A 72089-nucleotide genomic window follows, 5' to 3' on the forward strand; every position below is an offset into this window, starting at 1 on the left:
CCCCCCCCCCCGTTCCTACGGTCATGCGTATATCTTGATGGGATCTACAAGTAAAAGGTTACTTTTTTATGTTCAGGTTTACAAATGCCGTTTGCAAGTTCCCAGGGGCCACCCACGATGCTTACATTTTACAGAGCAGCTCGCTACCAAACCTTGTTTCCTGTCTTGAGGATGGAGGATGGCTTGTAGGGGATTCTGGCTACCCTCTGAAAGAGTGGCAAAATTATAAAATATATTTCATTGTTTAGTAATTGAATTCTTTGACAGTATTTTTAAGTTTTAGAAGGTAAAAATTATATATATATATATATATATATATATATATATATATATATATATATATATATATATATATATATATATATATATATATATATTGAACTTCGGTATCTTGAACACTGATATCTCGAATATTATGGATATGTCGAATTGACTTGGAAGTCCCAATCACTTATTCTTTAAGTATTTTACCTTGGATATCTCAAATACTAGGATATCACGAAGTTTTTAACCAGTCCCATCGAGTTCGAAATAATGAGGTTTGACTATATATACTTATATATATATATATATATATATATATATATATATATATATATATATATATATATATATATATATATATATATATATATATATATATAATTTCGTGCCTTAACAGGTGCTTGCACAAGACTGGAGGAGCATTGCCATATAGACCATCAAAGTGTACCAGAATTATTAAATGCGCAATGAGACTTCATAACCTTGCAATTGAAATTGAAACTGGTATTCCGTTACTGGAAGCAGTTGATCAAGAAGATGCAGATGGATTCTAGTTTGAAGATCATGATAATGCAAATAGTCATTTAACTTGGTGTTCCTTTAATACTTTTAAATTTATTTGTATATTTAATTATGTTTACTCTATGCTCCTGTAATCGGAGATTTGAAGGCATATATATTTTTTGTTCATTTATTTCTTTGTCGGCAAAATTTTAACTTGCCTATAACTTTTGAAAATTTGTTGATTTCATATTTCACATTGTGCATGTATTCCTTGTGATAAGACCTTTCTTTAGTACCAGTGTTGAATAAGCACATCTTGTTATTCCTTGATTATTACACACAGATTAAGTGATAATACAACAGTAAAGAAGTCACAAAACTTGATTGTCGCTGAAATTGGGAAAAATTTTCCAAAGCGATGGAATGTGATATGGCCTGAAATGCTACGTGACTTGAAAGCACGCAGTTTCCAAATTTAAAAAAATCATCATCATGGATAAAGACGCAACAACCTTAGCAAAGGCAAAAGTATCATTTGATCCAAACATTAAAAAAAATCGGATTTTAATCATACTAAAAAAACCCTTACAAGTAAATTATCAATCTCCCTTGCAGAGTTGTCGTTCGTTTCTCTCTCAGACACCTCTGCGATAGGCTCACGTCAAGATTTTTGACATAACATTCCAAGGATTATTCAAATTAAACAAATAGTTCTAGATATACCTAGTAAATATCTACCTTAAAAGAGAAACATTAGTGCAGACATTTAATTATAATGAATTTAAACAAACGCACTATTTCTCGTGCTTATCACTGTGATATACGCGAGTCAACGACAGAGGTGAATGTATGAGCCGATGGTAGAGAGTGGTAAATTATATGACATGAAGAAAGAGAAGAAGTATCCTTTTCTAGGTCCAAAAGCCATTCAACATTTAGAGAAAAGCTTTTCATAGGCAGTGAAATCTAACAAGGACACAATTACTTTGCAGAGAAATTTAGAATCCATTCCTTCTCATGTGTTTCATGACCATACGGCCTGTGAAAGTGAATGGTGCAAATACATGTATTTTCAGGATCCAGACAACTACACACCAGTACACTTCCCATATGGAAAGTATCTGTCTGGTTAGGAATTTGTACAAAGATTTAAATAAAGTATTTACAGATTTGGCTAAAAATGCGAGCAAACTTTCGAAACTTGGCAGCACACAAGCCAATGAAAACTTCAACAGAATTGTGGCGTGCAAGAACCCAAAGAACATATTTTATAGTGGCTCTGAAAGTACAGCATTTAGAGTAACAGCTGCTGTAGCTCATAAGAATATTGGACACATGACAATTGAAAAGGTATGACTTTTTAAAGATTGATATTTTATGACAGATTACATATCAGCGTATATAATTTGATTCCATATATATGTAGATATAGATTTCTAGGAAATACATGTACAAGTGTTTTCTGTACATTTAAATTCATTTGACTTTGTTTTTAGGTATATGATACTGCATGTTTTTAGGTATATGATACTTTGATGCTTTCACCGGGACTGCATACAAAAGTACGAGTGGTGAATAGCTTAAAGGAGGGATAAAAAGAAATCAAGAAAAAGCAGTGTTGAATACAACGTCGTCACGAACCAAATTAAATGAAATCAAGCCATGTAATTTTAATGTTTACCTATATACAGGGTTACATTTTCTATGTTTTAGCATGTACACATTAGTTTTCTATTTCGAAATATAAATTTAATGTTTTAAAGTGGCTCACATGAATTTATCAGAATTTGAAGTCCAGTTGTGTATATCATTTTTGTCAAGTTTTTTTTTTTTGTAAAATTTTATTGACAAAATAAAAGAAGGTCCCACATATGAATCTGGCGTTGGACTATCAAGTACTAATGATCTTCAAGAAGAAATACCAGACTGCATACCAGAACTAAGACCCCAAACATTACAAACAGACATAGAGTCCAGCTTTGTTTATTTTGACTTGGAAACAACTGGTTTGGTTTATGTAAATAAGAAAATTGAATAAATTTTCTGAATATTGAACTTAAAAAATTTTCAGAGAAATCTAATGGAACATGGGTTTTCAATTTCTTTTTTTTTTTTAAATGCATTAATTCTTGATCTTTGTCCTTGTACATGTATTTTTCTTGCATATTTAAAAAGTGTATTGTACTCTGAATTGATTATAACATCACAGGTGCATCAGCAGAGATAACACAACTAGCTTGTGTATTTGGAAAAGAAATAAGTATGTTCTTCATTCATCACCTATAAGTGCCAAAGCAAAAGCAGTGACTGGCCTTCATGTTGTCAGTGGACAATTATTTTATCAAAAAATAAAAGTAGACGCTGTAGATATTCAGACTTGTTTAGAAGAATTTAACATTTGGTTGAAAAAGATCACAAAACCACTTCTAGAGTGTCATAATGGAAGAGTATTTGATTCTGTTGTTTTAATGAGGTGTATTATGCAATATCCAGAAAGTGGGGTAAAGACAACAATAGCTGGATTCGGAGATAGTCTTTATCTTTTTAAAGAAGTGTTACCAGAAAGACATTCATACAAACTCCAGTCACTGGTACAAGATACCATGGGAATGATATAAATTTCCCATTCAGCACTGGAAGATGTCAAAGCCTTGCAGTCATTGGTTGTACACCATAGTGTATCCAAATCATGCTTAAGGTAGTTCTATACTCGGCACTAAATGGGCTCAATCTTGAAAAATCTGCTTTTATAAGATAGACATATACATGTATCCCAGCAATGGAAAAACATAAGAAAAATTATACGTCAAAATGTTTATTTTTCTGCTATTGCTTCTCAGACTATATACCCCGAAAGGCAAAATACTGAAAATGTACCTGTCCACGAATTTATCTATATATAAGAATTAAAATGTAAACAGTCAACTTTAATATACAAAATAGAATAGAAAAATGTTAAGGTTTTACCAAAGGTCAACATGCCCAAAAATTTATTTTTACAACAGCTCCAAAACTATGTGAGGTATAAAGTTTAAACTTTTACAGTTTATAAATATATCATTGATTAACAGATAGAAAGTATCACTTAAAAACAAATATTTAAAAACAAATATTTTTTGAGAAAAAACAATTTCAAAAAATTTGCATATTTTAAAAAAATGCACCTGCTTAATTCTGTACTTTTAGTGAAAACCATCATTGAAGAAATAATATATGTTTATCAATGAAGGGCAAGTTGGACGTGAATGGTCTCTGAAAGGCTGTTATTGAAAGCATGTATAAAGACAAGACCCCTATAAAATCCGCCATTTGCAATGTACTTTCGGTTTCAAATCTTAACATTTGGACAAAATAAACAGGGAAAACAACTTTCCAGAGGCTATCGAAGTCCAACTTGCCTTTCATTGATAAACATATATTGTTTCTGCAATGATGGCTTTCACTAAAAGTACGGAATTAATTAGGTGTATTTTTTAAAAATATATGAATTTTTTAAAAAGAATTTTTCTCGATAAATACTTTCTTTAAGTATTTGTTATCAAGTGATACTTTCTATCTGTTAATTAATGATATATTTATAAACTGTAAAAGTTTGAACTTTATAAACCACATGGTTTAGAAGCTATTGTAAATATAAATTTTTGGACACGTTGACCTTTGGCAAAACCTTAAGAAACCATATTTAATCATTGTTTTGTATGAATTATTTTAAATATGTGTACTTTGTTAGGCTAACGTATCAAAATTTAATATGAGAAAATATGTTTCACGGGTCAATCTCAGTCATGTATTAATACTTTTATGGACTCAATCTTCAAAATTTTGCTTTCTTTTTACTAAATAACATCTAAGAAAAAGAATACTGTAAACCAACTTTTATTCGCGTGCGAGAATTATTCGCGACCTACTTAATATCGCGAATATTAATAGCCGCGAACCATATATTTTGCTTTGTATTTAAATAGAATACTTCCTCAGTCGCGAAAATTAATCGTCGCGGATTCATTTCAAACTGACGAATCGCGAATAAAAGATGACGTGAATAATAGTTGGTTTACAGTAACCTAAAAAAATTATATGTTGAAGCATTCCTTTTCATGATATGGGCTCTCAACTAAAGGTACAATATTAAATTTCTCTTCCAAAAGTAAGATATTGCCACATTATACTATAATACAGTTAAAGTTTGAGAGTTAATTAGTATTTACAGAGTTGTACATATTTTAAACAATTATAATACACACTTAATACCTATTATCCTTAAAATAGGTCTTGTTTTACATTAAAAACAAGATGTGTTTGTGAAACACTGATGCCCCCGTATGGCAGCTTATGGCGAAGGTTAAAGTTTCTCAATAGGAAGTCAAACTCCAGGTCAAAAGATAAAAAATGTTGGTACCCAAAGAAAGGTCTTGTCTCAAGGAATATCTTGTGAAATACGAAAGCCCTAGCACCAACTGTTGAAAAATTATGGCGAAGGTTAATTCTTTTTTAATAATAAGTAAAACGTCAAAGTCAAGGTCAAGTGGTGACCAAGGGAAGGTCTTGTCACATCGATACACATGTTCATGAAATGTGAAAGCCCTAGAACCAAACGTTCAAATGTTATGGCCAAGGTTAAAGTTTTTTCAAAGTAGGTCTAACTCCAAGGTCAAGGTCAAAATTGTTGGTATCCAAAGGAAGAACTTGTCATAAGGAATGCACATGTGAAGTATGAAAGCCCTAGCACCAACTGTTTAAAAGTTATGGTCAAGGTTAAAGTTTTTCAGAAGTAAGTCAAGGTCAAAGATGTTGGTATACAAGGACGGTCTTGTCACAAGGAATACATATGTGAAGTATAAAAACCTAGCATTAACTGTTAGAAAGTTATGTCCAAGGTTCAAGTTTTTCAAAATTAATGTAGGTCAAACACTAAGGTCAAGGTCAAAGTTGTTGGTATCCAAGGGAAGGATTTTTCAAAAAGCACAAACATGTGATGTATGAAAGCACTAGCTCTAACTGTTCAAAATGTTATGGCCCAGGTTCAAATATTTTCAAAACTAGATCAAACTCCAAGGTCAAGGCTAAAGGGTCAAAGTTGTTGATATCCAAAGAAAGGTCTTATCACAAGAAATACACATGTGAAGTTTGAAAGCCCAAGCACCAATTGTTCAAAAGTTACGGCTAAGGTTAAAGTCTCATAAAATTTTGCAAAAGTGGGTCAAACTCCAAGGTCAAGGTCAAATATGATGTTGGTATTTAAGAATGGTCTTGTCACAAGGAATACACATGTGAAATATCAAAGCCATAGATCCAACCAATCAAAAGTTATGGCCAAGGTTAAATTTTTTCAAAATTAAAGTAGGTGATAATCCAAAGTCAAAAGGTCAGTTGTTGGTATCCAAAGAAAGGTCTTGTGACAAGGAATACACATGTGAAATATGAAAGCCATAACACCAACTGGTCAAAAGTTATGGCCAAGGTTAAATTTTTTCAAAAGTAGGTCAAACTCCAAGGTCAAGGTCAATGGGTCAAAGGTGTTGGTATCCAAAGATAGATCTTGTCAGAAGGATTACACAGGTGAACTTTGAAAGCCAAAGCACCAACTGTTCAAAAGTTATGGCCAAGGTTAATGTCTCATAAAATTTTGCAAAAGTGGGTCAAACTCCAAGGTCAAAAGGTGCGATCGTTGGAAGCCTATATACCATTATTATTTTGGTAATTCTTATACTAGGTCTGATAATAGCGTTCGTGCGGAAGAAACAACTATTAACTGTTACATTCAACAGACAATGTTTTATCTTGTGCGCCTCCCTAAAATTGTCAAAGCGTAAATCATAGTTTCGTCGAGAAAATGTAAAAATGGCTACTCGGTAGACCTCATTCTTACCCTACAAAATCTCTAGAATCCAGAAGCTTCCGTGGGCTTCGCTCTGTACCCATTGGGGGCCTCGGGGGGGGGGGGGGGGCCCAGACCCCCAGCCTACTTTTTGCGCCCACCCCCCAACTTAAATTCCTGGATCCGCGCATGTTGTCTCCAAAGATTTTTTTTCTCGATAGGAACATGTCATACCAACTTGATTCGGTACGAATCTTCAGGGCGTGGGTAGAATGCATCACAGTCCTTGTTGAAACCGACAGGTAAGTCGAATGTGGTTGATTAATATAAGATTGATTTATGTTGTTTTATGTTCCATTCCAGAATTTTTCACTCATTTAGAGACGTCACCATATACCGGTGAAGGGCTATACTCTGAACTCATTGAACAGTGAGGTTTTATTGTGCCAACGCCTGTCCTTTATCCTTTCTGATTGTTTGTTTGTTCTAAGGCCCCTTCGAGAATTTTTTTACTCATATTGAGACGCAATCACTTCCTGATGGGGGCTGCAAATTTAGACCTGAATTCGGCACTTACGGCCTTTGGGAAGTGAGGGATCTTTTGCATGCCAGAACCTACTGCGAAACTGGACCTAAATTTAAACGATCTCATTAGAAGGACCGGTCTCCATGTCCGGCAGTGGCATTCGAAGCCACGACATAAGGATCAACTCCTTACTCGGCGACTCTAGAACAAACGCTGTAACCACTGACGGACTATCCTTTCCTGAAGATACAAAACTGTTTGTCTGGTTTCATGATTTATAAACAGCCACTTAAACAAATCAATACAAATAATTGATTACATTAAAAAAAAACAATGATTGATTGTATGTTGTTTTACGTCCTATTTTTCACTATACAGTGGCGTTTAACTGAATATACGAGTGGTGTGTATGTTATCTAGTACCTGGCTGCAGCCAGTGTCTGATCAAGGGATACAGCCGTCTAGTGACACGGCTTAGGACATGTACCCCGGATAGAGCCCTGTCCGTTATCTTGATTATAATTGATTGTGTTTATTATAAAGGGATAGACTACCCTAGACATATATGTATATATTGACTCGTTTTTAGCTCACCTGACCCGAAGGCTTTTCTGATCGAAAGAATCAGGGGCAGTAAGACCCTAAATATGCCCCAAACCCATATTGGACAAATTGTTATAAATATTAAAAGAATTATGATTGAATCACACCTTTTAAGACATATTTTGATGAAAAAACCACTTTTACAACATTTTGGGGTCAAAAATACAAAAATAACACAATTTTCACTGATTTCTGGAAATTTTTAATAATTTTTTTTTCTGTAAATTTAATCAAAGAAATAAATGATGGATTTTTAATACAAATACAACAGAAATGATCTTAAACATGTGAATAGAAACTATTTTTTAGCTAAAAGTGGTAAAAAAAACTGAATTTTAATGTAAAACAGTTGTTTTTATGTTCAAAATCAGAGATTCCTGGGAACTTAAATGTCTTTAAATGGACTCCACTTACAATATGTACTTTATGGTAAAAATATTTTAAATAAAATCCTATTAACTCTATCAAAAACTATAAATGAGAAAAAACTCTTTATATATTTTTGAATTCACAGAAAAATGTTAATTTTTCAAAGACAAGTACTATTTTATGTATTTAACATAAAAAGACATTGAATGCACAAAGTGAACAAACAAGAAACGTATTCAACTAACATTTTTAATAACAATTCATTAAACTTGACAAAAATAGCAATAAGGGATTTCAGTTTGCATAAACAAATTCCAGAACTCCCATCACCCACCTATACTATTACCAAAAAGATCATAGAAGTTAAACATCACACTATTCATGCCTTATACACTACATTTACTCATAATATGATAATGTTTATCATCCTCACAATGTCATAACAAGAGGCCCATGGGCCACATCGCTCACCTGAGTAACTTTGGCCATGCTGTTCTTTACCAGATTTCCCCCCTTTTAATATACCTATTGTGGCCCCGCCCTACCCCCGGGGGTCATGATTTGAACAATTTAGAATCTACACTACCTCAGGATGCTTCATATAAGTTTCAGCTTTATTGGTCCAGTGTTTCTTGAAAAGAAGATTTTTAAAGATTTTTCTTATATATTTCAATGTAAAACTTGGATTCCCTATTGTGTCCCGCCCTACCCCCGGGGGTCATGATTTGAACAATATAGAATCTACACTACCCCAGGATGCTTCTATATAAGTTTCAGTATTTCTGGCCCATTGGTTCTTGAGAAGATTTTTTAAAGATTTTTCCTATATATTTCAATGTAAAAATTGGATTCCCTATTGTGGCCCCGCCCTACCCCCGGGGGTCATGATTTGAACAATTTAGATTCTACACTACCCCAGGATGCTCCCACATAAATTTCAGCTTTTCTGGCCCAGTGGTTCTTGAGAAGAAGATTTTTTTAATGACCCCACCCTATTTTTGTCTTTTCTTGATTATCTCCCCTTGTAAGGGAACTTGGCCCTTTATTTTAACAATTTACACTCCCATTCACCCAAGAATACTTTGTACCAAGTTTGGTTAAAATTGGCCTTGTTGTTCTTGAGAAGAAGTTGAAAATGTGAAAAGTTTACAGACGGACGGACAACGGGTGATCAGAAAAGCTCACTTGAGCTTTCAGCTCAGGTGAGCTAAAAATGAATTAAGCATCAAAGAATTAGTTATACTAGTACATGTTTGTCTGAAAAGGTTTTGTAATTACATTGTACTACAAAAAATAACAAGTACTTGTATATAGTCATGTTAAATTAACAAAGTTCAATATGCGAATCAACACATTGCATAATAAACTATAATAGTTACTATTATCTGAGAAACATTTTGTGATGCATTATGCATTTTACATCAGTATATTAATTTTGATAATAATAATTCATGAAGTATAATCATATGATAATAACAAATCATTTCATATGTCAAGGTATATAATTAATCTTTCAATATTTACAACTGAACTTATTAATAATTCATGCAATGAATCAAATATGTTATTTGGATGTACAATGTACTATTTTTTAATTTCTCAATTATATAACAGATGTTAAGAAATCACAATTTAAAAATAAAAAAAAATCACAGATACATAAAAACCTTTGCAGAATGACTTTATTGAGTAAAATAATGGAAAGTTAAAATGAATATAATAAAAATTAATTGACACAGTATTTCTTATAATTTAATAAAGATTTTAAATTAATAATTCCAATGTAGATATTAATAAATTCACAAAAAAGGAATGAAACAAATACTGGCATGTCCTTACCTTCATTTTAGCGGATAAAATCACATCATTTTCTGGGTTTCCAGCATTTAAGGGTTGTCTGTACTTTTTACAGAGAGCTGCAACCAAGCACACATAATCCCTGATGAAGGGTATCTGGGTATTTGGGACAACATTTTGCAAAAACTCCACTGTTTCAGTCGTCCATTCACCGACTCAACAATCCAACGGGTTTTGGTGACCAGTCTCGAAGTATTTGCCTGCAAAACATTAAAAAATATATATACATTGTAAACTGGGGTACAAAAAAATGTAATTACTCTTAATTAAGTGTTTACATTGTAAGCATGTCATATTACTGACTTTTATTATTAATATACACTATAACAGTGGATAAGATTGAAATATAATAAATTATCATAAGCTTCTTAAAAGAATATAAATGCTATATATTAAAGTTTCCATTTCTTTTTTCTTTTAATTTTGATTAAAAAAGAGTTTTAAATTGTAGTATTATGTGTGTGTGCATTTTTATACCTCATCTGTTGTGTGTTGTTTCTGGCCTTTTGGAAGAAAGGCAGGCATCTGGCATTTGATTCCCAAGCTGTCAAGGAAACTGATTGAGTCTCTGAAGCCACGGTCAACTACGAGGACATCCTCCTGATGCAGCCAATCTTTGATGTTCTCCATGTTGGACTGAATGTTGTGCTTCAGGATGCTCGCATCGTTGTTTTTCTGGTCTGCAAAATATAGTCCGAGGACCGATATTATGTAGCCGGTCGTAGACACTATAACCATTGGCTTGACTAGAGGTCGGTTTTTGTGCTGGCTGTATGACCTGCGCTGGAACCTGAAGTTGCTACTTTTCTGGATAAAAAATGTTGGTTCCATCCACGACTAAAATAGCTGGATTGTGTAGATCACTGCCAAACAGCTCCTTAGCAAGTGGTGTTGTGTGCTCCTGGATAATCTCTTCCCTTGAGATATGGTCAAATCCCACATATTTAGGAGTAAAAGTCTCAGAAAGTTCTCACCTGGCTGTTGTTATTGCCCGTCTGACACCACATTTTTCAATGTTGAAGAGTGTTGATAGCATTCGATGGGAAAGACTAGTCCTTAGTTTCACCAGTAGAAGAGCAATACAGGCTCTGATGCTGTTATTCTTCGTAGCTCTAATCGACTGCACATGCGACACTACATCGTCAAAATCTGCTCTGGAAATTCCTGTTAAATTCACATAATCTGCGTCAGAAAGGCCATTGCTGCTGTCAAAGTCTAATCTGTTTTTCTTATTTCTAATTGCTGCTGCTCTTATTGTCGAAATCAAAGAAAAAATGTCTGTTTTGTTGAAGTAGGTGGTGTCATGTACCGACCTGGAGCCAGAAGACGAGTTCTCCAGACATCTGATAGCATCATCTTTCAGAGAAAAGTCTGGTGCTAAGTGGGATCAGCAGCACCGTGCACCCGACAGCAGAAGGTGTCCTGATAAAATGAATATATGATGCCGTCTCTCTGCAGACAGGGTGAGGAGCCTTGATGTCCTCTTCTTACATATGACACAGGATGAGTGACTTTTTCCTGATGAAACTATGGGCAATGGAATAATGTTCGGACTTTTGGCATCTGATTTCAGAGACTTTGCCGGTGGTTCATAATCTTGCTCTGTTTCTTTTGAAGTTTTGTTTATGGACTTGTAGAATTTCGTATATCAGTTCAGGCATGTAACATATACATAGTTTTCACAATTAACAGAAAGTCCTAAATGTTGAAGATATAGTTTGTACGATTCAGAAGATCCAGGCTTTATGAAACGTCTTTGATCAGCTTTGGTTCTTTTCCCACAAGATATGCAAGGATATTGTTTTGGACCATCTCCAGGCATTCTAAAATTAAAATATAAATATCAAAGTTAAATTACTATATATATTATGTATGCACATTTTGTCTTTAATTATGGAAGGAGGGGGGTTTACTTGTACAGTGTATATACATTTGCATGAGATTTTCTTTATATATGAAAGAAGGAAATAATTTATTAATGTAAAAAGAAAGAAACAAGCATGTGATTTTGAAAAATATTTTTTGAGTAATATCAAAATTATCATTTTCAATGTAATTAAGATTTAAGTAAGAAAAAAAATACCAATATTACAAATAAAACTTAAGCGATAACTAATCTATTCACATATTAATGTATAATGCATGGATGCTTGTAACCAATATTTAACTAATAAATAAAGGTTAATGTTACCAGGTATAATATATAATTATTTCATTCATGAAATCAATTTAAATAGCAGTTTTATTGATTTACCTATTTGAGTTTAATGAATAAAAATCAGAGGCAAAGACATTATCGGGTACTTTAAATTAAAACAAAAAAGATGAAGCTTGTAATGACAAACATTTTTTTTTATTATTTAAATGGTGATTTAAATCAATTTATAATATTCCAAGGTAATCTAATTATTTTTTTATTACTTACAAAAGGTTAATTTTACATTAATAATATTTTAATTAATTGGTGAAAAAAACCACAAAAAATACATTGTCCCCACAAGAAAAATAGAAAGAATTTATATTATTTATTCTGCAAAGAACATTAATTAGATTTAGTGATGTTAGCTAATTTTAAAGAAACTAACTTTTTTTTATTTCGTTTTACAAAAAAAAAAAAACAACAACAACAAACAAACAAAAAACCTCGTACCAATTTTTTTTGATTTTTGACTGTTATAGCACACCATACATTTTGCACAGGTACCAGAGCAAGGTCCCTTGAATACACACACGCTAGACTCGGTTGTATTTGTACTCAGACAGAAAAATATGTTAGCATTTTATAAACACCAACATAGTAAGGTAGTATATTTATATTTTAATGCCAAATCGATTAAAAGTGTTATATAAAAACTTTCTTGCCCGATTACCTAACGTTTTGTATACAGTATCATCTCAGCTGACCATAACTCAGAGAATAAGATCCCGGCATACTACAGGCCCCTACAGCTTGTGTGTACATTTAACCAGAATAATTTTAATGACAAAATGGCACGTTACATGGATGCTATACATACTATATGCACTTATATATTTTTCGTATATGTAAAGATTTTCACAACTGATAAAACGCGGCTAATCATGCAGATCAACCGGCCGATCGAGGGTTCATGAATCATGAATATTAGGCCCTAAATCAAAGAGAATCAATGATTAAGTCAACTTCTTATAATCTATTTTTTTTCTTTGAAAGAAGATAGCATGTTGTGTTCCTGTTTAATATATTTTAGATACACATTTTCTATTTTCAACTGTTTGACATGATTACCGTCCCCCAGAGTTCATGGAGTTAGCGGAGTCTGTCATGTCAAATCTTTTATCAATATGTTTGGGAGGGGATTTAATTTTGAACAATGCATGTAAATAGTGGATGCAAAATGAAAATTGCTCTGATTTTCAATTCATCCCTACCTGCTAAATGGTTAGAACTTCGATAAATCTACCGTCACATTGTCTGTTTTTGACTCATCCAACTTTGTTTACGTCTGCTGCTGTGATTTGAATATAAAAACCGAAACCGGAAGCGATCAAAATCGCGCCTCGAAAAACATCGTTTTATATATTTTTCATGGTGGCTGCATGCAAACAATAGAATGATATTTTGGGATGTAATTTATTGCGTCATTTTAAACGATCTATTAAATTTTTACTGTGTTGTTTGCGTGCGGCCGTATCTAAATCTTGTTTGGAATGTGAGAATTTGATGGAAATTTCTCAATTCCGGAAAAATCACACAACTTCACATAGTGATAACTCAACTACAAATCAAATGTTGAAAATTTTATTGCTATTTACATCAAACTGGACATCTCGTTATATGAAAAGTAAACCATCTTAACGATAGCACTGGTATAATATTGGGCAGCTCAATATACTTACTGCTGATTCTTTGTCCGTTGCCTGTCGTCGTTGTCGTTAACTTTTCACATTTTAATCTTCTTCTCAATAACCACTGGGCCAATTTCAACCAAACTTGCCACAAAGTATCCTTGGGTAAAGGGGATTCAAGTTTGTTCAAATGAAGGGCCACACCTTCTTCCAAGGGGAGATAATTATGAATTTGTGAAAAATTACTGGCATCATTTAAAAATCTTGTTCTCAAGAACCACTGGGCTTGAAACTATGAAACTTATATGGAAGCATCCTCAGGTAGTGTAGATTCAAGTTTGTTCAAATCTTGACCCCCAGGGATAGGGTGGGGTCACAATGGGCGATCAAAGTTTTAAGTAGGAGTACTTAAGAAAAATCTTTAAAAATCTTCTTCATAAGAACAGCAAAGCCATGATTGGTCATATTTATATGGAAGCATCCTAATGTAGTGTAGATTCAAGTCTGTTCAAATCATGACCCCCAGGGGTAGGTTGGAGCCACAATGGGCGATCAAAATTTTTAATAGGAATACTTAGGAAAATTCTTTTAAAGTCTTCTTCTCAAGAACAGCAAAGCCATGATTGGTCATATTTATATGGAAGCATCCTCAGATAGTGTAGATTCAAGTTTGTTCAAATCATGACCCCCGGGGGTAGGGTGGGGTCACAATGGGCGATCAAAGTTTTACATAGGAATACATAGGAAAAAAATCTTTAAAAATGTTCTTCTCAGGAACAGCAAAGCCACAATGAGTCATATTTAAATGGAAGCATCATCAGGTAATGTAGAATCACATTTGTACAAATCATCACCCTCCAGGAGAATAGAGGGGCCATAACAGGGGATCATAGTTATACAAAGGAATGCAAAGGATATATCAATCAAAATTTTCTACTTAAGAACAGCAAAGCAATTATTTGTCATATTAATTCAAAAGCATCCTTATGAAGTATAGATTCAAGTTAGTTCAAATAAACAACCCCCCCCCTCCCCCCGAATTTTATATTTTAACTTTTCAAGACTGAACTGATTTCTGCTTTTTCCTAGCCAGAGTGCTCAGGGCCTCTTGTTTAAATTAGCCTTTGTAATTAATTTCTGTAAATCTGATCATTTCTATACATCCCCCAGACAGGTCCAAATCATCGGACCCAGAACACGTAACAATACTTCATATGTGTATTCCTTGTGATCTTTCCTTGGGTAAAAATATTTTTGACCTTTACTCTGGAGTTTGACCTACGTACTTTTGAAAAACTTTAACCTTGGCTATAACTTTTGAATGGTTGGAGCATGGGCTGTCATATTTCACATTTATATTCCTTGTGAAAAGACCTTCCATTGAATACCAACAATTTGACCATAGAATTTGACCAATTTTGAAAAACTTTAACCTTGTATATAATTTTTGATTGGTTGGTTTTGGGGCTTTCTTATTTCACACATGCTTTCTTTGTGACAAGAACTATCTTTGGGTACCAACAATTTTAATCTTTTGACCCTGACCTAGAATTGAATAAAATTGACCTTCGCTATAACTTTTGAATGTTTGGTACTAGGGCTTTCATATTTCACAGGCGTTTTCCTTGTGACAAGACTCATATGAAGTACCAATATTTATGACCTCTGTATCTTGATCTTGGCTTTTGACCTACTTTTACATAACTTTAACCATGACCTTGAAGTTTGATTTGCATTTGAGAAGCTTTGGTCTTGATAAGCTACTATCCAGGGACCCTCGGAAATTCAAGAGGTTGGGTCAGGTGTTTTGGAGGAGTAAATTGTCCTGTTGACCGCTCATACCCCCCGTGAGACTTGTGTATTGATCAGGTAGACAGAATATTCTTTTGTCAAATTTAGTTTAAAACCAAAAGGTCTAACAGTTGGTATGAAGTCTGAGAATGTAAAAGATGGTTATCTAAAATATAATATGAAAGTTTGCTCACCTATTGTGGCCACACGTACCCTACCCGCGGGGCATGATTTTAACAAACTTTAATCTACACTACTTGAGGACACTTCTATGTAAATGTGACATGGCTTTGCCGTTCTTCAGTGTAGTTTTTCTTATATAATCTTGTGTAAAACTTGATCACCTTTTGCGGTTCCGCCCTAGCTTAAGTGATGATTGTACAAATTTGCATCTACACTACGTTGTAAACCTTTCACGTATTAAATTCCTATTTTCTAGCCCACTGGTTCTTAATTAATTTTTAAAAGTTGCCATTATATATCCACTGATTCTTAATTACATGAATAATCGTCTGAAAGAGGGCGTTGCCCTTCATTTCAACAAACTTACATTCCCATCACCTAAGGATGCTTTGTAGCAGGTTTGGTTAAAATTGGTCCAGTGATTCTTGAGAAGTAGAAAATGTGAAAAGTTGGCAGACGGAAACCGGGCACCCTTGAAGATTAGAAAACCTTTTGGTTTAGCAGAGCTGAAACATAAAAATATATACTTTTTAAATAAAAATTATACATGTATTAAATGTAACGTTAGCAATATTGTATCTAAATTTATAGCCCAAGATAATATAATGTTTTGCTTACATTTATGTAGCTTTGATTGCAATTAAAACAATACTTAACGGACCCGCAGAACTGCAATCTTTAAAAAAAAAGATCTTTCCAGGATCAATGCTTCACATACTTATGATAGTTACATATATGCCAAGTGCATCTGCTTTACGGAATATAGGGGGGTTTTTTTGTTACCACGAGTTATCGCTCATGCAGTTATAGGCAGATGTGCTTCAGGTTGTTCAACGTTAAAGAAAAGAAAAAAGCAACAGCCCAACAAACTTGTTAAACACACAATAATGAGAACAAGCTAGATATACATGTACTAGTAGTTCCAAACAAAACGCATCAAAAGCTTGTTCTGTACGTTAAAATATGTTCAAAACAAATGTCAATCTTTTTGCTTGTATTCTCTATAAAGGATACGATCTAAATAATATCTTAAAACTTATGGAGTCGAAGCCCCAAGGCAAATTTTCCATAAACAAGATGTGTTTGTGAAACACCATGTCCCCGATGGTAACATAGTTCTGGAGTGGGACGTAGACTAAAGTGCAATAGTTATGGCCAATGTTAATGTTTTTCAAATGTAGGTCAAAGGTCACAGTTGAGGTCACATGATCAAAAATTTTTGTACCAATGGAAAGGTTTTGTCATAATGAACACTCATGTCAAATATTAAAGCCTTGCCCTTGACAGCGCAATAGTTATGGGCTAGGTTAAAGTTGACAACAGGCAGACAGACAAACAGACAGGACAAAAACAATATACCCCCGGGATCTTTCGATTCAGGGGCATAAAATCACTTTCCTTGAACCCCTTTTAATGGGCCCATTTGGTGTAAAATGAGAAGCTTGGGATTTTTGGCTATTTTCATGAGTATGAAGGCTCAGTAGGAACATAGATTATTTTTACTTGGCGTCTTTCATTTTTCATAGATCTTCCACATTCCTCCCATTTTCTATTAAATTTGTCATCAACTTCTTTATTTATTGAGATTATTATTATAATTCACTTGCCAAATTAAATTATTTTTAATAAAACTTCATTTATACCTGTGCAAATTTCAAGACTTTTCTCCTTGTTAAATTTTGATTAATATTTATCATTTACAAAGAAAAATTCGCAATTAATGAAATTTATAACATTTTCAACGGTGTTTTAATTTAACGTTGATTATATATACATGTATACACACACACACACACATATACGTGTACAACCGCAATTCTCACTACACGAGGTTTTACACCTGAAAGTCACTACACTATGTTCCAGCAATGCTAACAAGATAAACAGACCATAACTGTGATTCTATGGGTCTTTGTATATGCAAATGAGGTTCAGAAAGATGAAAATTCAAATAATGAAAAAATGATTTTTCACCTAAAAGTCACTACATTTGGTCACGTGATTTTGCTCAATCACACACCGGAAGTTGACAAGTCACTACATGGCTTTACCAGGACACACACAGGAAACTCAGTACATAAACACTCTTGTAAGATATTATACAAGAAAATCACTACATTCAGTAAATTTTGAATGCGTTTCCCGTAAAAACACCAATTTTTCCAAAAAATTATCGAAAATACATGACAATGTCTGCATGAAATCTGTATGCTATTGAAAAAAAAATTGTCAAAGGATATCCGATAAAGTTAAAAGATAAAAAATTGGCTTTCAACATCTGTATAAAGATTAAAATAAAGCAAATGAAATGAGAAGAATAAATTAACAGTCATGACAAAGATTTAAAAGTAATAACGGCCAGGCACGTAACATCGTTTTTGAAAGTCGGGGGGGGGGGGGGGGCACAAAATACAACTTAATACCCGAAAATCTTTGGCAAGCAAGAGAAATAGGTTAACTTCAAAAAGTCGAAAATCCTATTGGTGGGTTGAACTTTTGTGAACCCTCCAAAAAATTTCTTTACAATAAAATGACCGCATTTAAATACATAACAAAACAGTGTGTGTATGGGGGGGGGGGGTAATGAACACTTTCACAGTAAATTAAAAATAAAACTTTTAAGTTTGAAAAAAGGAGGGGCCAAGCTACCCCTCCCCTCTGCTTTTATGTCGCTGACGGCAATGAATTGCCGAGTGTGCGTTGATTCAAGACTTGCTTCGTCAAGAATATTCGTTTTGGGTTTTTTTTTTCTGTTGCATTGAGTAAGACAAGTAGAAATTGAAAATCGTTCCCCAATTTTAAATGCAATCATTATGTTTTTTATGATTTTAAAGAGTTTATTTTTTTTTTCTTAACAAGAATTTTATAGGATTACAAATTACTTAACTACTGTTCATGTAATAACATCTCGTTCTTTTTTATGTGGATGACACCACAACCAGCATTCAAAGGAAAATTTACAATAGTAATATAGTATATTCAGAAAAGGGGGGGGGGGGGTAGCCTCCGCGTTCTACGGACCTGAAATAAGGGGAAAAATAATGATCCCTCTTATTCATTCTTGCAATTTAATGACTTCAAAAAACTGAAATTACTTTGGTGGGGAAAGTCCACTTCATTGTTTTTTTATGCATAACATTTTATCATTTCATATTCATCATTTCATTTTCCAATTCAGCATTTAAAAATCCCATTGCTCAAATATGTTGGTCTCTAAAACCATGATTTTTTACGAAATGCAGTTCATACAGCACCCTTTAGTTTTCTTATCCCTTTGCTCAAATGTTTTACAACATTTTGAAAGATCAAACAAAAAAGACGGTTTGTTTGCATGAAACAATTTAATTGCATCAACTATACAAAAAAGTACATAAAAAGAATGCTGACATGAAATAAGATACACATGTATAAGCCAAGTGTTAATAGATAATTCTTGCTGTTAATTTTTAAGGTATCCAAAATAAGTTTATTTTCACAGAACAACCAAGGACAATCAGTCAGTATTTGTGCAAAATATAGTGACATTTTCTTAGTGCATTAAACAACATACAAGTTTCGAAATAAAAAAAAAACTCTTTAAGCTTAAAGCTGACAACCAAGCAAGAAATATAAATATCATGCAGTTAATAACTTCCTGTGTTTAAAATGCAACAAAAGGCCCTAGGCTTTGACTATTACCTGAGTATTATGAATTTCTCAGGCTGTGGTCATTTCAAAACCGCCTGGATCTATAAATCTAGACCCATGCAACAAAAATCGTAAATTTTCACAAGAATTCTATATTTATTATCATATTGATGCAGCTGAACTCCTAGAAGTTCAAAAGTAAAGAGGATAAGGTATACTGGCTAATACTGTATAAAACATTCTAATTTATGACTAACTCTGCCTTTTCATGGGCCTGAAACATGAAGAAGCTTTCAATTAGAGGGCTAAGCATTAATTAAGATTAATTTTAGAGGTCCATGTTTGCTCTGCTATGAATATGGATTATTCTAATGGACTTTTGAGTTTGATTACTATTCATAATCTTCATATTTAATTTTATGCCTGCTAGTTTGCCTGCTAGATGTTCACCAGTAAAGGATTTTTTAAAACTTCAATTTACAGCCCATAGCAAGGGTTTCAAAAGTAGGGGGGACTTCAAAAAATATCTGACAAGCAAAAAAAAAACATTATTTACTGAACCGACCTTATTGCAACAAAAAAGGGGGGGGAGGGGCAACCAGGATATAAAGGATACTTTAGTATAGCAAAATACTATACTCAGAAAAAGTGGGGGGGGGGGGGTTCTATGGGCCTGTTGCAGTGTCAATATAAATAGGTAAACCTTGCATGAACAGTGGGTCATGAGCGATAAATTTCACAAATTTGGGTTAAAAAATAATTACTTGCTTAAATTATGCAAACAGCTGTCTGCTACATGTCCATGAAAAAAAAATTTATAGGATATATTTTTTCAATATTCAGCTCCATCCTGAACCTATATGCAAAAATGAATCTCACAATTTTTTGTACTTAAAGAGCTATGGGCTTATATGATATGCATACCATCAACTGCCTGCTGGCAAAACTTCTCACAAAAGAGACATGAATGTTTTTTATTATCATAGTTCCCAGAAGATGTTTTTGGCCTCTAAAAACCTTGTCTTTCGCTTCTCTGACTGTGTTAAAACTTTGCCGACATCATCATGATCATCTTCACATTCACTGTCCTTTTCGCTGTCACTTGCAAGTGCAGCTTGTTTCTGCTGCATTTCAGATTTGAGAGGCTTACTGGGCATATCTGAAATTATTATATATGTACATGTATTGACAAAAGGGATTCATCTTTATTTTTATAGAAGAGGCCAATGGGCCACATGGCTCACCCAAGTCACAATGGCCCTGCACATCCCCCCCCCCCCCCTATATATCCCTATGTAAAGCTTTGATTGCCTATTATGGCCTCATCTTACCCATTTAAACCTAATGAAGAGGTATGAAAGTTGTTTTTCCATACTTCAATCTGTTAGGCATGATTGAAACACTCTATGTAAGCTCCTTATAGAGATATTTATAATTTATAATGCTGGCTAATGAACATCATGTTAATGTGATGCAAAGGAAAGTAATTTATTTAAAATGAATTTTGTCAATTTATCAGACTGCGATCATGTCTGGAGAAAAAAACAACTTATGGAATTAATCCTTAACTGTAATAAAGAAACAGTCATACTTAAAATTCAAGACAGAAATTCTGCCAGAATTTTAATTCACTTTAAACAATCTACATATTGTACAATGTAATACATAACACCTTATACAAGAGGCCCATGGTCCATGACACCTGAGCCCTTTTGCAAGAGAAAAGCAGAAATCAGTTCAGTATTGGAAAGTTTGAGTAATTATACAATTGGTGCCACCCTATGCCCTGTGGGTGATGATTTGAACAAACCTGAAACTACTTCTCCCATCCTACCCCTTGATGTTACGATTTGAATAAATTTGAATGTACACTACCTGAAAAATACTCCTGTATTAATATAACAAAATCATGGCTTTGCTGTTCTTGAGAAGAAGGCCTTTAAAGACATTTTCTATATAATTCCATGTAAAAGTCCCATTGTGTCCCCATCCTTCTGCCAGGGGTCATTAGTTGATAAAACTTCAAGCTACATTACCTGAGTATGCTTCTGTATTAATATGATTTGTCATGGCTTTGCTGTTCTGGAGAATAATTTTTCTGGCCCACTCAGACCTGTTTAACTTTTCTAACTGATGTCAGTATTCTAGAAGTTGTCAGTATTTTGAGCAGTTTGTCAGTAAAAATGCAACTCAGCTTATTAGACATTTTTATATGAAGAACCCCTTGTTATACAAATACTAAGCACTAACTACGCAAGTCACCGTATGCTGTCTACTGTTGCTTACATATTTTACATTTGCTGTAATTATATTGTTTTTAGATCATTTTTGATAAGACCACTTCAATCAACAAGCTTCTTTATCAAACTGATTGGCAAATTTCGGGAACGACTCTGATTTTTTCCGTCTTTAGGGAAAATCTGTATATTTTCAATGTGAATCTGTAGAGCACTTTTTTACTCGAAGATTCATGGAAAATACTAAAAACCTGTACAAGTAAACAACTCTGCCCATTGTTTCTGGAGAAGATTTTTTTAAAGATGCCATCAAATTTGCACTTATTTTTGATTATATCCCCTTAAAATAGGGTGATGCCTTTCATGTGAACAAACTTGAATCCCCCACCGAAGAATACTTTGTGGCAAGTTTGGTTGAAATTGACGCAGTGGTTCTTGAGAAGGAGCTGAAAATTTGAAACAACAGTGACGCTGGAGATGGACAATGGACAAACTTTGATCAGAAAAGCTTACTTGAGCTTAAGAAAGTTCTGTTTTCAGCTTTATTACCAAGATCATTAATGGTATCTTCATCACAGCTTTTTTCATCGCTTGAAGGATGGTATGATTCATCATCATTACCATCATCATACTCGTCTGCTTCATCACTTAAAAGTGGCCCTGTATCATGTCCTATTTAAAATTCTAAAAAAGAAATTATCATTTTAAGACTGTTCATTTTTATGGGGTTAACTTTTAATTTGTAACATCCAAACAACATCATAAATATAGATTACCATTCTCATTGACAACATCATGACTGCTGCTTTCATTTACAAATGATTGGTGTGATTCCTCATCCTGCTCAATTGCAAAAGACTCTGTCAAAACATTCAAATTAGATATTAAATTGGAAAATAACACTTTTCTTAAAAAGTAAGATTCAAATTTATGAATACAATAGGGGTTATCTATTTTTTTCTTTTTGCCTTTACTATGCATGCAAAGAAGAGCCCCATGGGCTACAACATTTCCCATGTAAAAGAAGCTTTTCTTAATGTTTATAAAGAGTTTTTCTCCTTAATTTTCTCATGCAAAATTGTGAACTCATATTATGACCCTATCCTAACTCTAAAGGGTCTCTGAATCCACTATCCCCCCCCCCCCTCTTCCTTCCTCCCTTTGGCCATGATTTGAACAAAAAGGAAGCTACAAGAAGGTTTAAAAATACTTTTTGTGGTCCAGTTGTTCTTAAGAGGATTTGTAAAGATTTTAACTAGTACATAAATGTATGTATATATTTCAAGGTAAATCTTTGATCCCCTATTGTGGCCCCATCTACCTCAAAGGCCATTTTTTGAACAATTTAAAATCTTTATTACATCAGGAAGCTTTCACCTAAATTTCAGCTCCTGACCAGTAAAGTGAGAGTATTATGGGCTTTGAGAAGAAAATACACATTATGGTTTAATTTGACCTCCAAATCTTTTTTCTAGTACCATAATAGTGTACGATACATTTATTAACTTGACAACATACCAATCTTCTCCTGGATTTTGTATGCTGGTGAGCACAGACTGGGCTCACAGTTTCAAGCAAAGTTATCAGCTGCAACTCTAAACTCCCACTCTGAGTCCTGAGGAAGATCGGTGACAGTAAAGAGGGGTCAGTGCAGGGGTACTCATTTCTCTGTTCCCTTAAACCTCTCTTCTACAAGGTAGTCTACAAAGATAATCAATATTATCAACTGCTACAGTGTTTATGTGGTTTTGAACAGAGATCAACATTTCCCTTTTTTTATTCTACTTTTAAATTAGTACCTGTAATTTTACAGCCACCATTATGTTTAGGTGGTTCCCATTTCAGATAAGTTATAGAATTGTTGACAGCCTCTGGTACACCAGGTGGCAAAACCTTGACTAAAATAAAAGTTTAAAAACGTGAAAGAAAAAATAATTGAAAATAAAGTACAATATGGTAATTGTTTTTTAAAATGTTATAATTTTTTTCAAATATACTTACTGTATTTGGGCTTGGGAGTTATGGGACCAATCACATCACTAGACTCACTGATTTAAAAACCTTCAAGATTCTTGGCTTGTATGTGGAAGTTGTATTCCTTGTCCTTTTTTAATCCCTTCACTGATGAAAAAACTCTCAAATTCAAGTTTTGTAAACAAAACAAATTTCAAGAATCACTTTTGTAAAACATCTTTTCACAGTTTTCAGCCATAATATACTAATTACATGCAACAAAAGGACATGTAAATCCACTTACTAGTTCATAAGAAAGATACATGTGTCAACAAGTAATCAGTTACTCACCCTCATAAACACACTCATCTACTGGGTAGTCATTAGCCTGCCTCCAGTGGTGGGGTCTTCGTATTCTATGACATATCCTATAATCTTCTTAAAACCATCATTTCTTGGTTTGGTCCAAGAGAGAGATTGACAAAATCTTCATCAATGTCGAAAACACTTGGATGTCCAGGAGGATCACAACAAGCTGAGGGAAACAATTTAACATTTTCAAAATTTTTCAACCCAGTTCATCATGCAAGCACAAAGACATTCTTTTAATTGTATACACCAATCAATGCTCGAATCTTAACATATCCCTTCATATTGAAACAAAGTCTTAAAGTTTGGAATTCATTTGATATCTTACAATTCATGTTCAACAGAATTATCACTTCACTTCAGCTTAGCTTCATGGGAGAGATCAAAATTCATACACATCTACAAAAACTAATCAATCACCTGAAAATGAATTTCTTTGGCTACCACTTAAATATTTAGATGACTTGCAAAATAAAGTGGACAGACAGGACAGTATATATAGCTTGAACGAATAGGGATATACTAACATACTTAACTAAATGTGCATTCTCAACCAAATTTGTGCACAGTGCACTATTTAAAGAATGTCCATACAAAGTAGTCAAAATACCAATCCCAAAGATCTTGAACTTAGCATTTTACAATTTTTTCCTCATAAAAATAGACGAATTCAAAATTTGATGAAAAATATTAATGCTCTCAAACTAGGAATAATTAACATTTTTGGTGGAATGGCTCTGTTCAATGGTACCAGTTATGGAAGAAAAAAAATGCTGCTGTTTGTTCTTTATCACAAAATACATTGTATTTAAAAAAAAATTCCATTTCTTTTTTTATTTTAAACATTTTTTCCTTTATATTCCCACAAAATACTTTAATCCACTATTGTTGTGCCACTCTACGGGTACCTCTAGGAACCATGATTGGGAAAAAAATTGTACAGCACTTTCTGAGGATAACAGCTAGGACATTAATATCACTAATCAATGTCCTCTTGTGACATACATTCCAATGAAAAACTTCAATCCTTCATTGTAGCCCTATCCTACCCCACTCTAGATGCACTTCATTTATTTATTTTTAATTACAAAAAGACAATTGAACAAACTACCATGTTATGACCACATCTTATTATGACATTTTTTTTATATGTTGATGTAAAAAAAATATTGATTCCATACTGGTTCCACCTACCCCATTAAGTCAGATTTGAACATGCAAACTTGAATCTATACCATGTCAGGACACTTCCACATAAGTTTCAATGGTTTATAAAAAGGAGATTTTTATATGAATCAAATTTTCACTGTTTCATAGCTACTTTTCCTTGAAAAGTTGGTCACCATTCATTTAAACAAATTAAAATTGCTAAGTGGTTCTCCAGAAGAAGTAAAATGCTCCAGAGCTTTTGAGTAGATTTTTGTCTTAACCTATATTTCCACTTTTGCATAATGTTTTAGTTCTTACAATAAATTTGGATTCTACAATACCAATTAAAATATATTCAGTTAAAACTCCATGATTAAATTCCATACCAAAAGCATTAAGTGAGGAACTACTGTATGTGTACTTAAAAAAGCAGGCTTCATATTTTAGGGGGCCCTTGGTGCAGACAACAATGCCCTAATTCATGAATACCACTAAGAAATCATTTATAAATACAATATATGGTACAGACATTTATAGCGCTAATTCATGATGTCGCCAACACCTCAAAACCCAGTGATTTCGCTAAATTTTGAATACACTATTTTATGGACACATACAGTATATTTTGTGGCGGAAGGTTTTTTTTTAGAAGAAAATGATCATTTCTTTCTCTTTCAAAGTATTTAAAGTATGCTAAGTTTGGATTCCTATTTTTCCATGCAGCCTACACACAGAGTTATTCTGAGCCATGAATTGTTTTATGCTGGTCCTAAATTATATATCAAATAAAATATCATGAATTCTATCATTATATTTGATAAGTATAGCAAATATATTGTGAAAATCCAGAAAAAATAGCCCTAATTTAAATTAAGCTTAAAATTAGCACTATTTTGGTAATATCTAAAAATTAACATCAGAGACCCCCACTTTTAATTTTCTTTTCTGAATATATAAAATACTTTTAACCATTCTTCTTAAATTCAGTAAAATGTCATTACTTTCAAGATATTTTATTGCTTGATAAATTTTTTAATGCCAGAAAAATATTTTCTGAGTGCAATAATTGAACTTGCAAAGTAATTTGAAAATTTTTTGTTGTCACAAATTTTAATACACCTATATATTCAAGGTGAAATAAGACTGTGTTTGTTCCCATAATTTATTTGAAAAAAATATTGGAGGAAAAACTTTAAAAATTGATTTATGTGTAAGACGTATTTACAGTGCAAAAAAGTCAAACTAAATGCTCAATAGCACCAAGAGAAGCACATTAACCCCTATTTTTTGTTTTGATTTTTAATTAAGCTAGGTGTGTAGATTCTAAAAATATACTTGATAAAAGATTCTCATTACTTTTGAATTTAAAATTTCAAAATTATGCTTTGTAAAGTAGAAATCTGGTGTCTGATTATAATCGATAACATTGAAACACTAGAAGCTGATTCCAAACATTGATCGAAAATGAAAATAAACCAATGCAAGGAAACTCACAACATCTGTGTGATAAATGTATACAGACAGGGAAACTCACTACATGTGGGTAAATAATGCACTCTGGCAAGGAAACTCACTACATGTGTGTTAATAATGTACTCTGGCATGGAAACTCACTACATGTGTGTTAATAATGTACTCTGGCATGGAAACTCACTACATGTGTGTAAATAATGTACTCTGGCAAGGAAACTAACTACATGTGTGCAAATAATGTACTCTGGCAAGGAAACTCACTACATGTGTATGATAATTTTAAACAGACAAGGAAACTCACTACGTGTGTGTAAATAATATACTCTGGCAAGGAAACTCACTACATATGTGTAAATAATGTACTCTGGCAAGGAAACTCACTACATGAGTGTAAATAATTTACCCTGGCAAGAAAACTCACTACATGTGTGCAAATAATGTACTTTGGCAAGGAAACTCACTACATCTGTGTAAATAATGTACTCTGGCAAGGAAACTCACTACATGTGTGTGATAATTTTAAACAGACAAGGAAACTCACTACATCTGTGTAAATAATATACTCTGGCAAGGAAACTCACTACATATGTGTAAATAATGTACTCTGGCAAGGAAACTCACTACATGTGTGTGTAAATAATATACTCTGGGAAGGAAAATCACTACGTGTGCAATTATTGTCCTCTGACAGGGAAATTCACTACATCTGCATGATAAATTTTAAAGTTAAAGATAGAAACTCAAAACATCGACACAAATACTGAGGTATGTGACTAATGCAGAGATTATTAGATACTGTACGTAGCATGAAAAAAATTGCTGGCTTCACATCAATGTTGCTATGGAATGAAGGAAAAAAATATACTACATGTTTTGTCTTTGATGAAAAAATAAAAAAAAATAAAAAAGATAGAAATAATGTTATATTGTAATATATTTCAATACAAAATTTAATATTGCAATGTATCCAAGGTATTGTAATAGGATTTTTAATTTGCAATACCTAGCTCTTAACTATGAACACAATGAGTGATTTGGCAATGTTAAAACAAACTACATTTCCTTTGCAGTAAATTCATCATCAACTTGTTCCTACTATGGATAAATTATATATGGCTCAACTAGTATTATAAACAATGAAAGTATATCCCTGAATAGAAAATAGCAAAATTTTTATTTTTTTCCCTAAAAATGTATGTCTGTAATATGAATATATTTCATTCAGAATGAAAGTAATAATAAAGAAATAATCCTTGAAATATTATGTTTTTTACGTTATGTCAAAAATCTTGACGCGAGCCCATTGCAGAGGTGTGAGAGAGGAACGAATGACTACTCTGCATAGGAGATTGGTAAACAGCAACCCCCCCCCCCCCCGCCAAACAAACAAACAAACAAAACAAAAAACACGATATAATATCTAATCATAATATTTAACCTCCTGGGGTAGTGAACTCTATAAAACATGTTTAGTAGACTTATCTATAATGCATATCATAGAAGAAATATGGAATCAAAATAATCATCCCAAATTAAACATACATGTATTAACCCATATCGAAAATGAATACAAAAATAATACAAGAAAAAAATACTAAAATAATACAAAAAAAGTATATTTTTAATGACCAAATTTGGAACCCTCTAAATCTTGGTTCCAATTTAGGTCAAAAATAATAGACTTTTTAAAAGCCAAACACAGAAAAATATATTTTTAATATACTTTATTTTTTCGAAATAATACAGAAATGATACACATGACCTGTAAAAACGTATTGTTTTTGTACTTTTGTATTATTTCTCTATTTTCCTCTCCAAAGTATAAAAATAATACAGTCCATAGAAAAGTATAGAAAAAATACAGAATGTATTAATTTTGTATTAGCATATATTATTTTTGTATTTTTTCACCTTTAAGAATTAAAATACAAAAAAAATATAGAATATATTAATTTTGTATCACATATATTATTTTTGTATTTTTTCATCTGGAACAATTAAAAGTACAAAAAAGATATAAAATATGAAAATAATACAGTACACAAAAAAGTATGAAAAAAATATAGAATGTATTAATTTTGTATTAATATGTATTGTTTTTGTATTTTTATCAGCATGAAGGATTGTATTTCAAAAATATCAAAAAAGTACAAGAATGATAGACAAAAAATACATTTAAATGCTTAAAATAATACAAAACAGAGTTTTAAAAACTACAAAAATGATCATGGGCAAAAATTGTTATTTGAAGAAAAGGGGTTGGTGATTGAGGTTCTTAATAGCATCTATTGATTGTTATTCAAAAATCTTTTATTTATTTGAAATATTTGTTAAATAACAATTTTAGTAACTCAGTCAGATTACCTTAAATGTACAAATAGCTAATTAAAAAGTAATTAATGTGGCCAGGCTACTGATTCAGCTACCAATTCTAGTCTTGATCTTTCTTTTTACATATAATCTGCTCTTCAATAGTCTTGATATTTTTCACAAGTTTAACTAATCCTGTTTTCTTTGTACTTTTACCAACTGTTTCGATCTCTCTGCTTTGCTGTTTCTTTTGTATGGAAAAGGTAGAGGAGTGTTTACTTTGTTGCAGAAGTCCATCTTCAAATCACACAACCTGTCATCTCATCTGACTTCATCACTGTGAAATATAGAACAGAATGATATAATAATAAAATTTAATGAACCATTACCTCAACAAAACACACATTTTCACATCCAAAATAATTCTCTATAGATTTTGTTTAGCTCACACACCTGCAATACTTTCTTGAGAGGGATCTTCTTCCTCCATGACTAATCAGCTTTTCTTCAATGTTCTGCTGACTGAAATTAACAATAATTATAAATTGAAATTCCAAAAGATCCAGCGGAGTTCACCAAATTCCATACAATTGTACCATTGAAATTACTTTTCTTTAATCTGGGGTGTTTCTTAGGGGACAACCATTTGATTTGACAATCTGGAGAAGAAAAAGGGGGGGGGGACTGATTTATATAATATTTTTTAAAAAATATTTGTAATAAACAATCTGTCCTTGAAAACGTTGAAAGAGTAATCAAAATGTGTGCCACAATGTTATTTAAATAACCTGCCCCCCCCCCCCCCGAACCCAACCTAACCCCCCCCCCCCTCGAAAAAATTTGAGTTTATACAAATTACAGAATTGTTTTTGAAGGGAAAATAAATAATTCGTCTCTGGTAAACTTGAAAAAATTGGAATGAATTAGAAATAGGAAGCCAAAGGCTTGAAAATTACCCCCATCTTCCACCCCTCCCTCCCCAATCAGAATTTATCACAAAAACCCTTGTTCCCCACATGGCCAATAACCGTACTATTTTATCTTTCTACAATACTACAAAATGGGTAAAAAAGGCATTCTTTGTTCCTCTATCTTTGTACTAAGTTATTATTTAAAAAACTTAAACTTTAATGTGCTAAAATATACATAATCTTACCGCAACTGTCGTTGTTTACACCAGAAAAGTCCGGATATGATGCCTAAAAAACGTCAGTCTCCTTATGTATTTGCTTTCCTTGGTTCATATATATGATCCTGTGTACCATGATTATGCTGAACTTCTGTTTTTCGATCCATTTTACTCGCGAGCAAATGAGAGTTTATTCAAAATCACCTCCAGCTTTCTCAACACGTCCCGGGAAGAATTTTCAAAATGGCGTGGGTGAAATATTGTTGACCAATCAGAGAACAGTACGGAAGAGTTTTAAAATCTGACCAATCATTTTGTGTCATATATACGAAAATTACCGATGTTGAGATCGGAACAGTTAGAGAAAACATATTTACATGGTTTTAAATATCTTGAATCAATTGAACAAACCTAAAATTATGTTAGAAAAAAACGATGTTCAATTTAATCATCAGAATCATTTTTTTATTCCTTACGGAATTTACCGATTACGAAACATCGTTATTTCCGGTCATCATTTCCGCTGAGAGCAGCCATTTTTATATTCAAGTTGACCTGTGAAGTAGACCATAAAGTTCAAATATAATGATCAAAACGAGCGGGAGATACATAATATATAGCCTTTTTGACGGACAACTTAACTCATACATACGGTACCAGAGATTGAAATAATGTTTAACAACTATCCTTTACACCAATTTCACAACATTTTCTATATTATTTTATGTTCAATTTAATCATCAGAATCATTTTTTTATTCCTTACGGAATTTACCGATTACGAAACATCGTTATTTCCGGTCATCATTTCCGCTGAGAGCAGCCATTTTTATATTCAAGTTGACCTGTGAAGTAGACCATAAAGTTCAAATATAATGATCAAAACGAGCGGGAGATACATAATATATAGCCTTTTTGACGGACAACTTAACTCATACATACGGTACCAGAGATTGAAATAATGTTTAACAACTATCCTTTACACCAATTTCACAACATTTTCTATATTATTTTATGATATTCTTTCGTAATAATTTCTTACTTATTTTTTTTTTAAAAGCGGATAATTAAATAGTTCTATTCCATGTAATTGTAATACGTACTGAATTAAATGTAATGTATACTAAATTGAGTTGTATAGTCAAGACAACATCGTAGGTACTGTAATTAGTGGAACTCTCCATGTTGTTTGTTTTTGTTTTTTGGTTGGGATGTGTTTTCACGGGTAAATCATGAACTATTTCTTTGAGTAGTATAACATGTACTCGTCTATTGTAAGCCTGCAGGTGGCCACCTGTGCTGTTGGCGATAGTGTAAACACTCGGTTGTAAACACGCTGTAAAATTTTCAACACAAAAAGAAAGTCTGAAACTTCAAAATTTACCGCGTGTTTACAACTATCATGTACAGCATAGGTGTTCCCTTAGACGTATCTATCTCTTTCCAAATGACAATTTCACACCTAGTAAAGACGTTTTAAAAATGAAATTGTTTAGTTAACAAATTTAAACTACTGAAATTTTCTGTTCTAAATAGCAATTAAATGTAAATAGTATAAAAGCAACCTTTATAGCAGTGGTCTTAATTAATAAAATCTGAGAAAAAATATTAATTCCAACAGACTTATTGCAAGGACATTCTGTAAATTTTCCTAAGTTCAAAGAAATACAAATTTCAGTAAAAGAAAACACTAAGTCCAAAATAAATATAAAAAAAATACATACTGACTGTATAGTATTTTTTGAAAAATTATTAAGTCCAAATTTAATACAAAAATAATACAGACTAACTGTATGTAATTTTCTGTAAAATTACTAAGTTCAATTTTAATACAAAAATAATACAGATTAACTGTATGTAATTTTCTGTAAAATTACTAAGTTCAATTTTAATACAGAAAAAATACACTTGAAAAAAACTAAGTCCACAAAAATACAAAAATGATATACTGAAAATAATCTAAGTCCCAAAAAATACAAAAATAATACCCTGTTAAAAATCAAAGTCAGATTTTAATACAAAAATAATCTACCTATTTGTTGGTGATACAAAAATAATATATTTTTTCTGTATTAATTTTAAACAATACGAAAATGATTGTATTAAAAATATATTAAAAATATACTTTTATGTATTATTTTTTGATATGGGAACCATTAGAGAGAATCTAGGTATGTCACTCCAGTTTGTTTACTTTGTACCCCATTGGTTTTTCTGAGTTGAAATCATGTTTTTATTTCAAAATGAAATGCCATTTCACATTCTTTTGACATATAATTCAGTCTGTCTTTAATTTGATGAAGCTATTAAATTGGATTTGCATCTCATAAGAATCCTACAATTTATTCTCAAATACAAATCAATCAGTGTTTTGGAAAATCCTTCAGTAAAAGCAAGAGGCCACTCAATCTCATTCATAACAGTATGTCACTTCTTTTCATATCCATGCTCAATACATTTCACTCTGATTCTTATTCTTCATAATTTCAATACTTTGCCGATGCTTCATTGTGTTAGCAATGTATACCAGTTCTTCTTACTTTTATACTAATTCCAGTTCTTAACTACTGTAACATTATTTTTAAATTTGCAAATTAAATCTCTGTTACAAATATCAATTTAAATATTTTTGTTGTAGGCAACGAAGAATTCAAGTAATGTGAGAAAAACAAAATGCCAGTAATATGTCTTCAATTATGTCATAAAAATGACTCTGGCCATCCGAACCGAGCAGCATCCAATCTTATAATTATGTGTTGATACTTATAAGTGTTGTCAAATCGGACAATTTTTAGTAACCGGTTACTCGCTTACTTTTCCGATCAAGTAAACGGTTACACGGATGGATTTTTTTTTAGACCTTTAAACATCCTTGCTCATGGTATGTATTCAATAATAACTGTAATATATGTAACGTCATTACAATTTCCATGTTTAACATTTACATACTGGCCAATATCAAATGCAAATGCACTGTAGATGCATTTCATTTATTTATTTTTAATTACACAAAGACAAATTAAAGCTTCTAAATGAATTTGTTCTTGAATATCCTGTAATAGTTGGCAATTTTTGCGGATATCCTAAATATAAACTTACTTTAGTTTCGTTTCTGTGTATGTTAATTTCATTTTACATATTTTACACCTTTCGGATTTAAATTCTTTTAAAACATTTCGGAATCTATGCTTTTGATGGCTGTGGAGGCATCTTGTTTAAAATTAATCCTGTACTGCGGACTAGCACAGTATAAGTGAGGTAATTATAATTAACCCAGGTTTTCTACATTGTATACTGCTTGGCAATCAAAGCCATCGATTAGATAAACTGTGAAAACTAAGTGTTATCAAAACAAATCGGTCATGTTTGTGAAACGCTAGATCAAGTCTAACGTTAAATAACGGTAAATAAAATGGTAGAGGTGTACATTCATTTCTGAACAAAATAACATTTCTTTTCTACTTTTGTCTATATATCCGAGTAACTGAGTAGCAGTTTTACTATCTGATAATCGCATTGTTTGCCGATTAACCGGTTAACCAGGTACTCTTTGACAACACTAGTAGAAATGGTTAAAATGGCATCACACAAAATAAAGATAAATTAATTATTCAAACAACAGGGAGTAATACAATAAAACATGCTTACAATAGCAAAGAGCCGGGGACCAAAATATTTAATTCTTTATAAACATAAACTTTCCATTTACAACACTTTTAAATCTATGGGGAAGGAAATCACTTCAATGTAAGCATATAAATTCATTTTAAGAATGTTTGCTATAACAATGTTCTGGCTGATTGATTTGAAAATTTTATAAATGGTTCTTCAATGATGTGCACAATTTAGGAGACACTGCAACAAATGGAAGCTAGACCACTGCTCCTTGATGAAAATATATCCTTGTTCGTAACCTTATTATAAATCTAGCTTAATAGTCAGACTGGGTGAAGCCTATCTTTATGAAGTATTGATACTGATGGTGGCATTACATAAAATCAAGGGCCTGAAGGCCTGAGAGACGCATCGCACTGAAGGTAGAAAACTCAAATTTTTTTACTCAGAAAAATTCGACATACATCTTGAGGGAATGAAAAAAAATCAGGAATAAAAATAAAAATTAAAAATATCATTTCTTTGAGGTTAAAAAAAGATTTTGAGTTGTGGCATTTTTTAGTCGGTCGGAAGAGGGCAAACAAACATTTTTTTAAAGATAGTCTGATATATCAATTATAATTCATTGATATTTAAATTAATCTATAATTGATTTTAATTATACTTTTATTTTTTTTTTATTCTTTCATTATAAACATAGTAGAAAGATGAAATAATGAACGAGAATTTAGAAATGAATGATTATTGAATAATTCTATATAATTTCATATCTGAATTTTTTCCGTTTCTTTCATTATGAGCATTTTTTTTTTTAAATATCAATACTTTGTCTTAGACTAGTTTTATCAATCAAAATGACATAATACGTAAACCATAGTGGGATACATGAAATGTTCATATAATTCGGACTGAAAAAAAAAAACAATAGGGAGTGGTATACGGTATACTATGAAACACGTTTCCTCCGATATTTTCGATAAAATTAACTCAAAAAGTCTATGTTTATACGGTATTAGTAAACATATAAATTGAAATCCACTGTCATTGCAATTTTTTATCAGATATTTTATCATACTCAACTGACATTTTACCAAAAACCGATCATTTCACCGTTTTGTGTCACCCTTCCTCGTGGAATTTTTTTCCCAAAACAGTCTAGACGAACTCCAAAAACAGCTTTGCTTTTCCGGAAGTAAGAAATTGAGACTGAAAAAGACTCCGAAAATAGAGTCCGCGCATGCGCACACGCACAAAAAATAGCGATTTTTTGGCAAAAATGATGGGTCTACAAAAACTGTCTGTGCAAAGTTTTGGAAAGTATGGCAATTATGCCAGTACTCAGAAATGCTAAATAAAAGACTTCGGAAGAGATCGTATTTGTCAGATTTTTGATTTTATTTGCAAAAAAGGAGATATTTACTTTCAAAGTTGACATTTGAAGTCAGGTCAATTACAGAGAAAATGATACGTTTGAGAAGTAAATATGCATAATAAAAGGGATATATATGCAAAATGGGACAATACATATTGTAACTGTTAAAAACTTGACTGAATTTTACACATATATTAGCATTCCGGTATTTTTATTTGTGTACAACATCTGAATTGAACGCATAAGTTCTTACCATGGTTATTTACCGATTTTTTTTTATCACATACGAACAGATATTATTATGAAAACATTTTTAAAACTATTAGCTATCAAAATGAAATCTTTAAAAACCACTCTTCTAGAAATTAAGGTCACAACATGTCTTCTAAATATAAACCTGTGAATATCTCTGCTCCGTAGTGAAAAATGCGCATTTTCTAATTAAAATACATACAAGCTGGGTGTCTTCAAAAACAAGTAAAAGCACCTAGATATCGTAGGAACAACATAAAATTTAAATCAAGGAGACAATAAATCAAATAAGAAAATAATTCTTACCGGCAGTATTGAATTCGATGTCGTATAATCCAATTTACTACTATGCAAGAGTTTGAAGCAATAAATAAGTCAATATCCACAAAATAATTTCATAAATATAATTATCCATTCAACAAAATTAAAGTAAAGTCACAATGCACTAAATACAGCCATAATGCAGCCGTATATTTGAAGAAAGCGAACGACAATCCATCGTTTGTTTACATCGGACGCCATTTTGCCGCAATGCATGATGGAGCCAAAGACTTCGTTTTCGGAGTTCACGCCGTTTTTAGAGTTCGTCTTGACTGTGAAAGGTGGACCTTGTTGCAAAAATTTATTCAGTTGAACATCTTACTATTCGTTTCATCAAGTGAAAAAATAATGATATCCCTTCTATTTCTATAAAAACAACCATCTTGTTCCTACTGTTAGTGATGTTTTATAAAATAAAATTATTGTATATTTTTCTCAGATATTCGTACAAGCAATGTCGTATTACAAGGCCTAATAATTTATGGCAAGAGCTGTTGCGATGTAAATAGATCTTACTCCGCGTAGCACATGTTTGTTTGTTATTGTTTTCTCTCTTTCTCTATTTTTGTTTTGTTTTGTAATTGTTTCTTTTTTGTTATCTTTGTTGCTTTCAAAGTATAAACAACATATATATGTGAGATTTTATGTTATTTGGTATTTAAAATAGACAATGAATATCACCAACTTGTCAATATACATTTGCTCTATTTTCAATGGCGTATTTAGAATCAATATTGTGGAGTCCTTTGTCGCCGCAGTAATTGAAAAGAAAGAAATGGGGGTCGACTGCAATGAGGCCACATCGCTGTTAGGGATGCGCCTCAAAAAATAGTTTGTGTCCAAAAACATGTGAATAAACATGATAAATATTAAATCCCTCTTTATGACATTATGATATCATGAAATTAGCTTAACAGCAGACTGGGTAGTGCAACTTGTATAATTATATTTATATATATTACCTGAATTAATATCATCATCATCACTGTGAAATGAATTTCCATTGAATTCCCAACTAAAAGGGTCCGATTCCACTTCCACATCTGAGCTAGCCATTTGGATGTCTAAAACATCAAAGCATTTAGATTCAACATCACCTTTAAAAAATTAAAACTGTCTTCAAACAAGAGGCCCATGGGCCACGATGTTCACTTTGGTCAAATAGGTTCAATAAAAGACTTACTTATTGACACAAAATATTACAAAAAAATTTATCAATTCAGATTCTGAGATCTTATTTTCCAGGTATAAGTCTTCTTCTAAATGTGTCTTTGTGTGACATCATATTGTAACTAGGGGATTGCTCTAAAATCAGCCCCAGTATTTCCAATTTGTTTAAGCATCATTTATGTTAAAAATTATACAAAAAATATTTTTTGGAAAAAATATACAAACTTAAATTTAAATACAGATCAATCTGGATTTTAACTTTTTTGCACAAAACTATAAATTAAGAGCATATAAAATTATAATCATGTAATGAAAAAATATGAAATTCAAGCAATATTATCATTCTTTCTACATCCATCCACTTTACAAAACAAAACCACAGATGTTGAGAGTAAATTAATAATATAAACTTACTTTTATAGTCTGATATAAATTTGATCTCAAAACCTTTTTGGTCAAAGCCATCCTGGCAGTAAAAATCTGCTTCTGACGAAGGTGACATTCGTCTTCTCTGAAAATAGATGTGATCAGGGAATACATAAGCTTTAATTCATAACATACTATATAAATGGTGCCTGTTTTGGAGGGTAACAAATGAAATTGACACCCTTTTGAAAACCATTGTTAACCTTTTGTTTTGTCATTGAAATGATCCCTCCTGAAATATTTTATCGACCAAATATTAGAAGATTTTTTTTAAATTTTAATCAATTCTTTGCCTGTAATCAAATGATCACCAAAACTTGTGCTGGATCTAAGGGAAAACAAATTTCTTGGTTGACTAGTGATACTTTTTACAAAAAAGTTAACTGTTTATTGAGTTTTTTTTAAAACATATAAACATAGATAATCAAAGATTACAAAGCTCAATGAATGGTACATGTGTATTTATAAGTAAGGTAAATCTTGTACCAATTTTGTGCGAGATCAATTATCAATGCAAGTTTGGTTAAAGTAGGACTTATAGTTGCATGGGAATAGACCTGCTCCAAAAACTTTAAACTTAAACTGTTTACTCATAAAGAAAATGTAGGTCAGTTCCAGCATCCATAGCATGTCTGGTAGTGTCCATCCCTAGTTTCGTCATCCATGCAAGTTTAGTCATAACATGTCATATAGTGATAGAGCTACTCCAAAGACATTACTCTGGTCACATATCTGAAAAATGTAGGTCAGATTCAGCATCAAAAGCAAGTCTTCTTGTGTCCATCTTTAGATACATCATTCCATGCTAGTTTGGTTCTGGTAAGGCTAATAATTACTCATCTGGAAAATAAAGGTTAGATTCAGCATCCAAAGCAAGTCTGGTAGTGTCCATCCCTAGGTGCATCCTCCATGCAACTTTGGTTCAGGTAGGGCTTAGTTACTTGGAAATGCATGGACTTGCTCCAAAAACTTTAACCTGGTCACTCATCTAGAAAAATTTAGGTCAGATCCAGTATCTGAAGCAAGTCTAGTATTGTCCATCCCTAGATGCATCATCCATGTAAGTTGGGTCCAGGTACGGCTTATAGTTACTTGGGAATGGACTTGCTCCTAAAACTTTAACCGGGATGCCGACACAAACGAAAATCAATAATTATGATTTGCCATCTAAATCACATGTTCAATTTCAAGTGTGATTTACAACATTTTCATAATTTTATTCGGTAAACAAATAAAAAAAAATTACAAATTCATTTTTAATGGACCCAAATTATAGCTTGTATAGCCACTGTATTAGTGTAAAATGTGCACTGTGCCATTTGGCTGACCCCACAAAATGCAAGAAAGCCTGATTTTCTAGTTTGTAAGTTCATTGCAGTCTGCACTCTTGGTATTCCTCATCGAAATTAAATGATATCCATGATGTATCATATAACAAGAGGCCCAAGGGCCTTAACGGTCATGTGAGTATAAAACAATAATCCATAGAGGATCCATAGAGTATAAAATAAACTGATAGAACCTTAATTTGTTGCCCAAAAGCAAGAAAAATAGGATGATCATGATCTTCGAAATAATTAGTCTAATATTGAGTAACAACTCATAAATTAAGTTCTAATCTGTCCCCAATTTAGATTTTTTTCCTATAAGTTTTATTTTCTAATATGCCCCCACCCTACCCCCGAGGGTCATAATTTGAATAATCTTGAATCTACACTACTGTAAAACACTTTTTATTCACAAGAACTTTATTTTTGCGTAATTACGTGAGACAGTGTGCTCGTGAAAATTTCATTCTCACTTATCTTAGTATTCTTAAAGATTATATACAGCAAACACATTTCGTGAATATTCTGTCTCGCTAATAAGGAGTCAGTGACTATCTCGCGAAAATGAAGTGTCCCGAAAATTTAGTGATCTACAGCACCTGAAGATGTTTCTGTATTAAAATGACTAATCATGGCTTTGTTGTTCTTGAGAAGAAAATTTTTAAATGATCTTTCATATATATTCCTAATTAAAATTTGATCACCTGTTGTGTCCCCTCCCTACCTCAGGGGGTCATGATTTGAACAAATTTGAATTTACATTACCCAAGGATGCTTCCATATAAATAAGACAAATCATGGCTTTGCTATTCTTGAGAAGAAGATTGTTAAAGATTTTTCCTATGTATTCATATGTAAATCTTTGATCATAAATTGTGGCCCCACTCTATATTACCTGAGGATGCTTCCATGTAAATATAACCAATCATGGCTTTGCTGTTCTTGAGAAAATAATTTTTTCAAGATTTTTCCTATGTATTCCAATGTAAAAATTTCATTGTTCATTATGGCCCCACCCTCCCCGGGGATCATCATTTTAAGAAATTTGAATCTACACTACCTGAAGATGTTTCTACATCAGTTTCATCTTTCTTGGCCCAGTGGTTCTGGAGAAGATTTTTCCAATGTATTCCCATGTAAAACTTTGATCTCCCATTGTGACCCGCCCTGCCCCCGGCAGGGGTGTACAATTACCATTGCCCAACGCTCAGGGCTACCAATTTTAGAGGTTGGGCTATCATAAATCTATACTGCATTAGCCTGTCGGGCTAGTAAATCTGAAACGAAAGTATATGTATATTTACATTGACTGAATTGATGTACGAATTAACTTTGTTGTAAAATCATAATCTTTAATTCTTTTCAACATATATGTATTGTGTGTTGCTATCGCCAGTCGTTTCAGTGACTGTCACAATTATATTCAATAAAAATAGGGAGAAGTACCTGACAATAACATAGTGGAAACCATTATTTGTTTTATTTATTTCAACTTAATTTTTTTTTTTTTTTTTTACCTTTTTGTTATACTTATACATGTATTGTTTTCGGTAGTTAATGGGCTAGTGATGATTGTCAACCTTGAGCTAGTAACTTTGTTACTTCCACTAGCCCAGGCTAGTAACTAATTTTTGTAATTGCACACCCCTGCCCAGGGGTCATGATTTGAACAAACTTGAATCTACACTACCTGGGGATGTTTCCACGTAAGTTTTATCTTTCTTGGCCCAGTGGTTCTGGAGAAGAAGATTTTTAAAGATTTTTCCTATGTATTCCTATAATGTAAAACTTTGATCATCCACTGTGGCCCCACCCTACCCCTGGGAGTTATGATTTTAACAAACTTGAGTCTACACTACCTGAGGATGTTTCCACATAAGTTTCATCTTACCTGGTCCAGTGGTTCTTGAGAAGAAGATTTTTAAAAGATGCCATTAATTTTTCACTAATTCTTAGTTATCTCCCCTTGGAAGATGGTGTGGCGCTTCATTTGAACAAACTTGAATTACCTTTACCCAAGGATACTTTGTTGCAAGTTTGTTTGAAATTGGCCCGGTGGTTCTTGAGAAGAAGTTGAAAATGTAAAATGTTTACGCAAGACGCACACCCGCATGACGACGGATGAAAACAGATACATGTAGCAATAGGTCACCTGAGTGACTCAGGTGACCTAATAAAATCAGAGCCACCAATCAACATATTGACATCCACTGGCTAAGCAACAAACTTTTCCTCTGATGTGGTTCCTAACTCCAAAATATCAAGTCATTTTGCATGGCTGCACCACAGATTTATGAAATTGATGCATATGGAAAATATTACCTTAGGCCATTCCAAGTTTTTTCTATGTTTAGCATCCACCCATCTTTCAAATACTTCCCTACCTATTCGCAAAAAACACACAAACCAAAAAGTAAAACACAAGTCATTATAGCCATAAAAATGATGTCATTCAAAGAATATGATTCCATTAATCTATTTTTCTCGTAGAAATATTTATTCTTCAGCAAAATCAAGGTATTAAATGCTTAAAATATTCCAAATATGGCATATTGTAGACAAATACTTAGAGAAATTGACAGAATTCAGTGAATCGACCAGAATAAACAATTTCAGGACTCCTGATTTTGTTTGTTTGGTTTTTTTTTTTTTGTTAAGGGATGTCAAAAAATCCAAGGCACACGTGGACGCTAAACATTGAAAAAACTTGGAATGGCCTTAAATGTACAATGAAATACCATACTAACAAATTCTAATTAATTATCCAGGCTCGCTCTTTGATCTCTAAAAGTTGGCATTAAAAAATGATTTTGGTTTAAATATATTTTATTCTAAATACTTGCTGTAATAGATGACAAATCTCCATGAAGTTCTAAAAACAGAAAATTTATTTCCACATATCTGTTATCAAGGTGGCAGGGGATAATTTTTCTTTTCAATGCCAAACATGTGCCGAGGGGGTAGGCATATGCATGAGGTCAATAAAAACAGATCATAGTTTGGGGCAGTTTCTTGGGTGCTAATTAATTGCACTTCATATATCTATAGCTCAAAAAATGTGTCAACGTATAACATGTAACCTACATATTAAAGTGCACATGTACCGAAAATGCACTTGGAGGTCTCCAAAGATTTTGGCTTGTTTTTCCAAGATTTGGGCTGCTGTCGCACCTATACAGCCCATCCCATTCCCAAGCGAGCAGGATAAAACACCCAGTATTCTGTAGAACAATGCATGCCCTAATGAAAATTCACCAATTGATCTGGGGCCATTCACCTTCCCTCTGAGATGCACACCACTGCTTTTCAGCTGAATTTCCTCTGCGACTGACCAAATGTCTTAGTTTCGCATTTACAACTCTATATATGCTAGGCATCAGAGTGACACCTACATGATGCACATCATTTTTCTCAGCAAGCTCTGCTACACTGCACATGTACATGTATCCCATAATTATTCTATTCATTTTTCTACATAAAATATCACATCAATCAGGGGATATCTCAGTTTTTAAAGAAATTTGACAGCGCGTACTAATCTATAGTATGAAACTATCCCCTGCCACCCAATGTCATATGGCCATAGTCAAGTCGTACCCAAGGCAATTCAAATCTTAACATGTTAACATACAAACATATATGGTTTTGAGTTGACACAGATAAATGCTGTTTTTATTCTCACGGATCAAAAAGTTCCTTGATAAAATGGTTTGCTTAACGGATAAAAGTTATGTAATTGATCCTAAAAGTTTCCTTTTATTATATTTTGCTAGTTGTAAAGGGGTATATAATAAATTTATCATTATAACAGTAACTTGATCCTGAGACCCGTATTACGTCTCGTTGACAGGTGCGGATCATCAGATCAAACTCATTTGATCTGATGATCCGTGCATGTCAACTTGACATGATACGGCTCTTCGGATCAAGTTACTATTATAATTATATATATATACTGGCCTCTGTTCTTCTTTCAGAAAATATCATAGGCTCAATTTCGTTGAGTCAATAATTTGGAATATCCCATAATTATCTCTTAATTTGAATCACTTAAACATGTTAAATCAACACATGCCCCTGATCGGCCGAGAATTGCAAAATTTGGTGGTAATTTGCTTTACATTTAGATTATTTTACAACGTATACTTTAAAATTTATTAAATATCCATTCCAATAAACAAAAAGAACAGATTACATTTATCGGAAAACAAATTTTTTACTGAGAATAAACATAGTTTGAAAAACTTGTAGTGTTTTGGGCGAGTAAACATGGTACTGAAGGAGATGCCTATCCCGTTAGTATATAGATCCCTGACTTAATGCATAGAATATTGATTATACGTTAAAAAAGTGTGTTATAAAATTTGCATTGTCTGTTTATGATACGGAATACAACAGATCTAGGGCCTATAAGTCAAAAAATTTATTTGTTTATTCATTTGAAAATTTTGTTACAATTCCATGAAATGCAGACATGGCTCTTCTTTATAGTAAAATTCTGCGCCAGATTTTCATTTTGCTCCGTAAAAGTTCACTTCAATTATAATGCCCTATTCACACGGAGAGTTTAATTCGAATTAAACATAAGTTACTGCGAATTAAATTTGAATCGCATTCGCACAGGGAATTTAATGCGAATTAGTTTAATTCAAATTAATTAACTGCACATTAAATTACTTCGCATTAGCTCCGTGTGAACGCTAAGCGAAGCTAATTCGAATTAAATTTTGACACATGCGTAATGGCACAATTAAGTCACATGCCAGATGTCTGTGGACAGATATGGATACTTATGCTATTTTTTAGTGGAAAACAAAGAAAAATTATGTTAATCACTGAAATGTGCATAGAGACTATGACAGAATGTAATATGGGTTTGCTGCGCATAAGGCGACGTGATTTGAAAATGACATCATAATAGCCTTACTGAATAGCCTTACTGTAGAAATAAAATTTTAATTCCCATTAGTTTACTTCGCATTAGCTGTAGTGTGAACACAATTTAATTTGCATTATTTTAATTCACATTATTTACTTCGCATTAATTTACTGCGAATTAAACTCTCCGTGTGAACAGGGCATAACAATTTAATGCATGTTACTGTCAATCAAAAATTGTTTTAATCAGTAAATCATGATGCAAAAACTAACATAACTTGCAGAAGTCAGCATAAACAACTTCACTAGCGAATCAAGATCCCATTCAAAAAACATTGGTAATGTAATGCAATATCATGCACTCAAGTGTATAATATATAATTTTCTTATCGGTATTGTAAAACAATTGATACCCCATATGAGTTCCACATGGTGAAAAGAAGGACCCTTGACATGACCGACTTGCTAACCAGACATGACCTCGGCCACTACGTGGCCTTGGTCAGGTTAATTAGAATAATCTAACTGTGTCTTGGGACAGGCCCTCACTACAGTTAGAATCCCTCCCATATACCAATAATATAGCAGAAAATTGCAGAATCGCTCCGAAATGATTTTGGAGAAAATTAATGAAGTTGCATTGAAAATAACAGTAAAATTAATCATAAAAAACCTTTTGAGACTGTAAATACCTTTCATCTAAAAATTTAATCCATATAATGTAAGAATTCAACACTTTTTCACCAACATTTTTTACTCATTTCAAATTTACACAAGATGTTGACATTCAGAACTCTCGGGATATTTCATAGTAAATGCACAAAGTTAGAGTTATCTCCCGTATTTTCTTTGCTACATGGACAATACACGGAATGCATTCTATTGTTAAACAGGGTCCGTAGGACATTTATCATTTTAGTGATAGAACATTCTATCTATGGTCAGGTCAGTTCACCTCGTAGACCAAGTCTTGGGTCCGTATTTCACCATGTTGACCTCAGAAGAGGTAATAAATTGTTAATATTGTTAAGTTATGAGTTGTCATCAATTTATATAGGGGAGTCAGCTTGTAACAATTCTCCTGGTTACGAGTTGAATTTTGTCGTTTCATTAATATGAGTTGACCTATTGGGTTTGATCTGATCTACTCAACATGCTAGAGGTTCACGGCGATATACTTTTGACTTGGCGCTCCGAGGTATATAAGGAGCGTAGGGACGTTTAACCGAGGCTCTTACTCGTAGGAGGAGATCTGACCTAGATACGATCATACGAGGCTGGTTACGAGTTGACCAAAAACCCTTAAACAGACACCGTAACTTTTCTGTGTTTCCCAATCCCAAACAAGGATAGACTGTAATGCAGACCCAACTGTGTTCATTGTACGTGTATAAAAAATGAATAAAACGGGCACTATAAAGATTATCGTTCCGAAAAATTGACACATACAACTGACCTAGTTCGAATTTTCTCAACTAAGTGACAACTTTCCAAAGTTCACAGTACATACGATGAACTTCAAGCATCTTCTAAATTTCCATCTTCAAAAGTAACAAGAGAAGATTTTTATACTTTAAAGCTTACAAATACTTACAAAACTGTCTTTCATACGCAATGCAGTCTCAGTGATCAGTTCATGTTCATGTTGTAGGCCTAGGGTGTTACCTTCGCTTGACTGGTTCTTGTGAACTTCCGGTAACCAGCACATTTCTGAAAAGTGAAAATCTTGTAATATGCAGGCAATATTTATGACTTTTAGAGTGGGACAGTTGCAAAGTATGATGGCAAAGGTACTTATTTTGGCCATTTTAGGGTGGGACAAGTCATTTTAACAACAAAAGACCCTACATACATAATCTATATAACTCAGTAACTGTAGGGCAGTGGCGGATCCAGAAGGGTGTCTAAAGATTAAGGGCCTGGGACACAAATTATAAATGCAATTAGCAACAACAAAATAAAAATTTCTTAATCTTTATACGAATAATTTTGGTTATAACAGGGGAGTTGGCGCCCCCCCCCCCAACCCCCTCCTAATAAAGGTCCCTGATTTTATTATGAATTGAGAAAAGACTCATGAATACATGTAGTTATTCAAATCCATGAAATAAACCCTCAAATCACAGGTTCCTCCTAGTTTTTGGACAATTTAGACCTGGCCTTCAGTGCAAAACTGTCAAATTAATCAATATAATCAAATTATCAGGAAATTAATTAATCAATTTAGATTTAGAAAGTATGCTACATTTAAGATTTAGACAGTATGTTAGAAGCATATAATATACTTTTAGTCAAGAGTGTACGGGGATTTACCCTGGATTGTATTCCATACACCTTGAGGCTGAATCAAGGGTGTAGGGGATTTACTCTGTGTTGTATTCCATACATGTGTGCAGAAGGCCCCTCAGGCCAGTGCTTTTTAACTATGCCTTGTGACATCACAATATTTTACCTTCAGCTCAAGCTGTACATAGTACATGTATACTAAATTACACCAGCTGGCTTGCTATACAAACAAATCTTGTATTACAAGTTAGCTTGCTGCTTCAGCCTCTGAGGATGTATAGAATACAATTTACCAGAGGAAAATCTCTTTACATCCTTGATTGAATTGCAGTGGATATATCCCTGCTAGAATTACAAGAAAAACAATCCAATGCATGTCATATTTCCTTAGAAATAAAAAATGTCATGGTCAAGTAAGATTTTATACAACTTTCAAACATTTTCAGGTTGCATGATATCCAAAATCATGCACGTTTAAAATTCCCAAAATTATTTCATTTAGAAAAGGAAATCACCAAATATTTTGCAACTGAATGGAGTCTGTACCCTTCAAGTAGTAGCCATCTATATCACAGCCTCAACATGGCTGATGAAGGAGAAATTCAAAGGTCATATTATATTGTATATATGTACAGGGGTATTTATGAACTTTAATTTACTTTGATTTAATTTTCATACAAAATGAGGACGGGAAATATATTCTTTCACTGCAGTGGAAGGTATGAGACCAATTTATTTAAGACTTTATAAATCTATGTTTATGCACTGGTCCCACTCTGGTGAATAATATTGCCTAGTCTCTTATTCATGGACTATAAATTTGTGGAAACTTGAATGTAATTGATATTGCAATTCAAATTATCCTAGTAATTAAGAATACAAAGCCAAATATACTTATTAAGCGGATGTTGCATTATTTTGTATGCTTTCTGTGGTTTATGACATTATGCTGAAAATTCTTTCCAAAAAATATTTACTTGTACATACGTATGTTTATCTAGAGTGTTCCAAGAAAAAACATGTGTTGCCTGCTATATAGGCTCATGAAAGTTGCAAATAAATCTAAGGATGGTCAGGTATTTGCTGTACAGTGCATAAAAAAATCCACAAATAGGAAGGCTCTGATAGAAATTGACAATATAATAGAAAATGTTGAATATGCTTCCCCTATCCTCAAAACTAAACAAAATAATATTACAATTAAATCAGAAATAATTATAATTTAATGCATGTTTCCAACAATCCTCTGAAAGTCTGACTATCCCTATGATATTGACTTTACTACACTTGAATTTAACATTCAGCTGATTTTCAAAGGAAATACTTAGTATTCAAGATATCTTTATCTAAATTCACACAATGATATATTGTGAGAACTATTCAAATGCGTCCATTTTTTTTTACCTTGGCTTAGCTTTTTCATTTTGCATTTTGTTCAGTTTTAAAGGAACTTTTTTTTTTATCCAAATACACATACAGTGTACTATCACATGTTGGTAAGAAGTATTCAAATGTGTCCTGAATTTTTTATTGTGACCCCTATGATATTGACCCAACTATTTCAATCTGCATTTAGCTCAATTTCAAAGAAATTATTCAAGATATTTTTATCTATACACATATCTGAGATAAACTATGTCAATTTTTTTTATCTTGATCTTCCCTTTGACCTTGACCTCGCTATTCCTTATTTTGCATGTAGCTTAGTCTTAAAAAAATCTTTTAATTTATTTTTATCTATGCACTTGCACTGACACATATTGGTGATAACATTTCAACTGTGTCCAAATTATGACCTGTTCCTTTTGTTAGTCATTAATCTTACTATTTATTTTAGTTACAGCTCTTTTTTTTTTTAAAGAAAGCATTCATAATATTTCTATCAAACATACTACAACACAAAATTGGTGAGAGTTATTCAACTGTGTCATAATACTTCAAACCTTTATAAAGTTTCCTTTGACCTTGACCTCATCATTCCTCCTTTACTCTGATTTTGAACCATAGAAGCCTGATGCTTTTTTCCTTGTTTCATCAAAACTTATCCTGGGTAAGGCATTCATGTCCTGTTATAGATTTTAATTTCTTTTAATGAAGGTTGTTATCTAGAACACTGATATCTCAAATACAGGGATACATGTATGTCGAAGTGAGTTGGCACTCCCTAAAATCTTTTTTTCAGCATTCTTCATGTTTTTAACCCTTGTCATTTCCAATCTTTCTGCGAAAATTTCAAATTGTTATTAAAAAAAAATGAATTGCAATGTTTATGCCTTTATAAAAAAAATTTAAACAAAATAAAAACAAAATTTTACCTATCAACCCTATTTTTTATTAGCAAGTAATGGTACATGTATACAAGCATGTTTTTTTCCTTAGGCCTGATGTCTTATAGATTTCATTCCAGTTAATAAATCTTGTTGATCGATTGATTGTTTGTTGTTTAATGTCCCTCTTGAGAATTTTTCATTCATATAGAGATGCTACCACTTGCTGGTGTAGGGCTACAAATGTTGACCTATACTCGGCACTCAGGGCCAGTGAGGGATATTTTTCGAGCCAGCACTTACTGTGACAAGGGACCTTGGTTTATACAGTCTCATCCAAAGGACCGGTCTCCACGACCCGCAGTGGGATTCGAACCTGCGACGTAAGGATCAACTCCTTACTCCGCGACTCTAGAGCAGACACCCTAACCACTGCATCATGCAGGCGACAAGAAATCTTATTAAAAAGTCTAATAAACTGTAGCTCTGTACATTTTATTTACCCTAAAATGTGCGAATTCAATGCATCACCAAACTCGATAAATCATGATATCTGTATAACAACATATTGCTGTTTCCTAATTAATGAGAATTAGTTTGTGTATATATATATAGTGCAAACATATAGTGCATATGCATATATGCATAGTGTATATGCATATAAACATATCAAGTTTTCAAGCTATAATTACTTAAGTTGAACTTCAGTATCCATGACACTGATATATTGAATATCATGGATATGTTGAAAGGGATTTTGAAGTCCCAAACCCTTATTCTTTGGGTATTTTGCCCTGGATATCTTGAATCCTTAGATATCAAGGTTTGACTGTATTTAAAATTTTTGGAGTTTCATTGTTATTCTGCTAACCCAGTTAAGCAGGTATTACTATTTCAATCTGTACTATATGTCTTGTTAATTCCTAACCCATACTAATTATCAGACTAGTAATCAATGACTTCCCTAAGTAAGTTGTGACTTATTGACCACTTTCGGGTACATTAAAAGTGGCAGATTCAGGACCCCCCCCCCCCCTCCACTCCAAGATATTTTTTTAAATTGTCATTTTTACAACATATTGCATAAATGAGATTGTCTCTTTGCTATATCTAAACACATTGTTCTGTATTGTATTATATGTATTAAAAAACCCAAACATTTACTTATTGTAGTACTCTTAGATAGATTAAAGGCTGACTGAGTGATAATTTTTAATATTATACTTTCATGTAAATTAGTTGAATCTGATTCATCAAGAAACATTTGTTAAAAACACTATTACCCGCTGAATAATAAAGCCACACCCTCCAGGATAGCAACAGTCGACATTGCTTGACTACAGGTGATATTCCAAAAAAATATTGACTCTGCAGAATTTATGCGCGCAAGGTTCACTGTAATGTGATTGTTTGTTTGTTTGTATGTTGTTTAATGTCCCTCTTGAGAATTTTTCACTCATATGGAGACGCCACCACTTGCCGGTGGAGAGCTGCAAATTTTGTCCTATACTCTGCACTTACGGCCATTGAGCAGTGAGGGATCTTTTTTGTGCCAGCACCTACTGTGACACGGGACCTCGATTTATACGGTCTCATCCAAAGGACCGGTCTCCACGTCCCACAGTGGGATTCAAATCCGCGACGTAAGGATCAACTCCTTACTTCGCGAATCTAGAGCAGGCGCTCTAACCACTGCGCCATGCGGGCGACTCACTGTACTGTGTATTTGTATAAAACATTCAGTATGATATGAAAAGTACTTCATGTAGTTTCAATTGAGGGTAACATTGAAAATTTTCACCCCAAGAAAACCATTGTCAACCTCAGCTGTGCATCGGTTGACAATGGTTTTCTAAGGCTGAAAATTTTCAATGTTGCCATGGTTACACTCAACTACATGCAGTATTTATATAATACAATCTCAAACTTTATATTACTGAGAAAGAACTTCAAGATATCCAAGGATTCAGGATATCGAGCCTCGGTTGACAATGGTTTTCTTGGGGTGAAAATTTTCAATGTTACACTCAACTTCATGCAGTATTTATTATATTATGCTGAATGTTTTTGCGAATACATATAAAAGTGAACCTTGCATGCATAAATTCTGCGCAGTCACTATTTTTGGAATATCACCCATCATGAAGCATTGTTGACTGTTGCTATGCCGGAGGGCATGACTTCATCATTCGGTGGGTAATAGTGTTTTTTAACAAATGTTTCTCGGCGAATCAGATTCAACTATATAGCAGCAGAAATAATCTGAAAACTGAAAGCCAACCAAAATGTTAGTCTAAAAATGTTGATTTATTTTGCTCCCATCCTTTTGCATAAAGAAAGCTTGAAAATTCTTTCCATTTAACTCACATTTATCTTTTGTAATTACTAATAGTATGCGCAGTGGTTATAGCATTTGCTCTGGGGTCGCAGCTTACATTGCAGATTCGAATCTCATTGCAGGACATGGGGACAGGTCCTTTGGATGACAGTATATACCGAGCTTCTGTTTCATAGAATGCGCTGGCATGAAAAAGATCCATAATTGCTTATGGGTGCACAGGTCTAAATTTTTGGCCCTCCGCCGGCAAGTGGTGGCATCTCAGTATGAGAGAAAAATTTTCAAAGGGATGGTAAACAAGCAAACAATTATTTTAATTACTTGTTCTTTAATATTAAGCAAATATGAAAGAATTTTATTTTTTCTCTTGAATATCTTGCAATTGTATCACAGCTTGAATACTGTTCGTTATCTCCATATATTTCGTCAAACTCTTTCTTTCAAATAAACTTAACTTTCGGGAAGTTCTGGTAAAGTCAAATTACTGGTATATAAAATGTGAGATTATATGATGAAATAATTTCATTAGAGATGATGAAATAATCTTATTAGATAAGGCAACATTATTTAAAATGAATTGTTTAAAACAGATAAAAAACACTAAAAAAAAAACCAAACAAACAGATAAAAGAACACTAAAACAGATTCACTTGTTTTAAGTAAAATATTTACATATGTTTATTTACTAAACATTTTTTTTAAGAAAAGGTAAGTCCACTTTTATCATTCTTGATCAGGAAATTTGGATTATCCCTCATTCTACTTTTACAACCAGTAACTCACAATGACTTTTTTCAATATCCTAATGTTAAGTGCACAAAAGACAAACTTAGGGCCTATAATTTATTAATTTATCTGTTTGCAATCGCATTACCTTTGACAAACTACTTTAAAATGTCGGAGTTTCGAGGAAATTCAGTCAATATTAATAAATGTTATGTAACATATAAAACTGATTTTAAAGTTTAAAATAATAATTACATTAAACACGGTACGTTATTTTAAAGTTAATTATTTCAATTAATAGAGAAAATATCCTTAGAAGAAGTGCAACTTTATTCACATCCTTAACTGAATGTCATTTCTAACAAAATAATCTGTTAAAATCATGTTATAATTTTTTTTATCAGTACTCTGGTCTTTAAGCGACTAAATAATAATAAAACATATCAAAAACAGTTAATTCGGATTTTGTACTATGTAAAAATTGTCAAAATATGTTGTTAATAACTTACTTTTACTGTTGATGTCCATTTTCACGGAAGTTACTCGTGCGCATGCGCAAAAAATCCATCAGGGGAAAGTGTGTAAACGCCATGATGCAGCATGAAAATGTGTGTGGAAAAAATCACGTTCAGACCGGAAACTCACACTATGAACAATTTTGTATTTTCTGGGTAATATACGGTGCGAAATTCCGTTTTCAACACTTTATAAAACTCACTACATGAGTGTAAGTGGTGACTCTTCAAAATGTAGTGACTTGCTGGTGTGTTACCTAGTGCGTGTAGTGAGTATCGGGGTCTTACAAACACACACACACACACACACACATATATATATATATATATATATATATATATATATATATATATATATATATATATATATATATATATATATATATATATAAAGCACTAAAAATGACCAACGACACGAATAATAATAATTGTCAAATAACCTGTCCCTTCCTCAGGACAAAGAAAAAAGTTAAGAAGTCATAAAAACAAAGGAAATAGAGAAGCAAAAACAACTAGCACTACTACTAAACTACAAAACACTAAATATTTACAATGTTACATGTTTAATTCGGAGTTTATAAACAGTTGAGAACAAAGAAATCCGGAGCGCTATGAATTGCGTCCGGTCTATCGGGTGAACTCTGGTGAAGTGTGATTTACATAATTGAACGAATTAATTATCTCTAATTAATTACGACCAACAGTAAATCGTACATTGTCTTATTCTCTCAAAATAGCGTAACTCTACTTGATAAAAAGAAATTAAAGAAAGATAATGTGAAAGGACAATTTTGAAATATGAATTTGGATATATTATAAATTTGGAAATCGGAAAAAAGAAACAAACAAAAATGTAAGCTGTAAATATTTGCGTAGGTTGTTCCAGGATTGCTAATACGAATTAACGGTAAAGTTTACACTATATAGAGAGAATGAACTTGTTTGTTACAATCCGGGATTGGGTCTAGTTCACGTTCATCCTGGTGAAATCATTAAGTTTGTTAATACCATTAGGGCGGAATGACTTCAGCCTGTGCATCCAGAACTTTTCCTTGCCTTTTCTCTGCGCGTCTGTCCATCTTGGATTATGGTCAATAACCACTACTGTCATGTCCTCCCATTTGTGACCTTCAAGGTTGAAATGTTCCCCAACGGGTTCATTGAGTTTTTTGGTCCTAATGGTAGAACGGTGATTATTGACTCTCCTGCGGAGATCTCCTGTTTCACCAACATACTGTTTGGAGCAAACTTTGCAACTGATGAGATAAATGCAGTTGTCTGTTTGACAGGACAAATTCCCTAGTATTTTGTAGCTGCGGCCTGTAACGGGGCTGTTAAAACTGTCTGTGTCAGAGCTGTACTTACAGAGAAGACATCTTCTGTCAGAGCAAGTTTTAAAGCCCCCGTTAGGTAATGGATTGTCCAATCTGGTTCTTACTACCATGTCCTTTAAGTTCCTCGGGCGTCTGTATGCAGCCAATGGGGCCTCCTTAAAGACCTCTGCCATTCGTTTATTTGAGTGGAGAATTGGCAGATTCTTTTGAAGGATACCGCTGAGGTTCTTAAGGACGGGATGGTATGCGGTTACCAGAGGGACCCTGCCGCTATTGTCTTTTTCCTTGTAGCGTAATAGGTTTTGCCTGTCATGTCCCGCCATCTCATCAATAGCAGTTTGTACGGTGCGGGCATTGTAGCCTCTCTTGCATAAGTGGGACTTAAGGAGACCGCTTTGTTCTTGATATAAGGCAGAGGATGAACAGATGCGCCGAATTCTGGTGGCTAGACCCTTAGGCACACCCTTAAATGGGTGTGCCTAAATGTGTGTGGGGGATGACAGCTAGTTGGCATAAGATACAGATGGGAATCTGTGGGTTTCGTGTGGAGACTGAACTCGATTTCACCATCAGTCAGGGTAGATGTAGTATCTAGGAATATGTTTTTCGAATTAGATACGTCTACTGTAAATTTGATAGACTGATGAAAGGTGTTGGCAAACGAAATGAATGCCTCGAGGCTCTCGCGACATTCCACCCACTTCATCTCTATATCGTCAATGAAACGCAACCAGCTAAGGGGCCCAAATGGTGCTTGAAGTAGTAAGTTGCGTTCCAGTCTGCCCATGAAAATATTGGCATAAGATTGTGCCATTTTCGTACCCATAGCAGTGCCATTAACCTGCAGGTAATGTTCTCCATTAAACATGAAGTTGTTATACTTGAGAACATGTTCAAGGAGCTTGGCAAGGGACTCGGTAGAAGGAATTTGTATGGATCTACTATCCCAGACTTCTCTACAGGCTTCGATACCCTCATCGTGCGGAATATTGGTGTACAAAGATGTGATGTCCATAGTCAGGAGAAGGGTATGATCTAGGAGGCCAGTAGAGGGCGTTTTATTAATATAGTCCGTGGTGTCCTTGAGATAGGATGGCTAATTCTCTACGTGTGGACGGAGATGTAAATCGATGTATTCAGAGATTTTCTCCGTGGGGTGTCCAATAGCGCTAACTATAGGGCGACCTGGCATACCTTCTTTGTGTATCTTAGGAAGCAGATAAAACTGTCCTGGTCTACAGTCCATAGGATTGAGTGTCTCATAGACGTTGATACCAATCTCGTTTTTCTCAAACATTTCGTCAAGAGTTTTGGTGATGGCGGTGGAAAATTCTTTAGTAGGGTCAGAGTCCAGTTTCTTATAGAAACGTTCGTCTGAGAGTTGTCTATGGGCCTCCGCCATGTACGTCTCTTTATCAAGTAGTACTACTGTAGAGCCTTTGTCTGCTTTCTTGATTACAATGTCATCCCGATTCTTTAATGATTGTAAGGCGGATCTCTCTTCCTTACTCAAATTGTCGGGAGCTTTATCTGGCATTGAAAGGAGTTTCTCTATGTCTGACTCAACGGCGTCAATATACGACTCAAGGGCTTCGCATTTTCCCGGTGCAGGTTCCCAGTCACTTTTTGGCCGATAGAGCTTGTGTTCCTCTAGGTCGTGCAATTGTGGCTGAGAAGAGTCATATGAGTCAACTTCGGAGTTTTTTTTTCTAGAAAAGTGCTCCTTCAACCGAAGTCTCCGAAAGAAAGCTCGGGTGTCCTCTCTGACTTGTTTTTCGTCGACCTCATGTGGCGTGGGACAGAAATTCAGCCCCTTGGAAAGAAGTGAGGTCTCCGATTCGGAGAGAGGAACATTAGATCTATTAAGCACTGGGTAGACGTCAGGAGTTTGTGAAGATCCATCCCTCGCGATTGTCGTTAAGCGCTTGAAGCGTCTCGAGCGGGGTTTACGTGTTTTGTTAACTCGGACCTCTGATCGGTTGTTCCTGGTCTGTGGAACACTGTCTCGGAGAAATTTCTGTCTTTGAGTCTTGTTGAGTTCATTTGTTAGGGCCATATTATAGGTGTCAATAATATTATGGGCTTCATCAAGATCAGCTTGGGACATGCTATCAGTGAGGGATGATTCTAAGGACGTGATATCACTCTCAAATTGTCCTAACTTGTGGATATCCCAAGAAAGACAGAGTGACATCAATTGTTTAGAACACCTCTTTGTAATATCTTCCCAACGTTCTTGAAAGCGTTTGGAGATTGGCCCTATGTTAGGCGTGACATTAATCTGGAAACCTTTAGGTATAATGTCACACTCTAAGTAGGTCTGTAAATTCGAGACCCGGTGTTCAGACGCGCAGAGAAAAGGCAAGGAAAAGTTCTGGATGCACAGGCTGAAGTCATTCCGCCCTAATGATATTAACAAACTTAATGACTTCACCAGGATGAACGTGAACTAGACCCAATCCCGGATTGTAACAAACAAGTTCATTCTCTCTATATAGTGTAAACTTTACCGTTAATTCGTATTAGCAATCCTGGAACAACCTACCCAAATATTTACAGCTTACATTTTTGTTTGTTTCTTTTTTCCGATTTCCAAATTTATAATATATCCAAATTCATATTTCAAAATTGTCCTTTCACATTATCTTTCTTTAATTTCTTTTTATCAAGTAGAGTTACGCTATTTTGAGAGAATAAGACAATGTACGATTTACTGTTGGTCGTAATTAATTAGCGATAATTAATTCGTTCAATTTGTAAATCACACTTCACCAGAGTACACCCGATAGACTGGACGCAATTCATAGCGCTCCGGATTTCTTTGTTCACAACTGTTTATAAACTCCAAATTAAACATGAAACATTGTAAATATTTATGTGTTTTGGTAGTTTAGTAGTAGTGCTAGTTGTTTTTGCTTCTCTATTTCCTTTGTTTTTATGACCTCTTAACTCTTTTCTTTGTCCTGAGGAAGGGACAGGTCGTCCCGAAAATTTGACAATCATTATTGTTCGTGTCGTTGGTCATTTTTAGTGCTTTATATAAATTTCCATCCGTGACCTTGTATCTACTTAGTAGATCCGACACTTAGGATATACAGTGGTGTTGGTTTTTAGTGCTTTATATATATATATATATATATATATATATATATATATATATATATATATATATATATATATGTATATATATATATATATATATATATATATATATATATATATGTAATTTAAATCGTATTGAGAAAATATTTATATAAAATCGAAGTTAAATTTAATCACCAGAAAGAATCACTTATCCGTTTTTTTTTAAAATATGAAATACAAGATTTGATATGTATGTCAATGTTCATTTACGCACTTTGTATAAACACAAAAAACCATATATCAGTTCAAACACGCACAGCAGTCATAAATATTATATAATTCTGAAGCATCGATAATATTATTGTCCAATGATTTAATGCAATAATTCATGGATCGAGTTTTCAATACACCATGTGCTACAATATAGAAATGTAAAGTACTTTTTGGAACCGTGGGTCAACGGCATATTTAAGTCTAAATGACATCAAGGTTAGGCTGGACAAACTTCCGACAAGTACCTCAAGTATGCCGGATACACCATGGCACTTGTGAGACTATTGCAGAGGTGTGCGACAAAATACTATATGCAAGGAAGACCACGTACTGGACATCCAAAAAGACTTCAAAAGCACAGGACCATTATCTGGCAATTACCCCAGTATAGCGTTAAGATTGATTGCGTTTCTTTCTGAGATTTTTCCACAACTATAAGACGTCATAATACTACATTTTCAACACCGAAATACTGTAATTTATTTATTGAACAAAAGTGATATTCTCTCTCTCAGTGTGATAGAGTTTCAAAGTGATATTCTGTTACAGTGTGATAGAGTATCAAAGCGATATTCTGTCACAGTATGAAAGCATCAGTAGAGTGTTCCCTTAACGAAGAGCGTTATAAAAAAATATGCCTGTTATAACACACAAGCCATCCTGACAGAGATTAAACTGCCAGAGTTTCTCAAAATATGTTGTTGAAATCCATGTTCACAATGACTTCAATCTCACAATGGCTAAGCCATCACTCGTGCTTAGCAATCGTGAAAATACCAAAAATTCTTGACATACTCGTTAAAATAATTTCCATACACAACTACAAAACATTGGTGTTTCATAACGTCACGGTAGCCTAATGGTAGGACCTCCGCTTCGTGATCGGGAGGCCCGGGTTTGATTCTCGATCTCCGAGGCGCGTCAGAATTAAGACGTGAACATAGGTAGTGACTGTTTCTTCGCCAAGCGCCCGGCATTAAACGTGAAGGTCAGAAGTCTTTTGGATGAGACTCTAAAACTGAGTATCATGTCACGGTAGACGTTGGTACGATAAAGAACCCTCACTGTTCAATTGCCCTGAGTGCCGAGCATAGATCTAAATTTGAAGCTCTTCACTGCTTCATGGTGACGTCTCATATATGTTTCAAATTATCGAATGGACGTAAAATATAATTACAGTGTAATAAATTATTTTGTTATGTGCACTTTATATTCTTTATTAATTATATGTCACAAACTTCTCAGGCACATATCATTAAATTAACAATTGTTTTCTTCACAAGTAGAACATCAAAACAACAAACGATGTTTAAAAGAAGGAAAAAAAATATTAAATCAGAATGAATCGTTCGTTGAAATTTGAAAGTTCCAACATATACATTAACAGAAGAAAAGCTACAGCAGTAGTATTTCATCATAAGCCAAACATCCTTTGAAATTTTGATTAAAAAAGATGAACTAAAAACAAAACTCTCAAGCACTCCCTTACTGAAACAGAAAGTCAATGCAACCAGTCTATAAAACTCGAAGACAGCCACTTACTGTAACAGAAAGTCAATGCAGCCAGACTCCTTGAACTTATAACCTCCATTAAGCATGTATGCCCAGTAGAGGAATATATAACAACGACACATGTGGCATGTTTTAAAAATATTTTATATCAGTCAAGAGCTTATTTTGTCTAAAAAGAAATCAGATTTCAAATAAAGTTTCGTTTTTATCAGCAATTTATCAGAAATAGTGATATGAGGAATTTATTTGAGAACTTTTTTTTTCTTTTAAATTATTTTTCACTTTCCTATCACACCTACTTTGAAATACGTATCAGTATAATTGAGCTGGCATGAGGAAGGTGAATGTCCAGGGAATTGAACAGCATCTGATCGTGTTTTCATCACCGTGTAAATTCTAATTGAAAAGATTTTTCTTGCAATTGTTACAGAGGAAGTGAATTCTACAAAATTTTTCCATATTATCACGATAGATTACTTAGACTTATTTCAATGATTTATTATCTCCCGCACTAAGAAAAACAAAATGAAAAGTAATCAGAAAATATCGCTTGTAAATGAAATTTATGCTGATTAAGAGTACAAAAAACTAAAATTATTTTTGAATTGATGAAAGAAGGTTGATGTTTGTTATTGTACAATGTTGTTTTTGATGTCAATGATTCAGCCAGCTGAGGAGTACAATCTTTATCTTCCAAAGGGCGAGAAGAACATTTTACTTTGAAAGTGGCTAAATCATCGTATTGACGGAAAAATCAGCAATAATTATTTTATTATTTGATTCAATGAGTAAATGATGCAAATACATTCAATAATCAATTCCATCGTACTTGTTCACCATTGCTGAAGTCCTAGCCAAAGGAAATGAGTGAAGCGGGGTTAAAATAAACATGGCTAGTTGTATTTTGGAATATTTTTATCCATTTTAGATGCTGTGTGAAATAAAAAAAAATATCAGATACGCAGGATAGATTTTGTAAGAGGGGAGAGGGGTATATAAGGGGGAAAATTGACAACTTATCTTTTTGGATTTGGGAAGAATTATATGAGCCTCCAAATCGAAGAAATTGTATCCATTTTCTGTTGATTGAAAGCGTACGAATGCAGCGAATCCGACTATGACAATGAAATAAATTCAAAGGTAAGAGTACAAAAACAGATGTGGTGGGTGGGCGTATTTTTTTCCAAGATGGCAGCTTAAATCCCTTGTAAAGTTTATATTATACAACTGTATATAGGTTTAATACGTTTTTTTTTTCAATGATCATATTTCTTGCCCGAAAGTGTCAAAATATTTACTGAAACTTTTTCAGTCTGAAGTAGATTCAAAATTTTATTAATATATTTTACATTTAACAATGCGGAAGACAAGCCCCTATAAGAGAGCTAGGACTTATTCAATTATTATATAAAATTTACTAATAACAAAAACTTCGTTTATAAATCAAAATACTGTTCATGGAACTATTCTCTCGTTAAAATATTTTCGTTAACACCAAGAGCACTCTGCCAACAATCAATGCAAGCTTGTTTTACAAAGATACAGTTTTGCGTCGTTTTATGCTGGATTGATTGTTTGTTTGTTGTTTAACGTCCCTTTCGAGAATTTTTCACTGATATGGAGACGCCACCACTTGCCGGTGGAGGGCTACAAATTTTGATCTATACTCGGCACTTAGGGCCATTGAGCAGTGAAGAATCTTTTTCGTGCCAGCATCTGCTGCGACACGTTACCCCGATATATACGGTCTCATCCGAAGGACCGGTCTACACGTCCCACAGTGGGATTCGAACCAGCAACTAAGGATCAACTCCTTACTCCGCAACTCTAGAGCGAACGCTCTAACCACTGCGCCACGCGGGCGACCATACTAATTGTTAGGCCATTTAGTTAGACACAGTTTAATGTGGTTTTTTGTTTGCCTGGTGATGAAAAGGGGCACATAGCGGGTGTGACAGGTAGACAGGAGAATGTTTACTCCTCTTTGGCATCTATTTCAACCTTTGATGCTTTTAGAGGTCCGTGTTTGCTCTGCTATCGATTTGTACATCGTGGACAAACTCGCCGAAATATCGTCGAATTGTTTCAGTGGACTTTTGAGCTTGATTACTTTTCGTTATTTCCATATTTCACAGTCAATTACTTTGTGAATTTGACATCATTGTAAAATTCTAACCTAAATAATTTTAATTTGACCAATAGGGTCACCAAACCTAAATAGTTGATCAGCTTTGTGCCCAAGGGCGTGTCAATTCAAATGGAAAAAACATTGACTTATTTAACATAGTTTTAGCTCACCCGAGCCGATCGCTCAAGTGAGCTTTTCTGATCAAAATTTGTCTTCTGTCGTTTTGTTGTTGTAAATTTTTCACAACTTCTTCTTCTTCTCCAGAACTACTGGGTCAATTTCAACCAGACTTGGCATCCCTAGGTAGTGTAGAATAAAGTTTGCTCAAATCAGGACCTCCGGGGGAAGATTGGGGCCGGAATTGACAAAAAGTTTTTCATAGGAATACATAAGAAAAATCTTCTTTTCATGATCAGCTAAGCCACGATGGATCAAATTTATATGGAAGCATCCAAAGGTATAGTAGATTCAAATTTGTTCAAATCGTAATCCCCTGGGGATAGGTGGGGTCACAATGGGCAATCAAAAGTTTTGCATTGGAATACATAGGAAAATGTTTAAAAATCTTCTTCAGACCACCAAAGTCATGATTGTTCACATTTACATGAAAGCATCCTCAGGTAGTGTAGAATCTAGTTTGTTCAAATCATGACCACTCAGGAGTAGAGAGTGTCCACAACAGGGGATCAATGTTTTACAAAGAAAAATAAAGGATATATCATAAAAAAATTTCTTTTTAATTACAGCAAGCCATGATTTGTCATATTAATTCAGAAGCATTTAGAGGTAATGTAGTTTTGAGTGTGTTCAAATCATATCCCCGGGGGTAGGGCAAGGCCACAATGGAAGATCAAACGTATAGGAAAAATTCTTGAAGAAATCTACTTAAGCCGTAATTATTCAACGAAATACGGAAGTATCCTCAGGTAGTGTAGATTCAAGTTTATTCAAATCATTTCAACCAACCACTTTATTATTTAAATTTTTTAATACTTAACCGATTTCTGCTTTTTTCCTAGCCAAAGGTGAGCGATGTGGCCTATGGACCTCTCGTTAAAAATCTTACTTTTCAATCATTGTCTAATCTTAGTAGTCTGAATAGTGAATACTAAGAGACCAGGGATAATCTGACCTTGTCAGTCAATTAGTCTTGGCCGGGGCATTGGGATAGTATGTCACATTGACAGAGTTGTACAATTATGAGAAGAGTATTCCAGGCACTTGGGTCTCATGTTGTATAGAGTGATCACGCAGAGTTAAGCATAGTATGTTACCGGCAACCGTGATTTCTTTTATTTCAATATAACGTGATCTATCAAAGCTTAAGCATAATCTGTGTTAAATGAGAGTTCGAACAATTCGCTTTCAAAATTTTGCTTTTATAGAAAAATATGATTTTTAACTAAAAGAATTATTTTACAGATAAAATTTTTAAAAATCATTTAGATATAAATCCTGTTTTATATACTAGCGATTCCATTTCAAGTTGTAGATAATCGAATCTGGCTTATTTAAAATATAAACTTCTCATTTCAAACAGATGGTCTCAACATATCACTTTAGTGTAGGGCAGTATTTTTGAAACAGGTATAAATTTAATGTTTTTTTTAAAATCCTGCTGACTATCTAATTAAGCAAATTGGCTTATCTACCAATGCAATTATACTTCTGGGACATAAAATGTTCCACAAGATGATTAACACGGATTTTATATAATATACTTCGGATGCAAAAGGTCATGTCAGTTCTACTTTTCATAATCAATACATATAATGAAGTTATTCATAAGCAAGGCTTTTTGCTACATTGGACTTTTTTGAGTGCTGACCTTTACAGTCAAAAGTTTACTTTGACATGTAATGTACGGAGACACAGATTTGTTAATAGATTTATCATTAAAAATCTTAATGGGTTTATAAGTATGGTTTAGGAGCGCTAACACGATTTACTAGTATACAATAAACATAAATTTGAAAGATGATTGGAGGCAGAATAACATAACTTAAAACATTCCTTATTCATGAGAGATAGTATCTCCTTCCAAAGGAATCATATAAAGAAGAAAAACATTACAGAAAGAAATGTTGGCAGGAGATGCTGAAGGTGGGTAGGAAAGGGGTTTAAGGATAGGGTGGTTGTCGTTTCCTTCCTAGACAACGTAATACTGTATCCTTTTTAATGGCCCATTATTATCTTTTAATTGTCAGTTTCTGTGAACATTTATACTATGAAATGCTTCTATATATCTTGTCCTAATGTAAAATAATCTGTCGACAATAAAACTAAGCGCTTCTAGCAAAAGTTCACTTTGAATACCTGACAGATCTTGTGACCAAAGAGCAAAGTTCACTATGGACCTCATACTGGCTATAAAGAATTCTGAAAACAAATCCAGTATCGAGGGAAGCTTTTGACAAATAAGTTACTAAACAAGATTATCAGCTGTCTCGGTTAAAATCGCAAATCCTATGGTCAGAACAATGGCCTTGTCAGCAAATACAATCTATCATTAAGTCGAATGTTGACAGACTTTTTCATAAAAATTTATGTTAGGCAATAATTTTCACACTGAGTTTGTTTTTTTTTTTCAACCTGGACCACTGCTTCTTTAACCAGAAGTCTCCGATGAGACTGTAGCTCTACTGGTCTGTTCGTACAAAAGAAAAGTAGCACTTGGATTTGAAACTTTGCAACATGCAAGAATAAATAGAATTATGTATCTTAATGTAGTCTACGTCTGTGCCAAGTTATATTGAAATCAAACGGAAACTGTAGGAGGAGTAGCGTTTTGAAAGTATTTCACGGAATTTTCTATTTTTAGTAACCAAGACAACACCATTCATTGAAATAAAAACAAGATGTGTTTGTGAAACATCGGTGCCCCCGTATGGCAGCTTATGGCGAAGGTTAAAGTTTCTCAAATGCAAGTCAAAATCCAGGCCAAAAGATAAAACATAGGTAATCAAAGATTACTAAGCTCACCTCGACGAATTTTATCTATAAGTAAGGCAAATTTCACATCATATTTTTTTCCTAGTTAGTGTACATCCATCAATATTAGATTCAGAATCCAAAATAAGTCTGGAAGCGTCCATCTCTAGATACATCATCATCCATGCTAATTCAGTTAAAGGCTAAAATTCACTAATATGGAAAATCTAGGTCAGATCCAGAATCCGAAGCAATTTAGTTAGTGTACATCCCTAGATGCATCATCCATGCAAGTTTGGTCCAGGTAGGGCTTACAGTTCCGTGGGAATGGACCTGCTCCAAAAAACTTTAACCTGGTCACTCATCTGGAAAATCTAGGTCAGATTCAGCATCTGAAGCAAATGTGGTAATGTCTATCCCTAGATGTATCTTCCATGCAAATTTGGTCCAGGTAGGGCTTATAGCTTCTTGGGAATTGACCTGCTCCAAAAACTTCAACCTGGTCACTCATCTGGAAAATCTAGGTCGGATCCAGCTTCCGAAACAAGTATAGTAGTGTCCATCCCCAGATGCATCATCCATGCAAGTTTGGTCAAGGTAAGGCTTATAATTTCTTGGGAATGGACCTGCTCCAAAATTTTTAACCTGGTCACTCATCTGGAAAATGTAGGTCAGATCCCTCATCCGAAGCAAGTGTGGTAGCGTCCATCCCTAGATGCATTACCCATGCAAGTTTGGTTAAGGTAAGGCTTAAATAATCACCTAGGAAAAGACCTGCTCCCAAACCTTTAAACTAGTCACTCATCCGGAAAATGTAGGTCAGATCCAGCATCTGAAGCAAGTATGGTAGTGCCCTTCCTTTGATGCATCATCCATGCAAGTTTGGTCAAGGTAAGGCTTATAGTTGGGTACCTGCTCCAAAAACTTTAACCTGGTCACTCGTCTGGACAAGAGGCCCAAGGGCCTTAACGGTCACCTGAGTATGATGCAACAATTTAAAGGATGCATAGAGTATAAAATGAACTGAAAGGTGAAACTTTGTTGCCAAAAAGCAAGAAAAATAGGGTGATCATGATCAACAAAGTAATTGGTCTTAATATTCATTAACAGTTTATAAATTATGTTCTATAAATCTGATCCCCATTTATCACTATCACCATACAGTATATTAACAAATTATCAATGCTTCTGTACTATTTTAATCCTTTGTTGAAATTTCTTAAATTGGCCTCTCTTGGTCCTTGATGAACATTTAATAAGACAAGTTATTTTGTCTCATTTTTATTTATCTACTACTTACAAGTCTATCTGATCATTAAAACTATGAAGGTACTTTTTGTATTATACAATAAAAGTTTTTGCATAATTATCTTATTCTATTTACCTTTCAAGTACATTATTTACAGTGATAAATTATCAAAAGTAAATGGCAAAGGGGAATAACTCCTCTCAATAGAATACAAAATAATAGAGCCCTGGCCAGGACCAGAACACTTGACCAAATGGTCCAGATGTTCAAAAATCTGGTAAAAATAATCTTCCTTATTAAAACTTTTACTCTATTTGCCTCTGATATGCCCAGGTGCTGAGAAGATTTTTAAAGAAATAACACATTTTTACTACAGATTCACTATATTATCAATAGAGTCCCCCCCCCCCCACACCAGAGCTTCTGACCCTGGGACCATAAGTTTGCTCATCATAACTAATCACTTTGTTTATCTACTTAACACCAAGGAGCAAACAGGATTATTTAATAGAATTAATGCATTTTTACTATATTATCAAGAGCCCCACCCTCACACCAGCACATCTGACCCAGGGGTCATGAAATTCACTACTCTGGAAGAAGCACTCTTGCTCATCATAACTATACACTTAGCTTCATTGCTTTTTTAACCAGAAGCAGAAAGGAATATTTTCAAATAAATTTTGCTTTTTTCACTTTATAATCAATAGAAGCCCCCCCCCCCCCGAACCCTTAAATCTGGGGTCATAAAATTCACAATTTTGGAAGAGGCATCCTTGCCTATCATAACAATGTACTTAGTTTGTTTAAACAATACCCAGGGGCAGAGAAGAAGATTTTCAAAGAAATAATTCACCTTCACTACAGGATCTATATAGCCCCGCCCTAGCACCAGAACTCCTGTCCCCGGGGCCATGAATTTCACAATTTTGGAAGAGGCATCATTGCTTATCATAACAATGTACTTAGTTTGTTTGAATAATACCCAGGGGCAGAGAAAAAGATTTTTAAAGAATTAAAACATTTTCACATTAAATCAATAGAGCCCCGCCCTAACACCAGAACCCCTGACCCTGGGGCCATGAAATTCACAATTTTGGAAGAGGCACTTTTGCTTATCATTACTATGTACTTAGTTACTGTAGTTAATACCCAGGAGCAGAGAAGAAGATTTTCACAGAATTAATGCATTTTCACTATATAATCAATAGAGCCCCGCCCTTACACCAGAACCCCTGCCCCTGGGGCCATGAAATTCACAATTTTGAAAGAGGCACTCTTGCTCATCATAACTATGTACTTAGTTACTGTATTTAATACCCAGGAGCAGAGAAGAAGATTTTCAAAGAACTAATGCATTTTTACTATATAATCAATAGAGCCCCGCCCTAACACCAGAACCCTTGACCCTGGAGCCATGAATTTCACAATTTTGGAAGAGGCACTCCTACTCATCATAACTATGTACTTAGTTTATTTAATACCCAGGAGCAGAGAAGATTTTCAATGAAATAATGCACTTTCACTATATAATCTATATAACCCCTCCCTAGCACCAGAACCCCTGACCCTGGGGCCATGAATTTCACAATTTTGGTAGAGAGGTCAATGCTTATTACAATCATGCCAACAGTTTGACTGCTTGATGTCCAGGAGTAAAGAAGATTTTTAAAGATTACATTAATTTTGGTGGTTTTAACCCCACCCCTCAGGCCCCAGGGGGGCAGGGATCATGAAATTCACAATTTTTGTTCCCCTTTACCCATAGATGCTATATGCCAAATTTGGTTGAAATTGGTTGAGCGGTTTCAGAGAAGAAGCTAAAAATGTTCAAATGTTATCGCACGACGCACGCCGACGGACAAAAACGGATAGCAATAGGTCACCTGAGTGACTTAGATGACGAGATGTCGGGTACTTAAAAGGTACGCCCATCCATTAAAAAAAATACTATAGTAAACTATGTGTAATGTTTTAACACTGTCTTTATGATACCATTATCCTGGAGTGTAATACATACATGTAACACAATTATAGTGTGTATCCGTCCAAACACAAGAAAAATATTTTGCCAAAAAGTCATTATCAGTGTGGTTAATTTAATTGTTTTTAGGATTTTTTTTAGATCATTGTCTTTTTTAATGTATTGTACATGTACATAAATTTTCAAACGAAATTCAGAATGAATCAAAAAGGAATATAATTTCACATCTTTTAATGTAATTCCATTCAACTACAAATACCGTGGTCTGCTGTTTTAAGTGCAAAGATCCGCTTTCATCCCAATTCTCTGTAGCTCTTCAAAAGAAACACCCCTACGCCAAAATTTGTTATTATAAAGCGTTTATTTAATCACAAGATGATTAAGAAACCTCTTACGACCAACATTTTTCATTCATGTGCTTCCTGTCTTCGTTATAGGCAGGTAAGGATATTTGTGTTGCAAAAAAATTGTAGCTGAAGTACTTTCCCATATGTTAAGAACACTAAAGAGGATTTTCGTTTACATGTTCAATATCTAGAAACGTTAATGTTGATCTAAGGTCATTTTAGCTAGTTTAAGTTCACAGGCTAAAAAATGTGCAATATGTATCCGGTTCATAACATGCATAGCTGAGAGTATTATAATCTTGACCTAAGGGTCATTTCGACAAGTTCAAAGTCACAGGCAGGAAAAAAAAAAACTTAAAATTCGTCTCTGGTCCATAACTTTCTACTGAAGAAATGTAAATTATACTTCACACAAAGAATACAAGTGCTTTGACCAGGGTAATTTCGGGAAGTAAAGGTCATTTTATGAAATGTTCAATTCCTGTCTTGCAATATCTTGTAATAGTTTTTTCTTTGACAATGATTTCTAATGAGCTGAGGCTATTTTAGGACCTTGACCCAGGACCATATTTGAAGGTTCAACGTCACCAACAGGAAAAGATGTTAAATCTATGTCTTGTTTATAACTTTTAATCTTGCGAGTTATATGTGTACATGCGATATATTTATGTCAACATGCGAGATAATTAAGTTGAGATGCAAGTTAATAATGTAAACATGCTAGATATTTATGTTGAGATGCGACTTACAAAGCTGTATATCAAATAGGTCGCATGTCTACATATTTATCTCGCATGTTCATGCGACTTATTTTCATCTTGATGTAGACTTACAGAAGTCGCATGTTAACAAAATTAAGTTGCATCTTCAATGTTTGTGTCAGATACCGGCGATAGTAAGTAAATTTACCCAGATCAGATTCTTTAAAACATGTAAATATACTTTTCTCGCATGTTGACATAATTTATCTTGCATTACAAGGGGCAATGTAAATATGCTACCACAGTATTTATATAATTACATACACTTAAAGACATCTATTTAGAAATATACAGTCATGATAAGCAAAACAAAAAATCAACAACAAAACTTACAACAAAGAGCAATAAAGAATCATGGTCAATTTTTCCATGATCAATCCTAGTAGTTATACAATATTTCAATTTAAATGTGCTTAAAATGTATTTATATAATTATACCCGCACTTTCTAAAGGAAGTTTGGGTATATTAAAATTGTTACTCTGGTCCATCCGTCTGTCACACTTTCTTCTTCCTCAAACTCCTCTACTCGAATGGGACGTAAAACAACATACAATCCAACTCCTCTTACATTTTACGCAGTAGCATATTCATCTTTTGGGAGATGGTTGCTGGTGTCCTGTAGATGTGCAATAAGGATTCGGAATTTTCATTTTCACCCTGGGGGTCAAATGAGGGTCGAAAATGACGTTTTTTATGCATAAGGCCCCTGGTTACCCAGAACTCCTCTTAATTTTACACATTAGCCTAAGGCCTAAAAAAATAAGTTTGTTTCCTGTAACCGCGACCGACCCATTCAAATTTCCCTCGGGTGGATTTTTTTTCCTGCTAAATCTGCGTTTCTCTTTGGTTTGATCAATCAGCTGATCCCGTTTATTCAAAAAATATTAATTGTAGCTTTATTTCAATTTGAGATATAAAATATTTCAACCTGGTCAACATTTATCTTAATAATAGAGTCATCATTATTGTAACAATGACGAAATAACAACAATTTCCACCCACAATCTTTTGGAGTTGGTTTTCTGCCGCTAGACAGCCATGTTGGGTGTAAATATAACACCTAGTTAATTCAGTCCGGGATGTTTGACCCCCATTATCCATAAACCAAAAAAATAATCCCGACCCACCGACCCTTGATTTTTCAGGAATGTTACAGGAAACAAACATAATTATTTTTTTAAAGACATAATCATCTTTTGGGAGATTGTTGGTGGTGTCCTGTAGATGTGCAATAAGGTTTCGGAATTTTCATATTCACCTTAGGGGTCAGATGGAGGTCGAAAACACCTTAGTTCCCAGAATTCCTCTTACATTTTACACAGTAGCCTAATCATCTTTTTGAGGTTGATTGATGGTGTCCTGTAGATATGCAATAAGGTTTCAGAATTTTCATTCCAATAGGTGTTCCATGTGAGATTTGTAACAAGTCATAAAAAACATTTCTGGCTGTGTCTTTTTGTAAAAAGATGTAGATCAAAGCCATGAATATAAACTTATTTTTACACATATCAGAGAGAGACGTCATTCTAGCTGCAGTATGAATTACAGAGTATAAAATCTTAAAAGGTTGATCAATTGAATTAGAAATATGTTCATAGGACATGTATGCCCCGCCGAGTGTATATTAGTAATGCAACATGAAAATTTGATTAGTGTATGAAGTTTGATGAGAAAATCTTGAATAGTTTCTTCAAAATTAAATTAAAATCTAACATATTTGATATGGTTGATAAATTCTCATCAAATTATGTATAAGTTATAAGATTACATAAAAATATCTTTAAATGGTTTCTTTAAAAGTAAGCAATATGAAAATTAAAAAGCGAGGTCAAGGTTACAAGAAAAGTCAAGGTAAAAAAAGCTGACGCAGTTGATAGATCTTATGAGTATGTATCAGCATATGAAGTTTGATAAAAATATCTTGAATTGTTTATTTAAAACTAGGCTAAACATTAATTTAAGAAAAGCGAGGTCAAGTCAAAGAAAACTGCACGGTCAAAAAATGTTGAAGCAGTTGAAAAGCTAACATCAGTATGTATCAGTATAAGAAGTTTGATAACATTATCCTGAATGGTTTATTTAAAACTCGGCTAAAAACTTATTTAAGAAAAAGTGAGCCCAAGGTCAAAGGAAAGGTCAAGGTCAAAAGATGTTGATGCAGTTGAAAAGCTTACATCAATATGTATCGGCATATAAAGTTGGATTACATTTTTTTCAAAGGTTCCCTCTTTAAAACTGAGCTAAACACTAGTTTTAGAAATGTGAGGCCAAGGTCAAAGGAAAGGTCAAGGTAAAAAAATGTTGATGCAATTGAATAGCTCTCATCCATACCCATCAGCATATTAAGTTTGATAAAAATATCTTGAATAGTTTTCTCTGAAACTGAGCTTTAAACTGAGCTAAACACAAAGCACGACAAAGGACAGACGGAAGGAAGTTGGAAGGACGGGAGGATGGCAAGACAGAAGACGGACATACATGTAACAAATTCTATTCATGGAGGGGCATAAAAAACTTTTCTTACATTATTCCATTTAAATTTCTGGCCCAAGAAGATGTCTGAAAGAGAGAAAGAAAAGGAAAGAGAAAATACCCCTCAATTTCCACACCTTACCCCCCTACCCTCCAGGGGTCAAGATTTCAACAAACTTGAATCTATATACATTATCTAAGGATGCTTTCATATTAATATGACTAATCATGGCTTTGCTGTTCTTGTCAATGAGATTTTTTTCCTATATATTCCTATGTAAAACTTTGATCCCACAATGTGGCCCCACCCTACCCCATGGGGTCATGATTTGTACAAACTTGAATCTACACTACTTGAGAAGTTTTCATATTAATATGACTTATCATGGTCTTGTTTTTCTTAAGAAGAAGACTTTTTTCCTTTTATTCCTATGTAAAACTTTGATCCCTTATTATGGTCCCATCTTACCTCTGGAGGTCGTGATTTGAAAAAAAAATTGAATCTACACTATCTGTGGATTTTTCCATATCGATATGGACCGCTCACAATAGCTCAATCGGTAGAGCGCTCGCTTCGTCATCGTGAAGTCGAGTTCAAATCTCGGCCGCGACTGACCAAAGTCGATAAACTAAGAGTCTCTGGCGAGACTGTGGCTCTACTGGTTGTTTGTTTATTGTTGTTTAACGTCCCTCTCGATAATTTTTTCATTCATATGGAGACGCCACCACTTGCCGGTGGAGAGCTGCAAATTTTGACCTTAGGCTCGGCACTCACGGCCATTGAGAAGTGAGGGATTTTTTTCGTGCGAGCACCTACTGCGACACGGGACCTCCGTTTATACGGTCTCATCCGAAGGACCGGTCTCCACGTCCCACAGTGGGATTCGAACCCGCGGCGTAAGGATCAACTCCTTACTCCGCGACTGAAGAGCAGACACTCTAACCACTGCGCCACGAGGGCGACTTCTACCGGTTGTACTTATAAAGGAAGATAAAAGTAGCATATGGACTTGAAACTTTAGCTTTGCAACAGCAATAAATAGAATAATGGTCCTTGGTTTAGTCTCTTTTTGTGGCAAGATTTATTGCAATCAGACTAAAACTGTAGGAGGAGTAGCCTTTTAAAACAATTTTAAAGAAATTTGGATTTAAGTAACCATGGCGACATCATTCAACAAAATCAAAAAACAATAACCACCATTATGTATCTCAGTGTAGTCTACTTGTATGCCAAGTTATACTGAAATCAGACAAAAAGTGTAGGAGGAGTAGCGTTCTGGAAGTTTTTCACAGAAATTTTATATTTTTAGTAACCATGGCAACACTGTTCATCGAAATCAAAAAATCGATACACAGAATTATGTATCTTAGTATAGTCTACTTATGTGCTAAGTTATATTGAAATCAGACCAAAACTGTAGGAGGAGGAGCGTTTTGAAAAATTGTTCACAGACGGACTGACAGACGGACGGACGACTTACTTGTGGCACCCAATGATCTTTGATCCTTTTTAAACTATAACCTATAATCATTTGCATTTCAGATTATTTTACTCCAATCTAAACTTACCGACTGTTTTAGGTACTGTCAACTTCATGAAATATAATCCAGTTAAAACACAATGAGTTAATTCCTACTGATATATATGTAAGATGTGTACACCATGTGCAATCCAATAATGACAATGGTAAAACTAGTACTAGTAGGGTGACGCAAGTAAAATGTGACATGCGAGTCTAGAAATTTTCAAAAAGGTATGGTACATGTATTTTTATATTATCATAACAAACGATGTTTAAAGGAAGAGATTGCAAGGGTCTGTGAAAAAAACCCGCTCTATGAATTTCTATCTCATTTTTACATATATTTGCCTTACGTTAATGGTTTCATAATATGAAAATGTCAACCATGATCATCAGGCTTATAAGGATGAAATGGTTGCCATGGTAACCACAGTTTTTCAATATTTTGATATTTATGTGGTGAAATTATAAGTATGTAATACAGATATCAAAACTGAAAATAAATAAATAATTTTTACCAGATATATATAATTTGCTTTATATTCATTGAAAATAAAAATTCTATCGGAAACTATTGATAGATGTAGTTATGCCACAGTTGCTTTGGGGAGTATTTATTGTAAATTTGCAGTAATATTTTCACCTCAAGAGCAGTTTTCAACGTCTTGAAAAAAAATTACCCAATGAATTTTCCAAAAACTAGTATATTTTGTACTAATGATTATAAGTGACTTCTGGTCAAAATATGAAGTACGGTCATCACACTTGTTTTGAAGCTACATGCATTTCAATACCCCCCCTTTCCCCTATTTTCCTAAAATATTTAAAGATTTCATAAATTTTCATATGATGGTTTGTTGCTGAAGCTTAAATATGCATAATCTGTAAAAAGACTATAAATTCATTATTTATAGCTTAATAAATACTTTTTTCCCGAAAATCTTGCGGTTTTTGCTCATTTTATATGTAAAGCAGAATGATAAAAGTATCTTGTACACAAAAAATA

General features: G+C 33.7%; 2 protein-coding genes and 2 long non-coding RNA genes across 6 annotated transcripts in view; 1 reads left to right on the top strand and 3 right to left on the bottom strand.

Annotated features, from left to right (window-relative positions):
* LOC133189640 (putative nuclease HARBI1) overlaps window positions 1-248 on the top strand; it is a 3091-nt gene extending 2843 nt beyond the window's left edge. The window contains exon 3 of the mRNA XM_061325043.1: window positions 77-248. Coding sequence (XP_061181027.1) covers window positions 77-248 — 172 coding nt within the window. The remainder of the gene's footprint in view (window positions 1-76) is intronic.
* Window positions 249-9939: 9691 nt separating this feature from the next.
* On the bottom strand, window positions 9940-10906 carry LOC133189786 (uncharacterized). The gene is made up of 2 exons (XM_061325185.1): window positions 10419-10906; window positions 9940-10141 (listed from the first exon to the last, which is right to left on the bottom strand). Exons 1-2 carry the CDS (start codon window positions 10770-10772, stop codon window positions 9971-9973), a joined length of 525 nt encoding a protein of 174 aa, XP_061181169.1. The 5' UTR covers window positions 10773-10906; the 3' UTR covers window positions 9940-9970.
* Window positions 10907-19066: 8160 nt separating this feature from the next.
* On the bottom strand, window positions 19067-45019 carry LOC133189788 (uncharacterized). Of its 3 annotated transcripts, none has more exons than XR_009721526.1 (11): window positions 44946-45016; window positions 39534-39750; window positions 37134-37230; window positions 36512-36613; window positions 23912-24095; window positions 23609-23723; window positions 23407-23505; window positions 23126-23308; window positions 22384-22467; window positions 22157-22291; window positions 19067-20529 (listed from the first exon to the last, which is right to left on the bottom strand). It is a non-coding gene; the product is annotated as an uncharacterized LOC133189788 (long non-coding RNA). The 3 variants fall into 3 exon arrangements; XR_009721524.1 differs by having other exon boundaries at window positions 23609-23728; XR_009721525.1 differs by lacking the exon at window positions 39534-39750 and having other exon boundaries at window positions 23609-23728; window positions 44946-45019.
* On the bottom strand, window positions 28825-30290 carry LOC133189787 (uncharacterized). Its single transcript, XR_009721523.1, has 3 exons — window positions 30018-30290; window positions 29315-29383; window positions 28825-29198 (listed from the first exon to the last, which is right to left on the bottom strand). It is a non-coding gene; the product is annotated as an uncharacterized LOC133189787 (long non-coding RNA).
* Window positions 45020-72089: the final 27070 nt, after the last annotated feature.

This window comes from Saccostrea echinata, unplaced genomic scaffold (genome assembly GCF_033153115.1).
Source record: "Saccostrea echinata isolate AGI-Se365-2 ecotype Australia unplaced genomic scaffold, CSIRO_AGI_Sech_v1 ptg000019l, whole genome shotgun sequence".
NCBI classification, from domain to species: domain Eukaryota; kingdom Metazoa; phylum Mollusca; class Bivalvia; order Ostreida; family Ostreidae; genus Saccostrea; species Saccostrea echinata.

Coding starts and splice junctions, on each gene's coding strand:
- LOC133189786 (XM_061325185.1), bottom strand. CDS start 10,772: ATGGAACCAACATTTTTTATCCAGAAAAGTAGCAACTTCAGGTTCCAG. Junction 10,142..10,418: donor AACAACACACAACAGATGAG/GTATAAAAATGC, acceptor AATGTTTTGCAG/GCAAATACTTCGAGACTGGT.